Genomic DNA, 71,657 nt, shown 5'->3' with positions numbered 1-71,657 from the left:
AAAAAAAAAAAAATTGTATTTAACAATTAGTTTGCATCTTGGTCCCCAACCTGAACATTTTTAATAACTCCTCTCCTTGGCCACATGTAATACTTGTAATTTCGGTTTATTTAAAGAAGACTTTGGGTATCAGGACAGAAAGCAATTCAAAGACGTTGTCCAGGCAGAGCTCTGTAGCCAGCTAGTAGTTAATTACTAGTCGATCGATCTCCAGCAGATTCATTTTCTCCATATATGGTTCAGCTAGCTAGATAGCTCTAGCTAGTACATATACATACACTTCGATTCTTCAGTTCTTCAATTCTCGTGTGTGTGTGTGTGTGTGTTATTGAAACATTCACCATATGCATATGAACAGCTTGAGATATACAGTGAGTTAATGGAAACTCTTATTTAAAGACATCGAATGCATTGATTTATATACGTGAATAACTTTACTCACCATGTTAATTTTGGGTACAGGTGGTGAGGAGCTATATAGATCTTAACAATTTGCTAGCAGCTGCTGCAAAGTTGGGAAGCTATGGATGCAGCAAAGAAATGGGGTTTCGCTGTAACCTTGATATTCATCATGTTTGCAGTATTGCGTCTGACTCTTCTGGTCCTCAGAGATCCTAATGAATCTTGGTATGCATGAATTACAGGTTAATTACCTTTGCAGCTTTGGTTTAATTGATCATGGTTCCAATCTCATGGTTAGCGGTAAATTAACCAGTGACTTGTAGGATGTTTAAACTTGGAGAAGATATAGTAGGAGGTCATTTAGTTCTCAATATATGCATCTATATATTAAACATGCATGCATGGTTCTGTGTGCAAAAGTAAAAAAATAAAATAATGATAAAAAATGAAACTAAAAACTAATATCTGCATGGAGTTACTGAAGACATGTTTTGAAAAGTCTTGGGGTTGATCCAAGTAGCGAGGAAGGGTAAACAAAACTTGAGTTGCGATTTGATTAGATCAGGATTTCTATCTGGTTAATTAGCTGAAAGCATAATTGGCTACATTATTTGGTAAAAGAACATTAGTCTTCTCAAATGATTTGGTACATACTTCATTTGGTATATAAGGTTTACAATCTAAGAACTTTGGGTGACGTGGAGCCTGTGTGGCCGCAAAGCATGCGCACACGTGGGTTAATCCGCTCTGATACCATGATAAAGTAATATGGAGTTCACATCCAAAACTAATTAGCAATAGATGGAACGGCCCAAACCTTATAAACTCATAGGCAATATCCTATTTGTCCTATTTTTTCCATGTGGGATGTATATATTCTCAACAATTTAGAGGTCCACTTTTACCCAACCTTTGTTTTTTTTATTAGCGAATAGGGATTGTGGGATAAAGAATATGCCTAGTTTGCTATTTATGAAGACTCGTCCAGAAGAATTAATATTGCGAGGTCGACGACTCGCCCAGAAGAATTAATATTGCGAGGTCGACCTGATATATGCCCATCAAGCCAGCCTAGCTGTAGATGTATTAGTACTCCAGCAGGTCCTCTTAACCTAGGAGTGGTGATAGATGTCCTTTCATTTCTGTTTTTGGTTAAGCCTAATGGAAGTAGATTTCATCCTGATCGTTTGAGTGAAGTTCCTTGCCCTACCACGTACAGTTATGTGTTAGGCAGCCAATTAAGTTGTTATTGTTTCAATCTCTAAGAGCAAGTTCACCCTTTAGGTTACTGAGTTATGATCATTTAGGTATTGAGTTAGTCACTATTCACCCACTTTTTTATGGTTAGCTCCATGTGAAGCCACGCATCATATGAGGGCCGGTGATGCACCCAAATATGTGAACTTTAAGAAAGAAGGTATAATCTTCAAGATTCTTGCACCTAGCCCAATATCATTTGGTCTAATGATATTAATTATTATTTTGTAAGTGAAAGGTCATGAATTCGACGTATGCCTATGGACTAGTTGTTATTCATTCTTAGTTGTAACATTATCAGTTATTTATTGACATTTTCACTAAAAATAAATAAATAATATTCTCACACTGGAATCATGGTCAAATCACAAATTTATAAATGACTTAAATAACTTATTGTACACGTGACTTAAATCATTGATAAATAAAGAAGCTTTTTGAAGAAAAAACAAAATCAAAATTATTAAAAAGTTTGGGTAAGAGATGTTTTTTCTTTTAAAAAAAAAAATAATAATTAGTTTTCGAGTGACTTGGTGGGTCAAGTTAGTTGAGGTGTCTTGGGGATAATTAGGTCCAATTTGGCCCTGCGGTTATTATGATTTTAGCAACTTATTTCTTAATATAAGCAGGTTGAGCTATTTGGTAAAATAGAATCAATCAGCTTATCAAGTTACCACTTCCCTATGAAGATATACAAGCTAGAAATTTGCTAATTCTATAATCTGTAGATCGATTTCAAAAGCATTTACATCTGTCCCAACTGGGGCCTTAGAGGTGGCAATGGGACTAGAGATGATACTTGCAACTCAAAACTGTTCTGAAGTCACTTCTACTCTTTGTTTTCAGGAAACTTATGGACACAGTCCTAGGCGTATTAGGAATAGTTGACTCAGATGAGTCTTCAGGAGGCTACAAGATTGATAAAGAGGACCTTTCAGTAAGTCTCAACTTAACAAGTTGTCACTCATCATATGGAAGGCCAGATCTTCTTGTCTATTGTTGTCCTCCAAGAAGTATAGCAGAAGAACCCGTCATTGATTTTCAATTTCCAGGTCCTTCAACCCCTCTAAGAATTCGGAGGCCAGCACACCGTGTTGGTCGTGGCTTCATTGCCAAGTACAAAAAGGCTCTCTTGATCATGAAGTCACTTCCCTACAGTGACCCTCGGAGTTTTCGTCATCAAGCTGATATGCATTGCATCTTCTGCACTGGTGCTTATGACCAGCCACATTCCCACCGCCCTCTCGACATCCATCGGAAATGGTTCTTTTTCCCATGGCACCGGATGCTGCTTCACTTCCACGAACGCATCATCGGAAGCCTAATTGGTGATGACACATTTGCTCTGCCATTTTGGAATTGGGACTCCCCTGATGGAATGGCAATGCCCGAATGGTACATGCATTCACCTTTTTTCGACAATCAGCGGGACGTTTCTCACTTCCCACCAAAAGTTAGTGATTTAAACTATGACTACGAGAAGACCGATGAGAATATGGAAAACAAAGAGCGGATGCACTTGAACATGGTGTTCATGTATAGCCAGATGGTGTCTGGAGCAAAGAAGCCAGAGCTGTTCATGGGGTGCCCTTATAAGAATAGTGAGGAGGGTGTTTGTGATGGCCCTGGTACAATAGAGAGTGCTCCTCACAACACAATCCATACATGGGTTGGTAGCAATTTCAATGTCATGAGGGAAGACATGGGAGCATTTTATTCTGCAGCTAGGGACCCTAGTTTCTATGCACACCACTCGAACTTGGACCGACTTTGGGAGGTTTGGAAGCAAATTCACAAGGTCGACTTGCAAACATTTGATCCTGATTGGCTCAACTCTAGTTTCTATTTCCATGATGAGAATTCACAGCTTGTGAGAATCAAAGTTCGTGATGTTTTGGATACTAAAAAGCTGAGGTATGTTTATGAGGAGGTTGATCTTCCATGGCTGAATACGCGTCCAAAGCCTTACTCTATTCCATCCAAAATTGCCAACCATGCACTGAAAATAAGAGAAAACAGAACCATTTTGTCTGCAGAATTAGGACCAGGTGGTCGGAATCTTGAGAGCTCCATAACAGTGAAGGTGGGCAGGTCTAAATTTAACAGAAGAAAGCAAGAGAAAGATGAGGAGGAAGAGATTTTAGTTGTTCATGGAATTGCTGTGAGAATTGATGAGTATGTTAAGTTTGACGTGTATATAAATGTAGTCGATGAGAGCAAAATCAAGCCGGGTTTCAGGGAATTTGCCGGAACCTTTGTTCACATACCTCATGGAAAGATGGATGATGACAGAAGGACCAATCTGAAGTTTGGTATTTCAGAAGTTCTTGAGGATCTGGAGGCAGATAGAGATGAGAGCATTTGGGTGACATTGCTACCCATGACGAAGTCATGCACTAACACAACAATTGATGGGATTCGGATTGAATACATGAGATGATTGATGCAAAATATGACAGAAGTTTTGGCCTTGCACCAGTTACTATATTCATTTTGCATTGTGTGATATAGAGAAACAAATTTATTGGGTACTTGATCTATTATTCTTACAATTTATACAGGTTGGCGTGCATGTATTACAATAATATGCATATGATTGTTTGATAATATTAGAAAAATAAACCTCAGTCTGCTATTGCTAATAAATCTGGGGCTGAATGCATAGCAGCAATTTTTAGCTGTTTTAGTTAAACAGATGCAGAGGAAATATATGAAAGAAATAAGGATGTTACATGAGGATATGAAAAAGAAAAAAGAAGAGTGCAACAAAATTCATAAGAAATACACAAAACCTGGGCAATATGTAATGCTTTTTTTTTTTTTTTTTTTTTTTTTTTTAAAGGGTTTGGAACCCAGCCGAGCTGGGAGGCTCAGCCCCACGCCCGGATCTAAATATTAAATAAGAAAAGCAACGGGGGGACATAACAACCTGTACCCTGAGCTGTTTACACAGGAGAGCAAGCAGCTGAAAATGAGAGAACAAGTTGGAACTCCAGAAAGGAGCCCATGAAAACACTGATTAAAGAACCAATTAATCTCGCAAGAAGAGAAAAACTGAAAACAAACTGTCATGAATAAGAGGAACCAAACTAGCGAACTGAACCAATTACCGAAACCGGTAGTCCATTTGGGCTGAATAGTCATGACCAAAAGAGCTAAGCAGGAAAGGCGGAATTGAATCCCACCAAGTTGGATTGTCATTTGTGGCGCCAAAATTAGCCAGCTTGTCAGCCACGCGGTTCCCCTCTCTATAGATATGGGAGATGTGCACTTGCAATTGACTAATCGAAGCAACACAGTTTTTCCATCTGGTACGAAGACGCCAAGGCACCCTAGATGGGTTATTAAGGTAGTGCATAACCAACATTGAATCGGTCTCTAACCTTAGAGGAAACCAGTTACGATCACTTGCCACTTTAACAACCGCCATTACTGCCAATAACTCAGTGTCAATGGCCCATGGCACAATTGCTTTACAAGAGAAGGCACCTAAGAAAGCTGCCTCACTATTTCTAAAAATGCCTCCGAAGCCAGCATGATTGGGATCACGAAAAGAGCCATCTGAGTTTGCTTTGAACCAATTATCTGGCGGGGGAGTCCATGTGACTGGAATATAACGAGGTGCCATGGGGCGAAGGGGGGAGATGCCCAATAGGCCAAAAATGGGAGCTGCAGTGGATGCCAGGGAGGATGAGGCAAATATCAACCCTGCAGATTCCCTTAGTGATAGGGTGAAGAACTGCTTAAATCTTGCTAGACAAAAGGCGCCCCATCAAACTTTATTTTGTTCCTTTCTTGCCAGATGCACCAAAGGAGGTTGCAGACAGCTATGTACCACAATAACCTGGAGGAGTAATCGAGGAAGGATAGCAAATTATCAAGGAAAAAATCGCGGAGCGACGCACCCGGGGGAAACCGCAATCTGAAGAGATGGTGAAGCCAATGCCATAATGAACTGGCGATCTCACAAGTCTGGAAAAGATGCATACGTGATTCAGAATTTGTCCCACAGAGGAGGCATCTAGAACAAAGGCATGTACCTCGTATCTGAAGAAAATCATCTGTTTGAATTTTTCCATGCAAGACTTTCCAGGTAGTGACACTCTTTCTAGGCTGTATTGCAGCATGCCAAATGTGCTTGCACCATGAAGGGCCAGGCGTGGGATGATCCAAGGCGTTGTAAGCATCACTGGATGTCAGTGACCCTGACGCCGTTTCGGACCAAATAACCTGATCAGGGGAGGGCTCATCTGGAAGCTCAATTGAGCGGATGGACTGGGCAAGAGTAGGCAACGTGCGACAGAAGCTTGAAGGTAAGTTCCACCGCCCATTCGCAATGAAGCAAGATACTTTATCATTCAATAGCTTTTGGACCTCTTGAACATAATTGAGGGAAGAAGCAATGGTTTCCCCCAACCAATTGTCACGCCAAAATCTGATGGAATTGCCATTGCCAACTAGCCACTGAACCCCTTCCGACAACCTTGGCCAGAGCTTCTTGAGACCTAACCAAACCGAAGATTTTTTATAATAAGAGTATGGTTGCAGACCAATTTTTACAAACCGATCGTGCAGAAAATTGGTAGAGGTGGACGCACGAGAGGCAACGTCCCAACATCTTTTGAGAAGCAAGGCCCTGTTCAAAGTGAAAATATTTTTTAGTCCTAATCCCCCCTGCTCTTTTGGGGTACAGACTGTGTTCCAGGCGATGAGGGCGGAGCCATCCTTGAGAGGGTCCCCGTTCCAAAAGAAGTTCCTGATCCATCGTTGAACTTTCTTTAGCAGGGCCTTGGGCCATTCATAAACATGAAAACTGTATATCAAAATGCCATGAATCACTGAGGAAATGAGCTGTACTCTTCCTGCTTCTGATAATTGCCTACCTTTCCAAGAGTTTAGCTTACATCGCACTTTGTCCGCAATTGAAGCAAGGTGCTCAGGTTTCGGGTGTCCAATAAAAATTGGGACTCCAAGATATGTGAAGGGAAGTTTGTCCACCTGAATCCCCAATATCCGGCTAATTCTATGTTGTGTCAACAAAGCATGCTTGCCGAGGAACAGATGTGACTTCGTTTTGTTTATAACCTGGCCAGAATTCAAAGCATACTCATCCATAAAAGAAAGAAGGTTCCGCAGATGAGAAGGTTTACCTTGCACGAACACCATAATATCATCTGCAAAGAGCACACGAGAAGGCGGGGAGATGCCTGACGGCGCTGCAATACTTTTGATCTTATTTGTGGAGATAAGAGAGGAAAACCCTCGGCTTAGGACCTCCTCAGCAAGGCAGAAAAGTAAAGGCGATAAAGGGTCACCTTGTCTGACTCCTCTGGAGCATGTGAAATAGCCATAGGCCTGCCCATTGACATTAACAGATAGATAAGCTGATTTCAGAATGGCATGGGTATAAGTCACGAAGTTCGCATTGAATCCGAAGGCTTTTAAGACACATAACAAAAAGTTCCAATCCAGGGTGTCAAAAGCTTTGCGAACATCAAACTTAATAGCCACATTTCCATATTTGCATTTATGATCCAGCAAATTAATGCATTCAGAGGTAAGAACAATGGGGTCAGTGATGGAGCGCCCTTTGATAAATGCGCTCTGGTTGGGGGAGATGATCCGCGAAGCTATGGGACCAAGTCTATCTGCAACAATCCTTGTGATGATTTTAAAAACAAAATTAGCAAGTGCAATAGGGCGGAAGTCAGAGATGCTCTCTGAGTCATGTACCTTTGGGATGAAGATAAGGGTGTTCGAGTTAAAGTGAGGCAGAATGAACCCATTGTGAAAGAAACTTTGAGTTGCCCTAACCACATCATTTGCGACTACAGGCCAACAAAAAGTGAAGAAGTCTCCACCGAAGCCATCTGGGCCGGGAGCACTCTTCCCATCCATGCTCTTGACCGCTGCAAAGACTTCCTCAGGAGATGGCATAGCAAGGAGGGAAGCGTTTTCCTCATCTGTGACTAAGGAAGGGATGGTTCTCTCAACCAAGCCCGTATTCGTAATGCGTGGATCACAGGAGAAAGCCTCTTGGAAATGTTGTTCTATATGGGCAGCAATGGCAGGTTGATCTGTGAGCACTACGTCATTGACTAAGAGGGAGGATATAGAATTATGGAGGCGACGAATCTTTATCATATTATGAAGAAAAGTAGTGTTCCTGTCACCATCTTTTAACCAACGGATTCTAGATTTGTCCCTAAGCAACGTTGCTTGTAGAGACAAGTCCAAAAGATATTTGGCATGGGCTGCCGTTTCTACTGCAGTCCGCTCCGCATTTTGACCATGAGTTGAAATTTCGGACTGAATTGCATCCAAAGCGGCGCGGGAGTTATTCACCTGAACATGCACGTCCCCCACATTATCCTTGCTCCATGATTTTAACATGGATTTCAGAGAGCGCAACTTGGAAGCCAGAATAAACTGTGGACAACCAAAGAATTGTAGAGAGGCCCAGAAAGTCCGAATAAGCTCTAAAAAATTTGGCTTTTGCAGCCACATAGTCTGGAACTTGAAGGAAGGGCGCGGAACAAAACCCAACTTTGAACAAGATACCAAGATGGGACAGTGGTCAGAAGTGGCTTTTGTGAGAGTACAACAGTCCATCAGGTTCCAAGCATTCATCCACTGGAGGTTGGCAATTGCGCGATCTAACCTTACTTCCGTAAATTTATTAGACCAGGTGTAGCTAAGGCCCTGTGTGGGAATATCAATAAGGCCACATGAAGTGCATGTTTGACTAAACTCAAGGCAGGAAGTTGCGTTTGGAGGACGACCCCCACGTTTTTCATGTGCACCCAAGACACAGTTAAAATCACCAAGGACAACCCATGGGCACTGGCCATGCAAAGAGTGAATGTAGTTTAGCTCCTGCCATAACTGACGTCGACCCCCAACTGAAGTTTTGGCATAAACTGACGTAAAGATACAAGGAACTCCCTCATAGGAACAGGAGACAGTAATCTGTTGGTCTGAGCTCAAAATGACCTGTGTGCTCAAAGCTTCCTGACACAAGAACCACATGTTGGGGGCTTGGCATCCCCGGTTATTAGTAGTTACAAGTTTAAGGCCCAAGGACCTCCAAAAAGAGAAAGGAATAGATGCAAAGTTAACAAAGGGCTCTGAAATACAAACAATGAGGGCTTTCTGTGATCGTACCATACTAGCAAGGGCACGCTGAGAGTCGTCGTTGCTGATGCCGCGTGCATTCCAATAAAGGATTTTCATCAGAAACGCTTGAGACTAGCTCCCTTACGAAGGAGAGCACGTCCCGCAGGTTTATGAGAGATTATTTTCATTTTTGCTTTCTCATTTTGCTTCAGCAATTTCTTCGACTTCTTGTGTAGGACGGGAATGAATTCACCTTCCTCCAAAGGGTCAGTTCTAGCTCCCATCTGATAGTCACTTTGATTACAGTCTGCCATAATAATTGGTGGAACAACTGAAGAAACCACGGGAGTCGACGTAGAGCTAGCAGGTTGGAGATCAAATTCTGTTTCCATCCAAGTAAATCCAGGCGGGACGCTGTCACTTGAATCAGATTGTTGCACGGGCACAGCAGTCATCACCGGCTCATCCAAAACTGGAGTAGCAGTGAGAGCTGGAATTGCAGTGATAGATGGAGCTGCTGGGAAAATCTCGACATTATTCAAAACAGGTGAAGCCATCGTATCTTCAACGTCGTGCCTTAAGGTTGCTGTTGTGGTTGCCGGCCGTGGCGAAACATCAGGTTGTCTGGCTCTGACTGGTCTCCTAATTGCACCTCCAAGCTTTGAATTGTGCTGTGACTTGCGTGGTCGATGATTCCTCCTTCTCTTCAGGTCAGAACGCTCTGTTGACCTTCCCCGCTCGTTTGGGATAGCAGCCACAGTGTCGACCGATGCCACAGAACGGCAAGAACCAGCGACATGACTTGTTGTAACCTACAGCTATATACCAAAGCTTAGAAGCAAGGTTCTAGTATTGGTTACCCTATATAGAGGAATTTGAATATAGAAAATGATGTATGGTCCACACTCTCAGTGCAAAAAGGTTATTTTTCAGGAATATCAACATATTTGCACAAAACGGGAAAAAGGAGAAAAAAAGAAGAAGATGGGTACATGATCTTATTAACAAATCCTTGGCAAAATAACAGAAGCTCAGAAACAGTAAAAGATGATATATGAATAGAACAAGTACCCTTGAATACAAACCCCTTCCTGAAAGATAAAGCAGACGCTTGGGACTGGCTTTATTTAGCTTCAAGTGGCTCTCTCATGCTTGGACCTGTGATTACACAAATAACCTATTGGTTTCTTCAGCTACTATTTCCCTAATCAAGCTCGCTTAACACCCATTTTTTAAGTCCCCATCTCAGTAATGAGTATTTAATTTGCTTACAAGTTTTCTTATGCAACCGCTACAATTTCTACCTACTGTTGATTACACCACCTCCATCTATGCTTTTACTTGATTCATTGTCAGGACAGATTCGAATTGTGTGTTTCACCAAGTCTCCACCAACTCCGGTACATATTGTCTTCTGTTGATACATATATACATTAATCAACATTTGAATGCGATCGTCTTTCTCATGTCAATCTGTCTTTCTGATGACACATGCAGTCACCTTTGAATAAATATTAGAGTACAAGGAGAAAATTGACATGTTTTGATTGATGTTCGTTAGGAAACCACTTCAAGATCGTTTCTCTGTCCAAATCCTTAAACATTCCAATCCCGAGTTCCTGAAATCTCTCTAGCTCTAAAGGAAAAGGAAGAAAAAGGTAAAAAGTCCCCACTGGATGTAGTATGTACAAGGGGTAATGATTCTCAGAGGGCTGTTCAGAGGCTCCACAAGCGATGGGGGACCGGAGGGGGTTATTATGTTGAAGCATATGCAATCTTTTTTCATATAAGGAAAGCCATTTTACCATTCGATCAGGATGTATTGCACTGCTCTCATTGAATCGGGTTATTTTGTCCCACAATCACTTCATGGATAGTACAAAATGAAACTTCAAAGAGTTAACTAAAAATAAGTCAAACTTACTTTGAGCTCAACAAACTTTCTAGTCGAAACTTATCCCGAATGACCACGGAAAAAGAGTCAAAACTTCTCAACTGAAAAAATGCTTCCCTCCATGCCTACGGTTTTGTAACCAAAACTTCCAAAATAACTGAGGAAAATAGATGCCTCCCTCACCACCCTACAAGTAGAAGTTTCAATAGGGCCATCCTAATATATAGGCCGTTCTTTGCCTGTCTGAAATAGGCAGCTCTCAGATCCCCATCAACATCAACAGTAATCTGATGACATTCAGAGATGCAATGATTACCTATTAGCTAAATCAATCAACATAAGGCCTGCTAAAGAGGGCAAAATCATTTAGAAAACCCTTACCTCATCAAGTCTAGGCAGAGGGTGCATGACCACAGCATGCTTCTGCATCACCTCTAACACATGACGGTCCACAATGTACTTCCCTCGAGCTTCTTCATAGAGATCGATTCTTTCTCCAAACCGCTCACGCTGAATGCGAGTTTGATAGAGAATGTCACACTTAGATGCAACTTCCATCAAATCAGCACTTTCTTCCCACTCAACTTTCCTTGATGTTAAATAATCTTTTATGTCATTCTGGAAGTTATAGAAAAAGTGAGAATCCAAATCTCCTACATTTCGCATACTTTCCAGACTTGCCTTAAATATGATGAAAACAAAAACATAAGCAAAATAAAGTGACACCCTGTTCGGAAATTTACCTTCATTTTCACTGCATCAGGAGAGACGAAGTAGATCTTGACATCATTATACCTGGCAAGCAAGTATGCAAGTGAACGCACTGTCCTTCCATTGGCAAGATCTCCAACAAGTGCAACTTTTATGCCATCCAGCTTTCCTATCTCTCGTTCAATAGTATAGACATCCAAAAGGGCCTGTGGAGATGAGCAAAGCATCTAACTCAATAGGTTACAGGATTACAACAACCAAATAAAAGATACTAAAACTAACAGGACCTAATGCCAGCAGTATGCCTTAGTATGAGACGAGACCATCATTATGCTTGTACCCGCATCTGTAATGGACTCAGTGCAAACTAGCATCTATTTTATTATAAAACAGTTTCCTTTCGTATCCACACTTCTTTTTCTCTCCCAAAACTATCTCTATTATAAACTAAATTAAAGAATGCTTTACCCTTCATCATTGTACAAAGGGAATTTTATCTACCAATAAATATAGCATTGACAGTTCCTCAGTCAATTGCAACGGCTGATTACGGGATTTCTACGTGCCATGACCCATATCACTTTGCCTCAGTTAATTGCAATAAGGACAATTTTCTGTGTACCTGAGTTGGGTGTTGTCCAGGACCATCTCCTGCATTAATTACAGGAATGCCAGCAGTTGCTGCTGCTCTTTTGGCTGCACCACTCTCAAAGTGGCGCATCACAATTATATCCGAGTAACCCTCAACGGTTCTTATACTATCTGAAAATCAATCACCCATGTCACTGTTTAATCATAGTAAAATCATCTCTAGAAATCTAGTGAGTGGAAGAAGAACATACCTTCAAGTGTTTCTCCTTTAGCTGCTGAAGAAAACTCCCTTGCATTTTCAGTTGTCAAAACTTCTCCACCTAACCGTTTCATGGCAGACTCAAAGGACAGCCTAGTTCTAGTAGAGGGTTCATAAAAGAGAGTAGCCATGAGATATCCCTTAAGAATTTGGCTTCCCGGTGATCTTTTTTCAATCTTCTCCATATCACGTGCAACTTCAAATATAGCACCCAGAATATCTCTATCAAACTGTTGAGCTTCAATCACATCATCAAGTTGAAACTTCTTCCCCACCAAAAAGGAAGGTGAATTTTCAACTTTCAGTGCACGACACAAAGTCTCACTTTGTGAGAATTTCTCATTGGGTAACAACCTTGGATGTTTTAGGTGCATTGAGTTGGAGTGACTGAATTGCTTACAGACAAGGTCTGAATAATTGCACTGGAACTGTTTATAGTCTGTCTTTGTTTTCTGAAACGGCATTACCCCTTGGATCGAACATGAAAACAGGGATGATGAAGCAGCCATTATGTAGAATCCAATCAATCGAAGCCTCTGCATATACCATAAAACTGAAAATGAATCTCATGGTAGAAATCAAAACTATACGAGGCTGAATAGTTTGATATGAAGAACAAAAATCCTATCATTAGTCTGCATAGAACATTCACCAGGAAATCGCACACTAGTAATCCTTGCATATTTTACATACACTTGGGTACAAAATAGAGAAAAGTAAAATAAACGAGCCCAAGTTTTAATCAAGGAACTCCCATCAAATTCATAAAGCCCATTTCAGACATCATTGTTCTACTGAACAACAGTAGTCTCAGGCAAAAAAACCAATGAACAAGGAAAATGCACTTGACATTGAGCAAAACAAAAAGAACATTAGATAGTTAAACAGGAGAGTCTCAAGCATCATAAACCTTTCTGAACAACTTAAACAGAAATCAACAGCGCAGATTTAGTATATCATTAGAGCCCAACAAAAGAACCAAGCCAAAATCACCAACAGAAGCTACCTTCTTCCCTTTAGAATGCAAAATCAAACCCCCAGCAAAACCAACAACTAGTTTGATGGGTTTATAAGCAAAATCATCATTATTCCCACGCTTGGTTGATGGGTTTAGAGCCCAAAAAAGAACCCACTTCCCCAAAGTTGAAAACTTTATCAGCTTTATAGTCTCATATACAGTTTTCTAAGTTAAAACGGATCATCTCACCTATTTGGATGGTAAGAAAAATGAAGAGACCAAAAAGATGAACACCGGTGCGCCGCAACACAGACAAATCAAAGGAGGATGAAAAAGAACCAGAGAGCGAGAGAGAGAGTTGTCAGTTTGCCTAGAAAGGAAGGAAGGAAGTCTGGATTTTGTAATTGGCGTGAAAAACGGCGCAGTACCAGACTCTCAGCTCTCAGTGCATATTTTGTCGACTAAAATGCTAATTGCTCCACTCACAGATAATTTTCATTTTGTTTTTCCTGCATTAGGCACTAAAGAGATATTATGGTGCTGTTAGCTCCCATCCAATGTTTTAAATTTCTCCGAAACTGCCGAAATTTCCATAATTTTGAAGTACCGAAATGAAATTCATATGCTATATCATTTCCGTCAGAAGTTTTCTGAAATTTTCCTAAATTTTCCGTACATTTCCACGAAATTCTTAATTTCCAAAATATCTACACACACAATATATATTTAAAAATTCACACCGAAATTTTGTCCGAAATTTCTCTAAAATTTCTGTTAAATTTTTATGTCACCTACAATGAATTTTTACTTCATACTTTTATAGAGAAAATATGAAATTTTGATTTTTTTTTATTTTTTTTTGCAATTAAGTTGAATACAACAAAAAACCTTTTTGTTTTTATCTGCTATAAAGTTGAATGCTCCAACCACAACATGATTTCCTTTTTGCTTTGTCTCAAATATTGTATGCTTCATACACTGTAATATCATATTAGGTAATTCCACAATATCCAATATATGGATTGCATGTGGAAATGGAACAACACGTACACATACAATAACCATGTGATGAAGTACAAAAATCATTTCCAAAATTCATGTACTTGGGAGCAGTATTGTATGATACTAAATGAAAACAGTTCAACCAGCTACATCGAACCACATCATAGTAGCTTTTATATTCCTTTTGTTGTACTTGTTCATTTTCATTCACCGGGGTTTTGGTTTTACGTGCTCTCCCCCACCCCTTGTAATTTTCTAATTATTAAAAAAAGTAAATCATATTTACATTATCAATATACAACACATAGATAAAAACTCTAGTTTAGCAACCTACTACAGTACTAATTAATTACTCGTCTATATAAAATATCATAATTCTATTATAAATGTATAATTTTAGAGATGTTACATTGTAAATAGGTTTATTATAAGTTAGTTTAGTCTATGTAAAAGTTTCATTCAAAAATATCATTTTATAAATGCAATTAATTAGATTTCTTTATTTTTAACCGAAATTTCCACCGAAATCGAAACTTTCTCTGAAATTTCCTTAAATTTGAAGTATCGAAATCGAAACAGAAACCGAAACCGAAATTTGAAACCTTGCTCCCATCACAATATGATAATGTCACGTGATAATTATTTATTTATTGTCGCTTCTATATATAAATATATAGATAAAATATCTTTTTGAGTCAATTAGTTTTAAGTTTAAAAATCATGACTTATTTTGAATGTAATCCGGACGAAATTTTTTATTAATAGCAGTCCAATGACTAGGCATCCACATCAGCTTACTTTCTTATGTTAGTATGATGAGTCAACTTCTACTTTTTCACATACCGAATTTACCCATAACAATATTGCTGAAAACAATCAATAATTTATGAGTCAATTAATAGAGAGTTAATGTTGTTTTTCAATTAATTTAGTATTTATAAAAGCCATACCAATTATGTCATTAGCATAACAAAACACTTAATTGATGCATCATCATTAAAAAAAATTATAACTTGAATAAAATGATCATACCCCACCATCATTTTACTTCATGATCGAACTACGAGTACAAATTATTTGCACAGAGATATCATGATCCTCACACATTTTTGGTGAACTATCCTTTTATATTATATTATTAACAATTAACTATTTTTGTTTTGATATGCTTTGCACAAATTGATTTTCAAAACTTATCATTGTTGTCCAGTACCATTTGGTCTAGTGGCATAAGTCTCTCTTTTGTAAGTGAGAGGTTGTGAGTTCGACTCACAAAAAAAGACTAGTTGTTGATGGGATCAAAAAAAAAAAAACTCATCATTGTTCCCACGTCTCATTCAAGATTCTAAAAACTAATTATAAGTTTCCTTGACTTTCTAACGAAAAAATTGTTGAAATATTTTGAAAGTGTCATTTTCATTCAAATTAGTCTGATATAACACATAAGTTTGTGATATTACAAACAGCAATTTGCATTCTAACCCTCTCTCTAGAACGCCTCGATGAACCCCTCTCTGTAGAACGTCGTTGGTTGCGTAGAAGCCTGTCAGGCTGTGCTCCGGCATCGGCGACTGCCTTTGGCCTTGCCTGCGCATGTTGGAGGTGGTCGAATTGGTAGCTTAGTTAGGAGGCGTGCTTCCGACTCGGAGGTTGAGATCGGTGGGTGTTTCTACCGCCTCTCTCCCGGTTGCAGGTGGTGGTTGCATCATGGCATTGGGACAGGATCGAAGTGGGCATAAGTCCTTGCAGGGGCGGAGGTGACGTCTGGTGGTAGTCAGCGGTCGGCCGGTTGGGTTTGATTGTTTTGATTGGTTGGCTGACGACGATGATCGAACGTTGGTTTCGACTCAGGCAAAGGCGTTTTGGCCTGGATCGGGATCGCGGTCATTCTCCGTTGGTCGGGCGGCGATGGGTCGTGTTGCAGGTCTGATGTCACTGATTGGGAGGTGGAGGTGGAGGTGGAGGCGTGGTGAGGCAGGTCTGCAGCTTGGGCCGGGGGGGGTAGGTATGGCCCACTTTTGGTCTGACCTTCTGGGTTTGGGCATTGGTTGTGGGCCTTTTTGGGCTGAAGCTTGGGTTAGGGTTCTCTTTGGGCCCTGCCTTGTGTTGTTTTTTCAATTTACTTTACTTTGTCTTCTTTTGTTATGGGTACCCTAGGTTTGTTTTACTCTCTAATTTTGTTAGGGAACTACGCACTTTCGTGCCTCTAGCAAATCCTTTAGAGTAATAACAACAGAGGATTCTCAAGATAAGGGCAAAAGGAAGCTTTTGGTTCCAAGGTCTCCTTGCCTAGTACTTGAAATTGAGTCTTTTACTATTTGCTTCTTAGTTCTATCTAGTTGTACACCAATTGAGGTCTCTAGGCGGCTAGGTTTACTTTTCAAAAAGAGGCTTGTAATGAGGTTTTGATCTCTTGTATGTAGGCTCAATAAGTGAGCGCATGTGTTAGCAGTGAGGGTCACCTGTCCTTTGTTTGGTAGCTTATACCACTTATGATTTTGGTGTAAGACAACATTTGATGTACGTGCCTTCTGGCCATAGATAAATGAATGAAGTTATCTATTTCCTCAAAAAAAAAAAACACATAAGTTTGTGATATATACTTCTTAAAAATCAATTTTTAGTGTAGTCTACACGTTTCATCTAAACCCAAAAATCAAATATAAAATTATTCTTTCGCTATACAACTTGTGCTTTTCGGTGTTAGTGTCACGTCCGGGACCTGGTATAGGTGATTTTAAGCACCTAATGCCGAATGTGTGAGTGTTTTAAAGTAGAATGTAAATAAACTATTTCTTCTAGGCTATTCATTCTAGGCTCGTCTTACTTAGTCCTTCTCTAAACTTGTGTCATACCTGAACAAAAGTCTATAGGGGTAAGCTTACGCTAACTAGTGCCAAACATTTTCAAGTCATTATTATCTGGTGCTAATCGAACAGCTCTATTAGCCCATCTGAAATTTGGTTCCACGGGTTAAGCTCAACTACACAAAAGAATTTATTTCCCTTAATTCACTTGGATTTCAAGATTTCAATCCTTCCAAACTCCTTGTACAATCTATATGGACATTTCTCAATGTGGATGTACCATGAATGACAACATAATCATTACAACACATGCTTTTATAGAAAGCGATAACACTCAAGATTGAATGAAATCATGAATTGATAAGAAGTATGGATCAAATCCATATACATTCATGAATCGTTTCGTGAAGAGCAATACTCTCTACGTGGTTCAAAGAAGTAGTGACAAGGGTCTGTTTTGTAGACCTCCAAGATATCATGATCTTACCATGGTAAACATATAACCAGTTTGTGAATGACCTTTATGTGGGTCAGAGAGGTACCCAGTATCAGCAAAACCTTCCAAAACACTAATGTCGTTTTGGGATGGGGATGGAGGACGTAGGCCAGTGTTGGCTGCGTTCCTGGTGTGTGAATCCATTATCTCTTTGTATAGAACAAGTTCATACCAATCGTACTTCTCAAGTATCGAAAGATATCTTTTACACTAATCTAATGGCATTGCGTTGGTGCAAAACTATGTCTAGCTAACAAGTTCACAGCAAATGAGATGTTTGGTCATGTGCATTGAGCTAAGTGCAATAATGCACCTATTGTACTTGAGTAGGGCACTTCTGCCTCTGGCACATCTTCATCATCATCCTTCGAACGAAGAGGATTCCTTTTAGGATCAAGACTACAAACGATCATGGGTGTGCTTGAAGGCTTGACATAGTCAAAATGTCTACGAATCCATCAACACAGTGATCAAGTTCCAAACAGAAACAAAACTGTGTTCTCCCAAGATCCTTCATCTCAAATTTGGATTTCAAGTGATAAGTGGTTTTCCTTAACTCTTTAAGGGCTTTCAATGAAGATCATGTCACCAACATGAACAGCGATAGAATATGAAACTTGTCATGGAAACGAGTGGGCATATCCCTTCCCAATCAAGTAGTCACTTTAGTGAGCATATCAACCTCATTTTAAATGCGCTCCATAGTCTAGAGCCACTTAACTTGGGTGAATGAAGTTCATCAGGAACCTTCATGTATATTCTATATCTAGATCCTCATAAAGATACTTAGTGATCACATTCATAAGTTGCATGTTCAGTTATTCGGAAACTACCAAACTGACAGGGCAGTGATCACATTCATAAGCTGCATGTTCAGTTATTCGGAAACTATCAAACTGACAGGGTAGTGGAGTGCAATGACATCCATTACGGGAAAATATGTCTCATTGTAGTCGATTCCAGGGCATTTGTGAGAAATCTAGCGCCATAAGGCGAAATTACCATATCTTTTTCTCATCATGCTTTTTAATGAAGACCTATTAGACAACAGGTTTTATGTTAGAAGGTGTCGGCATCACTGGCTCGAAAAACCTTATCCTTCATTAGAGAATCCAACTCAGCCTGGATCGCATCTTTCCATTTAAGCTAATTCTCTCTATGTTGGCATTCATTCATCAATGGAGCGTGATTCGATATCATTGGACTCAACAAACTCATGCGCTACGACATGCACGAATACATCATTAATCATGATGGAGTTTCTATCCCACGTCTCATGTACACTAGTGTAATTTTCAGAGAGCTCTTTATTCTCAAGAATAGGTTTTGTTGTTGAGGCATCCCCCAACGTTAACCATAATCCAGAACATTCTCATGAGATAGATTTTGAGTATCGATTATCAAAGGATTAAGTTGTGCCAAAGTATCCTTTGAATCCACGGGCCTCCCACGCATCCTAGCTGGAGCCATGTCCTATAACGCCAGAGTGCCACTCTTTATAGCATTAGTGTCATGCCTACCTCCGTGTAGGGTGACGCTACATCCTCTCGTAGGGACGTTCATCCTTGCAAGCATGTTTGCAGCAGATATGTGTGATCTCGTCACTTTAGAGGGGATCGAGATGAGACATAATAGGACAGACCACGACAATTCATGTTGTTCCTGTTGAACATTCATGTTCTTATCTACACTTAACGACGAGAAGATTGTTTCATCAAGTGGCAATCCACAAATCTAGTGATAAAGAGATCACCTAGCAAGGGTATTAAGTGGTGGACGACTGTTGGAGTCTCAAATCCAATGTATTTGCCTATTCGTCTGTGAGGACCCATCATGGTGTGCTGTGGTGGCTCAATTGGCACATAAATGGCGCACTTAAATATGTGTACGTACGAGATACTTTTACTCAGTCACTAGATGTAACGCAAAGATAGATTGTGTGGCGATGAGTCGTAGTCGAATTAGCATAGCTGCATGCGATATTACATCACCCCAAGCAAATATAGGGAGATTGGTAAGCATTACCAATGTCCGGGCTACCATCGTAGTCGTTTCCACTAGACCATTTGGGTGTATACATAGGAATATGATGTCCAACATCAATTCCAATTATATGCAATAATCATCTAAAATCTTCGATGTAAACTCTCTAGCATGGTCAAGTCGAATTGACTGAGTGGAATGATCCGAAGAGTGGCCTCGTTGTCATATGATATGTGCTAAGAGTGCAGTATAAGCAGCATTACAAGGGGACAATGGCACAACAAGTGACCAGCATGTTTGCGCGTCAACCAACATCATGAAATATTTAAACGTCTGCAAGTTGGTTGAATCAGTTCACAGAATCCCCTCAGATTCTATGTAAGAAATGAATGAGTATTTTTGTATCCTTTGCATAGGACGGTCTCGATCCTAATTTCCATAAGGAACAGGCTTTGTAGAACGAACGAGAAGCCTTAGAAGCAACCAATAAGGATTTTGGTTAGGCCTTAGCGTCTGAAACGCTATTAGAAGCAAAGTTGGTGATTGCAGCATCACCTATGGCGCCATCACCATGATGGACACCATCCATGGCATCATGGATATGGACTGCACCAACCCTAGGCGGGTGATGGACGGCGGCAGCGCCAGAGGCAGCTGCGGCGGTCACACTTAGTCAAGGAATCAACATTTGATTCTTGCTTCATTTGCTCGGAAAAAAAAATGGATGTCTGTGTGAAGTCTTTAGTAGATGGATCATAATATCATGACTAGAATGACCTATCCTATCATGACAAGCCAATATATGTCTAAATCCAAGAGATCTTCTCTCATAACTTGATTGGACTCAATAGCCCGAATAGTGGTGACATAAAGTCCACTAGAGAGACACATAAGTTTCTCTAAGATGTGTCTTTGTTCGCAATCATTAGAGGTAATGCAAAGGAACTCTTTTCAGTTCTCTATATGCATTTCCGCATGGAATCCGTTGGCTGGAATAGCTCTATAGGGTTCGATTTGCCCTAGGAGCTTAAATGGTTTATGTGATAGTAATCAAGGTGCCATTTGGTAAGAGGAATTTTGGTCATTCCATGTCCTTGAACTAATCTTAATGGCCCAGCCATCGTAATCACAAAGTAATATTCTCAGAATCTCAAATGGAGTCATAATGAAAAGAACTAAAAATTTTATTCATAAGCCAACGGTGTACATTATTGTTTCTTTGACCAAAAGAAAATCTAATCCAAAACTTGCTAATGCAAAACAAAGGTAGTCGTTTAACTTCTTTCGGTAACTCCAAAATAAATATGACCAGGTAAGTAGAGAAATGTCAGCGGAGTAAAGCTCATCTTAAAACCTTTCTAGACATCATACTCACTTTGGATGAGCCTAGTTGAAGAAAAACTAAACCAATGACATTTAGTACAAAATATATGGCAATTGCCTATTACATCTCTTGGAAAATAAAGACTTTATTCAAAATCGCCAGTCTCTTGATCCCGGCCTGATTTGAAGTCTTTAACCCTTAGTTCGAGATCACCTTTTTGATCCTCTTGTTCCATGTTTGCTTTCCTTGCTTCACGATATATACATCTTGTACGTATGCATTTGCAACATTCTAGGATGCATTACATGCCTTTGCCTAATGTCCGGACACTCCACATCAAAGACAAAAATCTTTGTGCTCAGCCCCCTTGATTGAGGTGCTTTGAAAGCATTGTAAGGATGGAGCGCTCTTAGTGTTGGTGGAGTCACCAACATGACCAGAGGCATTGCCTCCCTCTCTCTTTCCACGTTGACCTCTTCAGTTCCATGTATGCTTATTTTGGCGGTTACCTTCCCAAGTAAAGAAATTATATGGACCAAAACGTCCTGAAGTATCCTGAGGATTAGGGTTTCTCTCCTAGCACCCTTCCTTAGGGGCGCGACTATAATTGGACTACGGAATATACTTAGTTCTCACGGGTCTCGAATTATAGTTTTTCACAAAGATGTTGTCATGCTTTTTAGCGACATTCATGTCTCCAATGAGGTCATGAAACCTTGTGATCCATTCTACAGTAACATCGATTTGATAGTTCTTAGCAACGATCAAAGCAGAGACGGAAAAGGTAGAGAGAGTCCTCTCAATCAACATCACATTTGTGATCTCTTTACCACAGAATTTCATTAAGGATTTAATGTGAAATGCTTCTGAGTTGTAGGTAAGAACAGTCTTGAAATCACAGAAGCGGAGATTATGTCATCTCACTTCTAGTCAGGACGCAAGGAGTCACAGACGTTGCCAAAGTGTTCTTCGAGTGAGACCCACAGCCTTCTAGGGTCTTTTTTATTCAGATACTCGTACTGGAGCGAATCATTAGGGTTTAAGATGAGGGCTTTCACCTTATTTCCCTCTAAGCTACTCTATTTTCTTCCTAAGCTTAAGCTTGCTCAATAGTTAGCACGTCTTGGCTAGGCTCAAGAATCATTCCCAGGATTCCTTGAGCCTTGAGATGCTGGTGGATATCGTGAACCTACTTGTGATATCCAGAGCCAGTTTTCCCCAATATAGCAAAGTCCAATTTGCTCAGTTTACTCATCTTGAAAAGGAACAAGAAAATGGGTTAGTTTTGGAGCGAAAAAGCTACCACGATGCGTAATCGCTCCCAAGAAATTCAGTTCCAAGAGATCTTGGATTAGATCGAAACAATGATGTGTGTGATCAATCGTATATTCTCTACAAACCTTAAGTTTGGAGATCTCAACAAGCTCCAAGCTTGGAGATAACATGAACCCTCACAATTCGGCTTAATTCTTCCCACAAAAGAAGAAGTGGGAGGTAGAAGAAGGGATATTGGAAGTCCTCGAGAAAAGAAAAGAAAGTAAATTACTTGAAAGCGGGAACTTTTATAAAAATTTACCTTGAAAAAGAGTCATCGGAAAAATGGCCAGAAATTGTTGGAAAGTGGCCGGAAGGATCGCTGGTGGCTGGCGATGGCCGGAGGCTTGCGAGCGCTAAGCAGTGACTGTGTGGAGGCTGTACAGGGCCTATGCGCTGAGGCAGGCACAGGGGTGCTCAAGCAAGGCCAACCAGACCAGTTCAGGTTTTCCAATGGCCGGTTCGGGGCTTTTCTGGCAGAACTGGTAGTTTCGCCACTGGTTCTGGACCCTTAGGATCGAGGGCTTCAAGGTGTGCGGCGGTGGAAACTAGGGTTTGAAGGTTACAAAATTAGGGTTTCAGGGTTAGGACTTCGTGTTGATAGTGTGTTTTAGGAAATCAGAAATTTGGAGAGAATGAGTTGTACTTTCATTGATAAGGACAAAATACTGTTTACTCCCTATACTTATAGGGAGTCGACGTTTCAGTCCCTCACATTTCAATTTCACCTAAAAACTCCCTAAACTTTCTAATTTCACCCAATTGGTCCTTGCCGTCAATTCTCCGTCAAAATCTCTGTTAAATTGCTGACGTGGCATCCCTTACACACTGAAATGTCTATTATACCCTCACTTTTTTCTTTTCTTTTATATTTATTTTTTCTCTCTCTTATTTTTCCTTTTTTCTTTTTACCTATTCTTCTTCCAGCTCTCTCCTCCTCTGTTTATCTCTATCTTCTTCTTTCAAAAACGAACCCAGCTCTCTCTCCATCTCCAGACCTTCAATGAAGAAGAGAAAGATTCAAAACTCAAAAAAAAAACAAAAAGGGTAGAGAGAGCAAAGGAGAGGAGAGGTCGGATTATCTTTCTTCAACATGATTAGCCTCCATTAACTTCTCATATATTTCCACATCTGCCTCTCCAGATCCTCCATTGTTTTTACAGCCTAACTTTTCATAGCTGCTAATCCACAACCCAGAGAATCATGAGAATCAAAACCACTATAAGCTAGAACATATAATCCACAACCCAGAAAATCATGAAAATCAAAACCACTGTAAGCCAGAACATATAATGCACAACCCAGAAAATCATGAGAATCAAATTCAATTTCTACACTCGAATTCAAAGCTTACAGTGTGGACACAAAAGTCGAAAAGGGTATTCACCCAACTGAGAAATAACATCAAATCTGCAAAAGGGGTGATACCTTTCTTCTCAAATGATCACGACCCGAACTTCGGAGCCCCGAAAGCCTAGGACTTTCATAACATCTTCGGCGGCTCGGCCATGTTTTCCAGCAATTCTGCCGGCTCCGAACCTTTCAACTTGGATTCCATGTATGGTGAGCCCACTGATTCAGCCTCCAAGGTCGCCGATTCCGACCCCGTTTTTAACAAGCCAGTTTTTTATGATGCCGGACGGCGACACCATGCCAGCAAATCCCGCCGCCGAAGCTCTGACCAGACACGACCCCGTAGGCCTTGATCCTGGTGATGGCTGCCACGGAGATCGTCGTCAGGTTCCCCACCACCTCCTCAGAAACCTCCATTTGGTTTGAGAAAGCAAAACAGAATATAGAACACAGATCGATGATTTGTTACCTGGGTTTGGATTCCTTTACTAGTGTGGAGGTTTTGGCCAGTACTAGTGTGGAGGTTGAATTGATGGAGAGAGAGCTGTGTTCGTTTTTGGAAGGATGGAGATAAACGGAGGACGAGAGAGCTGGAAGGAGAATAGGGAAAAAGAAAAAAAAAAGAAAAAAGAAAAAAAAAGAGAGAAAAAATAAATATAAAAGAAAAGAAAAAAGTGAGGGTATAATAGACATTTCGACATGTAAGGGATGCCACGTCAGCAAGTTAACAGAGAATTTGATGGAAAATTGACGGTAAGGACTAATTGGGTGAAAGTAGAACGTTTAGGGAGTTTTTAGGTGAAATTGAAATGTGAGGGATTGAAACGTCGACTCCCTATAAGTATAGGGAGTAAACAGTATTTTGTCCCATTGATAATATGGGTCTCTTTATATAGTGGATTACAAGCAAAGAATCTGCGTCTTACAAGGTCACTAAATCATACAATGATTCAAATATCTCCATAGATATCGGTAAGACTAACCCAGCATATTACAACTCAGACAAGTAATCAGAGTTTGAGTCAGACACACAAACTAGCTGTCCTTAAACAATTTAATTTTTTTCTCAGTTTTGAAATAAAGAGTACATACCAATTGTATGCCCCTGTTTCATAGATAAGAATAGTACAAGAACGACTATGTTTCAACAATTATAGCGCTAAGTAGTCTATGCTAATAAAAAATACCTCGCTTTGTAGGCAATCTAAACTACCTAACTTTACAGGCCGAGCATGCAATTGTGGTACTGTAAAGTCAAGCACTTCTATGAAGGCTTATAGAGACACCCTTAAGTAGCATATACATTATTCTAAATTAATCAAACTAGGCAATTAGGGAAAAACCCAACAAATATTGCAAAAAATGAGAATTAAGTCGTAGGCCCAAAAGCCCACAGCCCAACCCTTCCCTTTCCTATTCAAACTGGGCCAGACAAATGCTTCCGCAATTCGACGGTCGGATGGGCTGCTAGGACATGACTAGCACCACCGCACTCCAGCCAAGACGGCGCACCGTAATTTCGTTGCTATCAAAGTTGCTATCTGCCGCTACCTTCACTACGACCTAGAACATGACCTGGATCCTCACCTGCAACTCAAAGTTGTCGCTACTACTTGTCGACATCAACTTCGCAGCCACCGTCACCTCACTTCAAAACCCAAAAGAAGACCCCGAGATCTTCCCTTCCTCCTCAGTCTCTCTGATATCTCGTCCAAAGATTGCCGCTGACGAACTTACAAAGAAAACAGTCACCATCGTTCTTTAGACTCGAAGACAAAGGCCGCTACGCAATTGGAGACAAGCCCAAGTCGCCGCCGCTTGCCTGAAAAAGCCAACCCTAAGAGAGCCGCCTAGGGTTAAAGCTCTTCCGATGTGGATGAAGAGTTATTCGGTAACAAGAGCACAAGAGTTTTTTTTTTCCCCCGTATTGTAGGAGCTGAAAGTGACTTAATCATATAACACTCGAGGAATTGCCATCAAAATTCACACTTGGAAAGAACAGGTTCAGTTAGACATTTTCACAAATAGTTAGACATTTTCACAAACGGTCAACACATAAATTGGCAGAACACCATGCTAAAATTTTGCATTACAGAAGATCATACAATTATTGAAAGTGGAATACAAATATATGCACTCAACAACAATTTAAACCCTATTATTGTTCAATCTTAAGCATGTGTCGTTGTTCAACAACAATCACCAATAGTAAAGAACAGAGGACGCACTAGTGTAAAAAAGTAAGAATTTTTGCAACATTGAAAGATTATTTACACGCTTGACTTCTAGTAAAAGAAAAGGAGAAGGAACTTACCTCAAGATTCGAATGCAAGTTTTTTTTTTTTTTGAATAGAAACAACAATGTTTTTCCCACCTTAGCGGATCCCGAAATCTTGGTGATCTTCTCTATTACCCATCTAATGAGAGATTCTAATCTGTGACTTGAATAATTTAATTATTTTAAATAACCAATATGTCACAGCTTTCCGGTTGATTCGTTCACATTTAAAAGAAAGTTTTGAATTTCTATTCGGGAAAATCGTCCAAACAGTGTCTGAACTTTTCCAGACTATTAATTTTCATGCCTATACTTTGAAAAATGTCAAAATGGTACCTGAAGATTCTACCCCGACCCAATTTCCGTACCTAGGAACAGTAAAATCGTCAACTCCGTTAAATTTTGAGGGGTAAATCTGGCACTTCATGTGGTTTGGATAAGATGTGGAGCTCTATAGAGAACCCTTTACCTGGTCCTAGCTCTCAAACGTTAACCTCGTCAGTGAAGTTGTAGCCCCAGAGGAAGAACTACATCAAGCTCTGGCTCTTTTCTCTCTTTCATCTCCCAAATCATCAATGGCTTCTCCTCAGCAAAACGCACAAGCAAATTTCCAAGACTTGCTGCCCACTATGGCCGACAAGGTCGGCGGGATGGTTTGATCGGCAAGCTCTATAATGGGTTCAATCTTTTGATAGATCCTGTCAAGGGGGTCATCACGTTCGAGAACCTCAAGAGGAACTCGACTCTTCTGGGCTTACAGGACTTGAGCGACGACGATCTACTGTCCAAGTTGCAGGAGGGCGATTTCGACAGCCACTGGATTCGGGTTTTGGGCTTTGCGAGCTGGGATTGGTGCTCCGGCCACCGGATTTGGGGCTTTACGAGCTTTACGACGCCGATCTCGTCGTACTTCTTGGTTTTGTGCGGGATTCTGGTGCTTCTAGGTCCAATGAAGAGTTTTGGATTTTTGTTGAAGAATCCAATTGTCAAGGATTTGTTATTGTTGTTGATTTATGGTGTTGGAAAGAACTGGTTTTGGATCGAAGAGTTGAAATGGATGTATATGTGTTGATTGATCCTTATACTTGAGTTTGAGAGTTTCTTCCTAATCTGGATCAAGAACAACCATGTTGAAGACTAGATTAGTAAACAAAATCCTTACTGTGAGTTTAAATCCATTAATCTTGTGGCTTTAGTTCCATGCGATCAATATTCCAGCACTTAGATTGTTGAACAACCATGAAGTTTGATTGAGAAAGAAAAATCCAGCATCAAGATTAATTTTGTGCTTCTGGGTCCAATTTGGATTTTGTAATTGTCGTCCTTAATTTTGTGCAGGTGTTTCAGCTCCTTCTTTAACTCAACCTCTTGCTTGTGAATTTTGATTCCATGGATCAATGAAAAGTTCAGAAAGCTGATTTTGAAAGGAAAATACTTGGCTGCCATGGGCAGTGCTTCCTAATCAAGTGCTGTGTGGCCCACTCTGGGTCCAACACATGTTTTCCCCCCTCCCCTTTCTGTTCTTCTTCTTCAGTTCTTACTCCTCTGTTCTCCCTTTCTCCCTCTTCCACTCCCATGGCTGCCCATCTCCTGCAGTTCACCATTTCCACAATAACACAAATCAAATCCATTTTCCATAGCAAAAACTACAAAGAAACAGAACTTCAAGCCAATTATCAATGAAGAGTTCAATCTTAATAGCATATGCAGAGGGACCTTGGGCTCTTTGACGATAGCGGAGATGAGATCGAAGCATAGGAGTGGCTCCGGTGGCTTCTGGGTAGCGGAGGAGACTATGGACTCCATTGCGCTACCAAGACACCGAACTGAGAGAGCGGTAGGGGGTTATCTTTGACGTGCTTCTTCGCCATTAAAGTGTGATTTTGAAGCACAAGGCGCCACTGACGGGCACCGTGATGGAGCGCGTGAGAGGGAGGCATTTAAGAGGACACGTGTCATCCCATCAGTCCATTTTGAAATCCAACGGCCCTCTTCTCCACTCTTTGATTCACTGTACTGGAATACATGAAGTGCCAGATTTACCCCTCGAAATTTAACGGAGTTGACGATTTTACTGTTCCTAGGTACGGAAATTGGGTCGGGGTAGAATCTTCAGATACCATTTTGACATTTTTCAAAGTATAGGTATGAAAATTAATAATCTGGAAAAGTTCAGACATTGTTTGGACGATTTTCCCTTTCTATTCACGGTTTCTTTGCAGTGCACAGCCCTCTTTAATTGGTCTTGGTATAAATGAAGCCCATGGGTGCATTTAATGGGCTAGGTCCAATGGGTGGGCCGTGGGCGTCAGTCCTTATCGTTTGGCTATAAATACTAGTAAGCAACTGAAACCCTAAATCCCTAATACGCTCATTCTCCTCCGCCAACAACCCAGTTCCAGCTCTAGAGTGATCTCTCTGTTTTCATGTATCTTTCTTTTCAGTTCTACGCTTGTAGTGTCTGTTTGTTTTCTTCTATCTATCTCTTAGTTCTATGTTTCTAGTGTAAGGGTGCGATGATGATGAGAATTATAATCTCGTTAATCTGATTTTATTATGAGGACAAACCTTCTCATCCATTCATACTCATTCTGAGCACCCTCTTTTATACATACATGTTTCATATTCTCTCTTTTGGTGTGATCGATTTTCTGTGGGTATTAAGTTCTTGGTTTTCTTTTTCCTTTCTTCTCTGGACAATTGTAGCAGGAATCTGAGATTTCAAATCTGCTTGAATATAATGTTAATAGATATTCTGATTTTGTGTTAATGGATTGGATTTGAACCCTCGAAGAAAGTGTCGAATTTGAGAATTGGGTTCCAATACATTGATGGAACAGGTTTTCAGTCCCCTTTAGTAGAATAGGTATAAATATAGAGCAGAATCTGTTCTTAAATGTTGAACTTGGGTTTTTCAAACTACTTTTATCAAAATCAACATCATCCAAAGGCAAAATCAATAGTTACATGACAATTTTATCTAATTTGATGAGTTTTGGGACCAAATGTCTAATGAGCAAGTAATTGTTTCTCCATTTTCTGAGTAACAGGTTGCTTAGCCCAAAGGATTCTCTACTCCAAATTCTTTCCATTGATCCATTCCAGTATGATGCTGATCCAGAGAGGCGTTGGGAACATTTCACGAGTCCATGACCTTGCAGGCTTGCACAAAAATGGCCTACTTTACAAGTCCGCTTAACAATGTCTAATTCAGAGACAGATCAAGGAACTACTTCTACGCGCGTCTATGTCTAAAATACTAAAAACAGAGTTATAAATTCTCCCATACATTATGAGGAAATAAATAGGCATACCAGCTGAGTTATTCAAGACCTACGTAGGAAACAATGTGCTTCGGCAATCTCCATCTCTTAATAAGTGAATACACGTGATGAATTCTAGTTCAAATCCGTGATGAGTAGTCATTGTTGCTGGTGTAGTATGATAAGAACAGCATACCCGCATACTTATTTTTAACTCAACATCAACAAGACATCATATAATTTCATCGAGTAAGGTCAAGGGAGGTAAGACCCTTATCTTATCGTCTGCGACAAAGGACTATACCAACTTCGATTGGTTGTAGCATTATGATAGGTCTACCAATGAAGCACCTATTAAATGGGGCGTTGATTAGGCATTTTCACTCGGTCTCAGAGATATGTACTGCCAGTTCAAGAGAAAACTTTCAAGAAATATGCAGATCAAACATAATCGTAGCCACCCACTGCAACTAAAAAGTTCCTAGACCACAAAGGAAACCACCCCTTAGAGGAGTCCGTGGAGTGTGTAAGGTAATCCCTTCATTGAAACGGATTTCCTTTTATTATTAGAAGACGCTACACCAAGACCCCGAGTTGGCGAGTTAGGAGTAGAAACCGACTAGAAGACGCTATCCAAACATAGATCCATCTCTTGTTGTTCGAGGAACTTGCCTGCAAGAAGGACGACAGCAACAAATAAAGTCCGACAATCCAACTATAAAAACAACTCAATTATCAATTTGAAAGCACCCACAACCCATCTGCGATCGAATGAGCATAATGCTGAAAATAAAAGAAACTAAAATTCGTATTAGGAACAAAAGCCATCAATAAAAAAAAGACGAGTACTGTGACAAAATATATTCTTTTTGAAATTTGTGTGTATGTCTATATGTGTGTGTGTGTTTGTAATTTAGGAAATATATATAGAAACTAACCAAGTAGGAGAAACTTCTGTATATTTCTATACATGTCAGTAGATCTTAATCTCTATTAATAAAGCGAAGAGGGTGTTACTGTTCATCTTTGGGGAAACTTTCGAACTTCCCATTTTGCCCTTGATATTGCCCATGATTTACAGAGAAAATAGAGACTTAGAAAGAGATGGATGGTTCTGGGGTTTGCCGACACAGAGGGGACGTGGCTATCGATGAGGAAACAAGAAGAAATTCAGAGGAAGAAAGAAAATGGGAGAAAGGAAGAAACAGAAGAAAAGAAATGAAGAAGAAGAAGAGGGAGACGGGAAAAGGCAGAGAAGAGAAAGGTACAATTTTTACAATAAAAAATTCATATAATCCCCTGTCATTGATTCATGATCTATGGAATTGATGCTTAATGCTAATTATACGAATTATATTGTCTGAGACCAAGTCGAGGATCGATCCTTCATCTGAGGATGTTTCTTGCTCTCTTTGTTGTTGTTCTTACGGTTTTCTTTAATGGGTATATCTCTGTTTTGCTAATGGTGGCTATTGACTGGCTCTTTTTACTTTGCTCGATAGAGCTTCCTGTTGTTTTGCCTTAAGTCTGAAACTTCCCCCCTTTGGGAGATATCTTTGAATCTGAATGGTATCAATGTATGGTTGGAGTGATATAAGAAGATAAGAAACCAAAAAGCATACGAGTTCTGCTTCTGGGTGTGTGGTTATTTGTGGTTGCATTGAGAAGTATATATATTTTTAAATTAATTGTCTGTGGATTGGTTTGGAATTTACCATTTAGAATCTGTTAAACAATGGATGTGGTTTTGAAAATTCAATGTGAGCACTTCTAAATTAAAACTGGGTGATTTGTGTTGAAGATTTTGGATTTGTTGTTCTTTGGCTTATTTGGGGATTTGTAATTCAAAGGGTATGTGTTTTGGCTGCCTATAAAGGTTAATCATTTATGTGCTGGTACAAAGTGCATCGTAAGTTGAAAAGGAAAAACTTTGTGTCTGTTCTGAAGTGAGTTTCAGTTTGGAACTCTTTTTTGTATGTTCTGAACTAAAAGTGGCATTGTATTTCGATAGTGATGTGATGCAATCTTCTTATTGGTAATGTTTGGCTTTTATTTACACCAGGAGACATTTGAAACAGGTATTGTAATTTTTTGGAAATGGTGGGGTGGTAACTGGTAAGATTTTGAAAGAGTTGGAAATATTTGCATTTTTGTTCTCAAAATGTTGTTATATAGAATTTTAATGTGTGATGGAGAACTTGATCAGACCTGGAAATTGTTGATGCTGAGTTGGGTATATCTCTTTTTTGTATGTTGTGAACTAAAAGTGGCATTGTCTTTCAGTAGTGATGTAATCTTATTGGTAATGGTTGGCTTTTGTTTACACCAGGAGATATTTGAAATAGGTATTGTAATCTTTTTAAAATGATGGGGTAGTAACTGCTAAGATTTTGAAAGAGTTGGAAATAGTATTTGCATTTTTGTTCCTCAAAATGTTGTTATATAGAATTTTAATGTGTGATGAAGAACTTGATCAGACCTGGAAACTATTGAAGCTGAGATGCTCTTTCTTTGTGATCTTAATAAAATTGTGTTCTTTCGTGGCAGTGAACGAGAGAAGGAGAAATCGTAACGTCAAATGATGTCAAAATGGCATGGTTAAGTTTCTGATAGGTTACATATTTTAAGTAGGCATTCAGGTCATATTTCCTTCTCATTCTCCTGGGGATATTATGAAGTACTTTTGACTTATATTTCTTTCAAAATTATTATGCTCTCTACAAGGTTTTCAAGAGAGATAATGATTTCATCTTTTCCTAATGCAAAGTTCTAACTTTGTGTTTCTTCTTGCAGATCAATGTTAATAGGTCTTTATCGGATACATTTCCAATCTAATTCTTCAGTTATTTATGAAAATGGTAGCTTTTTGTGATTGAGGTTGAAGATGCCTGATTATTAACCACTGACATAAATGAACAATTGACAAGTCCTTCCGCACGCGCGAAGCGCGTGTAGGAAGGCTAGTTAGTCATAAAAAGAATAGTTACACCTAATAGTCATATGTATGTGATTAGCAAAGGGTCAATGTAAAGACATCCGATTAAGCACTTTATACATTTTCATAGACTTGATTTTAGGGTCCTTGACTCAAAGCACTAAAATGAGTCAAAATTATCTCACTTATCCCAGCAACAGAATTTTATTCCTATATAATTTAAAATAAAATGTCAATTTTACCCTAAACCTAATTAATAAACTGCATTTTATGTCATTCTCTCTCTCTCTCTCTCTCCACACACACACACACACACACACACACACACACACATATATATATATATATATATATATATATTTGTACGTACATATCGTGGGCCGGAGAAATTTTCACGGCGACATGGCCAGCTACTTCTCCAGTTGCATCGAGTACGACCTCAACTCAGCCACAAGCTCCCTCCACTAGTGGATTTGGGATGCAGAATCGGTTCGGTACACCGCAGCAATAGCAGTAGCAGACGCCATCGTTTCAGAATCTCTTTTTGGTCTTTCTGGTAGCTCCACTCCTTTACTCTCTCGTTGATCGCCTTCCTCTACTGGCCTCCATCCTCATCCGTAGTGCGGGACGGGGATGTTGTAAGGGGGGAAAAAGTCCCTAAAATTAGGGTAAATGGTCAAAATCCCCTTGATTTTATTAACTTTTACTGATATTAATCTCATATCAGTTGTAGAAGCTATGAAATCTGTGAATAGTGCAAAGTGGAGGTTGGCAATGGAGGATGAGCTTCAAAGCATGACACAAAATGGTGTGTGGACTTTGGTTGATAAATCATTCAATGCCAAGCCTATAGGATGTAAATGAGTGTTTAAAACAAAAAGGGATGCATTTGGCTAGATCGAAAGATGCAAAGCTGGATCGGTGGCTAAAGGCTACAATCAGAAGGAAGGAATTGACTATAATGAGACTTTCTCTCCAGTCTCAACCAAGGATGTATTCAGAGTTATCATGGCCCTAGTGGCACACTTTGATCTTGAATTGCACCAGATGGATGTCATGACTGCATTTTTGAATGGTGACTTACATGAAGAAATTTATATGTTGTAGCCAGATGAATTTGTAGAACATGAAAGCAAGGTTTGTAAGCCCCAGAAATCAATATATGGTCTAAGCAAGCTTCCAGGCAATGGTACCTCAAGTTTGATAAGGTAATCACTTAATCTGATTTTGTGGAAAATAAATTAGATGAGTGTATTTATCTTAAGACCAGTGGGAGCAATTTTATTTTGCTCATTCTGTATGTTGATGATATTTTTACTTACAAGAAGTAACATTTGCTTGTTGAAAGAAACAAAAGCTTTTCTGTTAAGGCAGTTTGACATGAAAGACATGGGAGAAGCACAGTATGTGTTAGGGATTGAGATAACCAGAAATAGAAAGCAATATGCTTTAGGTTTATCTCAGAAAAATTATGTGGAAAAGATATTGCAGAGATTTGGTATGCAAGGTTGCAAATCAGGTGATGCACTAATATCTAAAGGAGATGGGCTGCACAAGGGTCAGTGTCCTAAGAGTATGTTGGAAACAGAAAGCATAAAAAATGTGTCTTATGCAAGATTAGCGGGGAGCTTGATGTATGCTCAGATTTGTACAAGGCTTGCATTTCATTTGCAGTAAACATACTTTCAAGATTTCAATCAAATGCAGGTCATGAACATTGGATAGCAGGTGTAGATACCTCTACTAGCAAGGCTAGTTTGCTACCTCACCAAGCATAAACAACACCCTCATGAGATCCAACCGCTACTTGCATCTTGTAGCCCTATGTTCAAGCTACGCTACGGTATCCGGAAGTGGTAAATACGTCACCGGGAAGCCACCTTTCCGTTCTTGCCAAGTTGCCCTCACAACATAGCTTTTCTATACTAGAATAGTGATATTTGAGTCCCACATCGGAAACCATGTAAAGGAAGAGCATTCCTTCACCTATAAAAGGAATGCCTCCTCCCACAACTCAACACACTCCATTACATCTCATGTAATCATCCTGGGCTGCGAGGCCCAACACACATAGTTAAGCTTTTCAAGTGGACATAGTCTCCCGCTAAGGCAGGAGACGAACCACTATACTTCTTGTGTGTGTGTGTGTGTGTGTGTCTCTCTCTCTCTCTAAAGCTAACTAGAGACCCCTCGGATCTCTAATGTTAACATTGGCGCTAGAAGCACTCGGCCTTCCATACCTTGTATTCTCAATCAAGCCTTACATCCACCGCTATCCATCCTTGGCGGTAACAAAAAAAATTCAAACATAAATTTGTTCCCAGTGCTTGCAAAATTGTAGGGTTTCAAGTCAAAACGAAGTCAACGCAACACCCGCTCAAAACTTGAGCTCAGTCAACACCAATCAAGGGCCGGTCAACGTCATTTAGGGCTGGTCAACTCCGGTCAACGCCCATCAGGATCGGTCAACTCCGGTCAACACCATTAAGGTTGGTCAACGCTGATGAAGGTTGGTAAAATAAAATAAATTTTTTTGCCAATTTGCTCTGGACACCCAGAGATTCACTTTGGCGTTCTTTAGTCATCATCAGCGCCCCCATTGAACTATACACCGCTGGCTAGGAGCTCCGTTCCGCTACCATTGCCGCTGGAAGTTCACCGCCGAACTTCACGGTCGAGCTCCCTACAAGTTCACCGCTAAACTTCACCGCCGAGATGCACCGCTAAAAGCCACCTCCGAGCATTACCGTTGGCCAAGCACCGCTGAACTCCATCTCCCTCTAAGCAAGACACTACCGCTAGGAGCCTCCACTGAGAACCACCGCTAGCCAAGGCTCCGCTCCGCCGAACTCCTCCGCTGAGCTTCACCCCTAGTTTCGCCACTGACTAGAGATCCGCTGGCCACAGCACCGCCAAACTTTCGACCTCCGCTAAACCGCTAGGGGTCATCCGCCAGCAGAGCACCTCGGCTAGCTAAAGCTCCGCTCGGCACCACACTGACCACAGACCACACAGCCCCACCACGACTGCCAAATGCAAATCCACCATGGGCACCCATGGCAACTCCATCATCGGCGGTGAACAATGATCATCAGCTCATCACCACACCTGCATCTTCACTTGACCTGAGTTAGTCCGCTCACTTCACCAGGATGCTCAATAGATCTCAACTGCAGCAGGCACCAAGCATTCAAGCAACAACGCTATCTGGGCTATGTTCTTAGCACCCAGCCATTGATCAATTTGCTCTGTACACCGGAAAGCTAAGTTTCCCTTCAATTTATAATCTCTTCCTTCCTATTCAAGTACCACGTGCTTCTGCTTTGTGCATAATTTGGGAGCTTTTGCTTTTTTCTTGCATAATTTGCCCAAACACCACGTGCTTCTGCGTTTGGAGACACCTGCCTGCATACACTCCACACACACATATATATCTCTTTATGCATGGGCCACTTGTGCCATTTCCATCAATTATGAACACATGCACCTTTATTGTGGAGCTAATTATCAAATGAATAAACATGTCAGAACTTCTTGCCCTAATTATGCATGTGGTAGAAGCACATAAATTATGCATATATATATATATATTTATATAGTTGTGGTCCAACTTGACTAAACAGAACATGCCCACAAACGAACTAGCTAGGGACGTCAACCAAGCATATGTGGCTGGGTCCAAAATTTCACACTGATATGCATGCAAAGCATATCCACGTTCAATTAAATTGCCAATTTTATCAAACTTTATCCTAACGCCCACATATGTGCACTATGCTACCACCCAATCTAGTACAATGCTTCTTTGACATTTCACTATCACTTTCAAATCCACACTAAATGCACACAATCAAACATGCCATTTGTTGCCGACTACATTTTTTTCATATACACTTTGCTTAAAATTTTATCAAAGTACATATGCAAAATATACATGCAAAATACTAGTGTTGATTTTACAAATCCACATATTAATCACCTATTTTGTTCTAAGGAAATTCAATTATTTCTATGGAGCATTCAACCACAACTACGAGTTGACATACATCATCGGAATACTTTATCCGCCACAAGCAATGGACAGTCATGCTCGGCCAACTCTGCTAGCCTCCAAATCGGCATAAGATAAGTCACTATATCTTATCTCTTACGCTCTTACAATTAGAGCCTTTGCCATGGCTATACATGTCTCCATGACCCTTAAGCATGCCTACAAAATGTTATTAGCAACTTTACTACAAATACATGCTACACACATACATGCTTAAATTCACTTTCATGTGACGTTCATCTAGAAACTTGTGATACTTATGACTTAATTAAACATGCTCGGATAAACGATTTGCTCGGGTTACGACTCGCTTGGGTATCGAGTATGGCCACGACTTGCGCTTGGGTATCGAGTATGGCCACGACTTGCGCTTGGGCCACGCCCCCGCATGCTCGCACAGCGCCTACACACCCAACTTGCTCAACTACACGCTAATTGCTCGATCATATCCAACATGCTTTACTTAAGCCCCAAGTTCACAAACTCTTCATACTATGTCACCGGGACTACTCCCACAATTTTCTTGGGACACCCATTACACTTGCCACCATCTATTGTGCATGTTATATGGCCATAAGATCCACATATACAACTACCAATATTTTACATGTTCATACACATTAATGGAATATTGAATTCTTCTACCATTTGTCGCCTGCAACAAATCAAATTCTTTTCGCATTCCATTAATACGAACGATAACCAATACAACAAGTATTCTACATATGCGCGTTTTTGTCTCATTGTGTAGGTTAAAAGAGCCTCTTCTTGCTTACGGAGTTCGGGGACTTGTAGGGGCTAGGCGCCTCTCGGACTTTGTTTATGCTTGATAACTTCATGATTATAACTCCCCAACCAAGAACCTCCTCTTACTCGGGGACTTCGGGGACTTGTAGATACCTCTACTAGCAAGGCTAGTATGCTACCTCACCAAGCATAAACAACACCCTCATGGGATCCAATCGCTACTTGCATCTTGTAGCCCTATGTTCAAGCTACGATACGGTATCCGTCCTTGCCAAGTTGCCCTCACAACATAGCTTTTCTATACTAGAATAGTGATATTTGAGTCCTACATCGGAAACCATGTAAAGGAAGAGCATTCCTTCACCTATAAAAGGAATGCCTCCTCCCACAACTCAACACACTCCATTACATCTCATGTAATCATCCTGGGCCGCGAGGCCCAACACACATAGTTAAGCTTTTCAAGTGGACGTAGTCTCCTGCTAAGGCGAGAGACGAACCACTATACTTCTTGTATCTCGCTCTCTCTCTTTCTCTCTAAAGCTAACTAGAGACCCCTCGGATCTCTAACGTAAACAGCAGGAAAGAAAGTATTGAGGTATCTAAAGAAAACCAAAGATCATATGTTAGTTTACAGGAAAATTGATAAGCAAGAGCTTGAAGTGGAGGCCTACACTGATGCATCTTACAAATTTGATATAAATGATTTAAAATCTACATCTGGTTATATGTTTCTTCTAGCAGGTGGAGCCATTTCATGGAAAACTGCAAAGCAAACCTTGCCAACAACATCAACTTTTCAAGCTGAGTATATTGTTATTTTTGAAGCAACAGGACATGCATTGTGTTTGAGAAATTTTAGTTCTCATTTGAAGTTAATAGATTCTGTAGAGAGGCCTAAGGTGATTTACTGTGACAATGCATCAGCAGTCTTTTTTCTCAAAGAATAACAAGAGGTCTTCAGGTTCTAGAAACATAAATGTCAAGTATTTTGCAGTGAGGAGAAGTGTTAGAGATGAAGAGATTGAAGTTGTGAAGATTGGCACAAAAGAACAGTTAGCAGATCCATTGACAAAAGCTTTACTAGTAGCTAATATTGTCAAGCATGCTGCCAATATGGGAATTGCAGACACTCTTTGATGTTGGAATACATGTCAGCAACATCACAAGTTAGTATGTATTATAGCCTTATAATTCAAGTGTGATATGATCAATGAAGTACAATTATATTATTAAGTTTTACTTATGTCATCTATCTGCTTAATCAAGTTTGTACAACTACAGTTTGCAACTTTTGAATAGCAATGTGAATCTGCAGATTATGACTAACAATTAAATATAATTTGCTTTATTTCTATTTATTTAGAAATTTTGGTAGGACTTTAAACATATAAGTGTGTAGTTTAATGCATTCATAACACAGGTGTGTTTACATTGCTACTGTAGTTGAGATTCATGTGATTTTAGTCTACTACAATGTGATCTTGGAACACTAGTGTTTATTTTTATTCACTATAAGGTTCTTAGGTTCCTTGTAGTTAGACATTATTGACAAAATCTAGATTACCAGATTGAAATAACCTAAGTGTTTAAACTTGCAGTGCACACTATAGCAGATTAGTTCATATGTGAATGTGTATATATGCATTCAGTTACAATTTCAAATCAATGTCAAGTTCACTAGGAGATTGTAAGCAAATTAACATTGCCTATGGAACAAGACATTGCTTAGAACTTGTGTTCTGCATATACACTTCTTTTATGTAATTAATCTAAGTTTAGACTATAATCGAAGCTTATGATATAATTCATTTTAAGACAAGCTTATCTGTTATTTAAATTTAAATCAAGATGCAATTGAAAGAGCAGTTAGAATTTGATAAGCAGTCAAGATTGCTATACATATGTCAGACTGGTCCCTTCTGATGCATGTGTGGTTCTTGTTTTAGTCCCATATACTAAGAGAATATAAGGGTGAAATCAGGAGTATCATGGACAATGGAAGTGCATCGAGTAAGTTTTTGTATTTATGTTCTTGTGTTATGCAGACTTAGAATTTATACAGCATCTACAATCCCAATTACAAATATATGTTCTATTGAAATGCAATAATTCTATTAACGTACATGATTTGATCCAGTATAGGTTTCAATTTGTGTGTTTTGATTGAGTACACATTTTGTTCTAACATTTTCCTTATTCAAACTTGTTTAGGTCGATCACAAACTAAACATAGACATTCTTAACTTTCCAACAAAACTCACAACACCATTTTTTGAATTCATTTGAGATACTTATGCTTTTGTGAAATCAGCTATTCGTATCAGTTTTTCTTCACAATAATCTGCAAGACATTTTGGTTAGTTATTTAGCACTTCAATGAAATCCAACTGACCTGAGATTTTAGGTACTATTTTCTTAAGACATCAGCTCTATAGTGAAGTATGTTCTTTAGTTAGAATGATAGCTTTGTGTTTAAAATAAATTATGTGCTTACACATATGAAATGTGAATTGTACTTGGATATTTACTTATTATGCAGGACATGTATCTATGCAATAGCTTGAAATTCAGGGAGGGGGATGTGGGGAACCTCTACTCATTTTTATTGTATGCATATATGTTGTTTGATATGCTTGTTTTGGGATGCTTGAATATTGGATGCAATTACATTTCCGAAGTATATATTGTCAATTGATATATCAATTAGTTTAGACATATGAAGTATAAGTGTGGTGATGGTATTATGTGTAATACTATTAGAGTAAGAAAGTTGGTCATTTATCTTTTGCGCAGTTGAGTCCAAAACCTCAATAGACACCAGATCTCAAGTATGCCCATTGTTAATGCACAATTAGTATAGGATTAAAAAGATAAATCGGGACTGGCAAAAGGGGCATGGACAAGATGACTAGCAAAGGAGGGCTAGGTTCATATAGTTGAGTATTCTGAGTCACCTTCGTGTTAAAATATATGGTATGGAACATGTAGGCTCAGTTTATTCTGTTGTGTGAATTATCAGGAATAGAACATGCATTCATGCACACCGTATGATGATTGTTTGGTTATCGTTTGTTTGAAGAGGAATAGCTCCCTACTGAGCCACAGATTGAGCTCACCCCTTAAAAGTCTTGTAGGTTATTAAACACAAGAACTATGAAGATTAGTGATCGAAAGCGGTTAGAGTTAATTGAAGTTTTGAAAATATAAGATCATCATTCAGTGAGTACTCTTATTGATCTTGAGTTATACACATCCTTATATTAAAATGAGAAGCTAATTCCGTTATGAAAGTGTCAGATTTTGTTTTCTATTTGCTTATCTTATTTTTTTACTCACAACTTGTATGTTGGAAAAATATTAAAAACAAATTTGACCGGGGTCCGGGGCGTAACAAGTAACAACCAAAATAGCCATCACAAAGCAGAAGAAAAGTACTACTGGAGTTCGTGTCTGAGGTGCCGAGGTGGTGAAAGTTGTTGAGATAGCTAGGCCCAAGATTTTCCTTCAATAGCACAACAAAGACAGAAGTTGGTTTTCTATCCCTAAGGGGTGATGCGACAGAAGTTTTTGAGAATTCAAAAGAAGGTCACAGCCAATATCATCATTATCATCAAGAATTTACCAATGTCTTGCAAAACGAGCAAGAAAAGCTGCATTGAATTTTTTTTTTGGGTAATATTAAAAAGGACTAAATTTTACTTACTACCCTGTACTTTCAAGGGTTCATCAGTTTAGTCCCTGCACTTATAATTTAATCAGAAAATTCCTTGCACTCTCCAATCTCATCAAATCGATCCAATCCGTCACCACTTCGTCAATTTTCTGAGAAAATTTCCAAACTACCCATCTGCATTCACAACGCTAACGCATCGACGGACTGCCTAGCGATGGGTAGTTTGGGAATTTTCTCTGTGAGAAGGTCCCACGTCAGCATTTTAACAGCTAAAATTGACGGAATAGTGACAGATTGGATTAATTTGATGAAATTGGAGAGTGCAAGGACTTTTCTGATTAAATTAGAAATGCAGGGACTGAATTGATGAACCCTTAAAAGTACAAGGTAGTAAGTATAAATTAATCCTATTAAAAATGTCAGTTACAATAAGTAACAATAGTGTAAATATCCGTAATTTGTATCATTGTCAGGCCTTGCAGAACGAACAAGAAAAGCTGCATTGTATTTTTTTAAGGTAATATTAATAATATCATTTACAATGAACAATAGTGTAAAAATTTGCATTAACTATATACTTTGGAGTCTACATTGTAACTTTGGAACAAATAAAAAAGTCTTAGGAAAAGAAACCCTAGCCACGTCTGGTTGCAGCAAGTCAAACCCTAGATTTCCCAAACCCACGTGGTTTCACTTACTCCTCTGATGTCATCCATCGATGAAATGGTTCTGCAACTTGTATCGTCCCATGGGAAGGGCCTAATTGACCTACAATCTTCTAAGGACTTCAGTCTCCGGTGTTCCCAAGCTTTGTTAGTAGGAAAACTGCTCACTACTTCTGCCTATAAGGCTATGATAAGGGCTCATTCAAAGGCATTTTCATATGCGCGTGGCGTTTTTCTAGTCGATACCAAATCCAGGAACATGGGGATCGTTACACGTTCACAGAGACTTCTGATCAGTTCCGGGTTTTAAGGGCGGTGCATGGGATTTAGAGCACGCTTTGGTGGTGATGGCCCCGTAGGACGGTGTTGCATGGATCGATTTATTGCTTTTGAATAATTTACAGTTCGATCTAGATTAGGGTTAACGGCATCACTTCTACTCTTCTGAAGGGGACAAATGCGTCAGATTTTGTAGAAGCTCTTTGGGTATGTTCATTGCAAGGATCAAGGAGAGTTGTTTGTTGGTAGGGTTCAAATTCAGGTCAAGGTTGTTCTGACATAACCGATCATGTTCAAGTGCAATTTTATGGTGGAGGATGGGATTATGTTACATATAGATTTTTTTTCTTTGAAAACCTAGTTGGAAATGTCAGACTTATGGGTTTCGGACGCATGTGGGACTACCCTTTACTGGGCCACCACTGTCGATGGAGATGTACAATCATTCAGAGGCAATACACTATAATCTAAACTATTCTTTGACGCAGGTTGAATCTCTGACCTCAACGGCGCTTGCTGCTACTGCTTTATGTTGGTCTTCAAAGCTAAACTGCTGCCTGTGGTGCCTTTCTCAGTGGCGGTGAAAACGTTTGGTGGTTTCACACTCTCAGCCTCCAAGCAAAAGAAGCGTGTGATAATCAGGGAGATTGAAGCTAGTGAGTCGACTGAAACCAGTCTAAGTGTGCAACGCCGTCCAAGAAAAGTGCAAGTGGAGTCGTCACTGAAGAAGCCCCGGCTGAGCCTTGTGGTGGGCAGATCCAACTTGGATGCTACTAGTATGGGGCCTGCTCTAGGTTCCAATACTGAAGTCGGAGTTGAAGAAGAGGGAACGTAATAGAGGAAGGAAGAGCAAAGTTTCTAACAAGAATTCTACTATAAGTAATTCATCAAGTACGATAAAGACTAAAACTTCACCTAAGAAACTTAAAGGCTCAAGTCAGAAGAAGAAGAAGAAGAATGCTAGTGTAAGGGAGGATGTCTTGCCCCTATTTTAATTTTCCAAAGGTTCTAATAACTCTAACCATAAGGGGAAAGAGGTTGCAACTGCTTAGTTTTTGCAGGTTTGTTAGCATGTATAGGCAGGTGGTGCTTCTATGAGTCTTCTTAGAACTTATAGGTGTTCAAGTACCACAATTGCGTGCTTGGTGTGGGTAACTAGCAGAATATATTTTTCCTTTTGAAGGCAAGGCATTTTGTTTTTGTAACAGGCACTAGAGCGTTTAATTCTTATAAAATTGTCGTGTACCAGAGTAGGCCTAGGTTTGCTTATTTTGGTGTATGTTTTATTCTGGTTTTGTTTGGTTCATTTTTTTTTTTTTTTTTGAATAAGGACTAGCGTAGCTGCCCTCAAGTCTTAATTAATGAAACTGCAGAATACATAGGGGGGACATGGTGCCTAAACCCCAAATTACAATAAGCAACAAGGACCTTGTTTGGTTCTTTTTTATTTTATTTTATTATTTTTTTAAAAGGACCTTGTTTAGTCCATTAATACAATAAAAGTTTCACTCTTAAAAAATAAAAATAAAATAATCTTAGGACTTGTTTGGAATTGCTTTTGAAATATCTAAAAAGTACTTTTCAACGAGTAAACACTGGTCGCTTTGTCAGGTATTTTTCAAAACCACATTTAAATATTTTTAAAACTCAACATAGACACACGCACACACACACACACACACATATATATATATATATATATTTTACAATTCTATATATTTATAACTTTTTTTTTGTTGTATTAATTCAAAATTTTAGAAGCAAACACGCCCTAATAAAGTTCAAATTTGGGACGGGTCAAGAAGTTGGACCAAGAACAACAAGAAAAGATGGACACACTTTCTCTGGCGGTTGGCATCAAAACTCCTTCGAGTTTTTCGTTTTCATACTTACCATATTTTTGAATTTTGAGTCTTTGTTTCTTTGTTTTGATTTTGCTTAGGGACTAGCAAAAGCTAAATGTGGGGGAATTTGATAGGAGCATTTTAATGCGACGTTTTAATAGTTAATTCCTCATATTTTGCTTAGTTATTTCCTTAGCTAAATAGGTTGGTTTCTATTTTTAGGTCGATTGGAACAAATGAAGCATAAATGAGCTTAAAATAGCATGAGAAGCAAAGGAAACGTTGGAAATGATAAAGGCAAGACACAAGGGATGCAGAAATGAGCTGAAATGAAGAAATTGAGTATTCCTGGTCCAACAAGGAATTCTTGGTTCAACTAGGAATCTCAATCAAAGTAGGAATACTGAGTCAACTAGGAAATATATTTGGAGAAATGAAGAAAAATGACTAAAAATGCAGAGTCCTAGTTGGACTAGGAAACCTACTCCTGCCAGTAAAAGGAATCTTAATGACACAAGGAGTCTCAGTTGAACTAGGAAAGCAAAAGGAGAATCTGTAAGGTACAAGAACATTTCATATGAAGACTCCTTGTTTGACTTGGAGTCCTGAAGACATTAGGGGGGTGTTTGTTTCATGGGATTGGATGGGATTGGACTGTCTTATTTATTAGAGTAAGAGTTATCCCATGTTTGGCTTAAACAAGGACTCACTTAAATGAGACTATGCAATCCCCGAGTCTACCTCCGCACCTTCTTACATAGTCTCCCCAAATTTCACCGGACTGTGGAAGCAGGTCTTATGCAACGCTAAAGTCTCGTTCTTCGCTTCAGCCTCATCGTTCTCACTCACTCGTTTCCTTCGCTTCAGTCTTCTCCGGCTGCTCTTTTTCAGGTTCAATTCTCTCATTTCTCATGCTCTCTGTCTTGTGTTGATTATTGTTCACTCTCCCCTTCAACCCTCTCTACCTTCTTCTTTCTCCGTCTACTATAATTTGTTTTATTAAAGATTATGGAATGATTATCTGTAATTTGTTTATGGGTAGTGATTATTTTACGGATTGATTGAGGATTTGGTGTCTGAGTAGCTTGATTTGTTGAGAATTTGATCAATTTCATGACTGGGTCTCTCTCTCTCTCCCCCCTTCAACCCTCTCTACCTTCTTCTTTCTCTGTCTACTGTAATTTGTTTTATTAAAGATTATGGACTGATTATCTACTGTAATTTGTTTATGGGTAGTGATTATTTTACAGATTGATTGAGGATTTGGTGTCTGAGCAGCTTGATTTGTTGAGAATTTGATCAATTTCATGACTGGATCAATTTCAATTTGATCAATTGTTGTTTAGGAAGGAAACTACTCGGTATTGGAGAAGTTCTATGTACATCGGCAAGGATACAAGAACAGATTTTCAAAATCCAGGACCAGGTATATATTTCGTTTCTTACTATTATCTGTATGGATGTGTGAAGTAAAACCTTCGCATACTGTTAAGTTGAGGTCAAACTCATTAGCCAGAAACTGACCATTACTTGGAGCTATCTTTATTAATAGCTAAGCACCAGATCCATCTGTTTCTTGTAATTGAGGATCCCATTTTTTTAGAAGTCCTCTAATGCTGGTTGTTTATGTAATTGATTCAGTCCACGACAAGCTGCTTCCCTGCATTGTTCTTTCAGGCATTTCTCTGCCCTTTGGATTCCTAACAAGTACAAAATGCTCCTAGCCACTTTTTGATAATATAAATTCAGTCTTATCTTTTGTTTCATTTTGTAATTTATGTTTTTGATATGTGGAGTTAATGAAATTGGTTCTGTTTTCGGATGTATGTGGAGGCTTTGAAATGTGCATTGTGGCTTGCTGCTTTGGCACACTTCTGGAATAATGAAGGTATTACTGATCATATCAGGTTTGTCTCTTAACTTGTATACTGGCATACTGCTATTAATTATAGTGATGTTATAAGACTAATCATTGTAAGCAGTATAGCACTTTCAAAATTTCTACATGATAGACAAGTTAAGGGGATTAAACCGAAATTTTGCCGGTTTGTTGTTCATTGTTTGGTTACTGAGAAAACGTAGACATTTTTTAAGTGAAGTGTTTTTTGTTGTCTTATAGTCATCAAAGGTACATGTTAAAATTGTGCATATTTGTGTGTTTACAGATGAGGGAGATGACTGTCCCATGACCAAGCTGCCAGAAATCAACTTTGAGGCTCTGTTTTGGTGCAAAACTCCTAGAGAAATGAAGCTTATTTTTAGGCTCATGTTGTTATTAAGTTAGGAAACTTTCATTATGGAAGGGAGCTTGTCCTTATCACCAAGGGTGGCACTCCTTTCTAATCAAGCAAAATTTACTTTGCTCACAAAGTATGTATTAGCTGATCTTTTATGATGTGGCTCTCTATCTTGCAGAGGCCATTTTGACCCTTTAGGATGTCCTGTATGTCCGCAGTTTATTAATGAAATTATTTCTTATATGATTCAAAAAAAAGTGTAAAACTACATTATAAATATTATCTCTTATTAATAGATAATATTTTGCTTTAAAAAAAAATATTGTGATATGCAAAATTAAATTAGTCCTAAACACCAACAAACATGGGATATGACTATTTTGACTATTCTGCTCTTGAGTCCTAAGCAGTACCAAACATGGGTCATGTATTAATATAGCTTAAGCCAGGTTAGAGGAGTCCTGGACTGTTACAGAAATTAAGGCGGGGCATAATAGTCCTGTGAAACAAACACAACCTTGGAGTCTAAATTTGGCGTTGGGCAAATATCTAAATCTGGCGTTGGGTAAATATTAGTTGAAAACGCAATTGATGTTGAGGCAGGAAACGAAAAAGAGTTGGAAGAGGCAGGAAACGAAGAAGAAATTGGAGAATTGGGCGCTGGACCCGTAGGTGTGGGACCCTCGGATGGAGATGGTGGCTTGACCGCGGGGTCATCAAGTAAAGAAGGTGGTCTGATGGAAGGTAGAAAAGTCGGTGGACCAGTGGGGCCCTCGGATGGGCAGTTTTTTGGCTCTCCAAGCTCTCCAAGCCGACGGCTTGGCTCCAGCCGGTCAGTTGGATTCAGCCAACCACGTGACAAGCTAATTAATGCTGAAGCTCCAAGTCAACTTCATGATTTGTCAGATGCAACACGGCAACATGTCACTATACTGCTCCAAAGTGGTCTTGATTTGTCAAACAGAGAAGCTATGCGCCAGGAGATTGACACGCAATTTGAGGGTAACAATGATGCATTAATGCATTCTGAATAGAATATTCAGACTCGTTTACCAGAATTCTTCCCCCTCTCTACATCGTCAACTGAAGAATCCGCTGCAAGTGTTCCTTCTCAGGTACCTTTTGATAGGAGCAAAAAGTGTGACGATATTATTGATTATGTGCCTCATTTTAGCCTTATTTCTCCCTTAGTTTAGTGTTTTGAGTCATTAAGTCATTTTGAGAGTCTTGTTGAGTGTTTGGAGTGAAATAGGTGGAAAAAGTAAAATTCATAAAAAATCCTAGCTGGATTAGGATTCCTCACTGTCGACTGTTTTTGCGGTCTTTACATTTTAATTCCCTTTATTTTCTCTAGGAAACATTGCCTGGTGGAACTCTTGGAAACAGCAATGATGGAGTCATAAAATAAAGCATTAAGATATTTGACCAAGCAATGAAGAAGGAAAATAAAGGAGAAAGACGTTTTCAGTTGGGGAATAAAAGAGAAAGATGTTTCAACAAGAAAATAAATAAGAGAAAAATGTTTCAGCTTGGAAATTAAAGGAATTGCCCCATTATGAGAGGAGTTAAGGCCTTAAAGGAGATGTTTCAGTTGGAAAATTAAAGGAATTATGATGCAATTTCATCCGTCCAATGATGAAGGGTATGATCGACAAAAGCCAACCAATGCTCCCCTATAAATAGGCAACGTCCAGAATAGAATTAACATCACTTCCCAGCCAAGATCACTTCCTGGCCAAAAACCATTCCAAGATTGTCCAATTCACTCCTCAAACCTCCATTTTCTACAAGACTGTGACCACCATCCATCCATCAATCTACGAAGCTCTTAGGCGCTGAGTCAAGGACGCTCCACCACTATAGCAGAGACGAGTTCATCACCGTGTTGCTAAGTCGCTGAGGAAAGCTTCAAAGTGTAACTATGACTCTACTTACAATTTTTATTTCGGTTTTGTGTGTTTCAATTTGTGAGTTGTGTAATTGGAGACATGAATTTTTCAGAATATTTTTATTAATATTTTTGAGATTTTCAGTTTATTATTGAGTTAATTTCGAGAATTCTTTTATAATACATGTTACAATTTTGTGCCCTTTTACGTGTTTAGGTAATTTTCAGAGTTAGGTTCATAAGTTTGCATGCTAGAATAACGGTGAGAGTTCTTGTGTGTTTTCTTAATATGCCAAGAGTAATTGTTATTTGTTAAGGCGCTGAGTTAAACAAGTAGCAATTAGTTCTAAAAAGTGGTAAAAACTATGTTCAATGGTTAAACGATTCTGGAAATTACGTGTTAAATTCTATGTGTAATGGTTAATTTGCACGTGTGAGTTGATTCGAGGGTTAGATAATACTACTAGTTAAGAGAATTATGCTGAGTGTTTTCAAAAATTAATAGTATTAGGCTTGGTAAGGACTTTTCCGATCCAAGCCTACATTAGAGCGAATCAGATAAATGGATTGATCCGCTGAGGCTTTTCATTTCGGCTCTTATCTAGGCATTTAAGATGGGCATGTTTTTGTAGCATGTTGAATTGAATTTTCTGTTTTTACACGTAGTAATTTCCGAGTGGTATTGGTCTAGGTTAGGAAGTCGATCATTGTATATAGTTTTATTTGTTTTGTTTTTATTTTAAGTAGATTAGGAACCAAATTTGAAAACCCCCATTTTATTCTTTTATTTGTTAATTGACCTTTTTGTGTAGGTGTACCCTACAATCCCCGGACTGAACGATCCCTGCTTATCCTATACTGACAACTACATTTTGCAGGGTTAAATTGTGAGGCTGTTTCAGTTGCATCACCTTTAATTTCAAACGAATCATCTGGGATAGGTAATATTGAGTCTAGGAGATCACAGAGGACTACTAAGGGTATTCCTAAGAAACAATATGAACCAGACATCAAAACCAAAGCTAAGTATCATATGTCTAATTATATGTCTAATCATAGGTTGTTTGGGTCACATGCACTTGTTGTTGATCAATTATCCACTGTATCTATTCCTAGTAGTGTACAGGATGCTTTGGCAGATCCTAAGTGGATTCAAGAGATGAATGAAGAACTAGAGGCTTTGCAGAAAAACTTGACTTGGGATATTGTGACGATGCCTGCTGGAAAAAAGACTGTTGGATGCCGATGGGTGTTTACAGTAAAACTCAAACCTAATGGGAGTATTGACAGGTATAAGGCCAGATTAGTCGCCAAAGGTTACACTCAGCGCTATGGAATTGATTATGAGGAGACATTTGCCCCTGTAGCAAAGATCAATACTGTTCGAATCTTGATTTCCCTTGCAGCAACTAAAGATTGGCCTCTACATCAGTTTGATGTGAAGAATGCATTCCTCAATGGTAACTTGGAGGAAGAAGTGTATATGGACATGCCGCCAGGAGTTAAAAATTTGCCTTATGGTACTGGCAAGGTTTGTAAGTTGAAAAAGTCTCTTTATGGTTTGAAGCAGTCTCCGAGAGCTTGGTTTGGAAAATTCTCTAAATCTATGAGGACGTTTGGATATAAACAAAGCAACTCGAATCACACTTTGTTCATCAAACGTCGTTAGGGTAAGATTACCGCTCTGATTGTATATGTTGATGATATGATTGTCACATGGGACGACTTCAAAGAGATGGAGGCTCTACAAAAGTATCTTTCTAAGGAGTTAGAGATGAAGGATCTTGGGAAATTAAAGTATTTTCTTGGAATCGAGGTTGCAAGGTCTAAGAAAGGGATTTCGTTGTCCCAACGTAAGTATGTGCTTGACTTATTAGCTAAAACCGGGATGCTTGATTGTAATTCTATTGAGACACCGATCGAGATTAATCACAACCTTGCTATCTTTCCGGATCAAGTTTCAACTGATAAAGGGAGGTACCAACGTCTAGTAGGGAGACTTATTTATCTTTCTCATACTAAGTCTGATATTGCTTATGCTGTGAGTGTGGTTAGTCAGTTTATGCATTGTCTTAGTAAAGAGCATATGGATGCAGTATATCGTATTTTGAGATACCTTAAGATGGCACCTGGAAGAGGTTTGTTGTTTGAAAAAAAGGGTGAGTTGGATGTTGTAGGGTACACGGATGCAGACTGGGCTGGTGATAAGACAGACAGACGGTCCACATCTGGATATTTTACGTTTGTTGGAGGAAACCTGATGACTTGGCGCAGCAAGAAACAAAAGGTTGTTGCTAGGTCAAGTGCTAAAGATGAGTTTCGAGGTATGGCACATGGTGTTTGTGAGATGTTGTGGGTTCGTAATGTGCTGAAAGATTTGGGTATTAAACTCAAGAAACCTATGGACCTGCATTGTGATAGTACGTCTGCTATTGAGATTGCTCACAACCCAGTTCAGCATGATCAGACTAAGCATGTGGAAGTAGATCGACATTTCATTAAGGAAAATCTGGACAGAAAGATTATTCATTTTCCTTTTGTGTATGCAGAAGATCAAGTAGCTGATGTTCTTACGAAAGAAGTGTCAAGGAAAGTGTTTGACAACTCAATTGGCAAGTTGGGCATGATCGACATCTATGCACCAACTTGAGGGGGAGTGTAGAATATTCTGTAAATATTTACTTTCCTTGTACATATAGATTTCGTCTCTCTGTATAATTGTAGGAGATCGTTTCCTTTTAGGATTACTCTTGTATCACTTTATAAACCCTATTTTTTTAGGGTAAATATTATTGGATTATTCCAAACACATTGAATTCTTATTTTCAAGTAAAACTTCAGATTTCTTATAGTCCTACACTCCTACGTACTCATTTGCTTTTAGTCTTCTGATAATTAAAGCAAACTATAACTAGCTTTATGAAGAAACCCAACAGTAGCTAAATTGCACGCATTTTATTTGCAATCCAACTCTTTTCTCCTAGAAGCCACGTGCTTCTTATATATCTTCTCTTTTTGTATTGGGATAATGCTCATACACCCCGATTCTACCAAAATACTTCCCCAAAACCCCAGCTACTTATTTCCTTTCCCTTTCACACAAGTATCTGTCTCTTTCTTTCTCACTTGCACAAACTCTCACTTTTTCTTCCAGCTGTACCCTTGTGATGTTTATATATATTTAATATTTCTGTTACGATTATGAAACGTGATGGGCCCATTCTCAAAATTATTTAAACAGAAGTCTGTTAGTTTTCATCTTCCATTCAAAGATAAACAGTACGATTTACTATTCATAATTTCGATCGTTGACAGACTCGAATTAGTAGCTATCTGCAAACATACTGAAAAAGAACTGCAAACAGAAAAAGAAAAATTGAGAAAATTGAAGGCCTATAGAGATAATCTTAATAGAGAATCCCCCAACTATTGGGATATCATTTATAGACTTCAAAATAGAATTTATAAAATAGAAGAAGAGATAGAAAATCTCTTATATGTTCTGAAAGAGGAACAAAAACCTCTTGATTACTTGAGCATTGGTTAGATCCGCACCCAACTGGTATCAGAGCTTAGTTAGAGCTCAAAGGAGAACCCCTCCTTAATGGGGACAATGTCCGAATTGTTATTAGAGAAAATAAATAAATTCTCTACTAAAAGCTTCTGATGAGAAATATCAGAAGATGTTACTAGAAATATCTAGATGTCAGTCGACACTAGAAACAATACCTGCTATAATCCACCAATTAGAAAGATTGGAAAACAAACTGGATTATATCAAAGATCTTCCAAAAACGGAAGAAGAAAGACTGACAAGTGTCAGTAGAAAAATCAAAGAACAGCAAAAAACGCTGGAATCTATACTGAAGGACAAGAAATTGCCTACAGTAAAAAAGAAGACTAATGGGTTCAAACCATTAGAGAAACCAGACTCAAATCGTATTCCTAACATGATTTTTCTGGAATCATCTACTAGTCAGTCTAGTATTCGGTATGAAAACCCGGGAAATACAGAAAAAAGAGATATGAAGATGTTAAACATCTTTGGAAAAAAGAAAGGAGTTCAACTCCTAAATTCTGAAGAATTTGAATACAATGAAATCGAGCATGAGGTAAAAAACTCCTCAATTCCAAAGCTAGATTTCAAACAGATCTACCGACGGGGAACATTTGACCTGATGGACAGCCATCATTTCAAAATACTTGAATTCACAACCCCCTCAACAACAGGAGAAACAGATCTCTTGATGATCACCCCTGCTGAAGTTGCCAGAGCACAAGCAAAGCAATACCAATTTATGCACATTGGAGCAGTCCAAGTCGGCATAAAGCTATTGGCAAGAGAAGGCATCAACTGTTCAGTCCTATGTGTCCTACAAGACAACAGATTGACAGACTTCCAAGCTAGTCTGTTTGGGACTCTAGAAGCATCACTATGCAACCAGGTAGCATATTTCAACTGCTTCCCCAACTTTTCAACCAGCTTGAAGGATGCAGCCCACTGCCTCAGACTGAGAGTCAAGACAGATGGGATCTCAATGAAAGAAGAAATGCAAGAATTGGCAATAGTATACAGAGTGTACTATAAACTGATGAGCACCACAGTGGAACCAAAGACAAGGATCTCCAACATCCCTGGTCTCACTACTGGATTCCTCACCAACCAGAAGAACCATTCACAACAGATTCACAAGGTTGCTTGGAATGAAGTAACTTTTCCTCTTGAATGGAAACTGTCCGGTCCAAAAAAGCTGCCGGAAAGAGCAAAAGCAAAGATCTACGAGAGTAGACGCACTGGAGAAATCAGCCTCAACTTCGAAGATCACAGGAAAAGTGATGTCTGTCCTGAAAATATCAGGATAAACAGCAATCTTCTGAGAAGAAGCTACAGCACCAGAGAAGCCGGTGTCAGTGGTACAAAACCCACTATTGAAGAACCAATATCAGAAGAAGATCTGGAAGCTGATCTATGCAGACCAGTCCATATGCTTAGAGCTGAGAAGCTCTATGATCTTTACAAAGAAGCTGAGAATTGTGAAAGTCCTGAACGATTAGAAAAACTAATCGAGGAAATGAAAGAATTCAAATGCAGAAAGACAAGAAAAGTCTTTCCTTACCAAGATGTTGAAATGGAAGAAGGAGGAAGCTCCAGAACTTTCATAAAAAAAGAAACAAGGGAAATAAAACTCCCAGTTCAGAAAGCCCCCACGGGTAAAAAAGGAGAAAGAAATTCTCAAAGATTCGTCCCGAGGACAATCTGCCAAGAGTTCCGATCACGAACTATGGCATCTGGCTGAATCTAGACAAGAGTCTAGACAAAAGAAAAACCATTGACCAATGGGTAGATAGCCTGATGATGGCTTCTGCACTAACCCTTGGAAAATTTGAAGCACCAGATTTGCAGGTGTACTATGAAACTACTCTCACCGGAGTAGCAAAAAAGTACTACCTATCTTTCAAGGAAACTACCAGAGGAAGAGACTGGCTTGAAGAGATAAAAAATTCAAAGTCTCCGTATGATTTTGCAGTACCCCTGTACGATCAATTCTGTGGAGATCTCTCAAATCTGAGCGAGAAAGCCAAAGAAACGGCAAAGTCGAATATCTATGCTCTCAAGATCTGTGACATGAGATATTTCGAAGAATACCTGAATGAATTTCAGGAATATTACTGTACAATTGGTGAACTAGAGAATACTGATCTAGTTAATCTGTTGCACAGAAAGCTCCCTGAACCATGGAGAACAGCTGTGAGAGAAAGCATAGCTGAAAAACCAATTGAACGATTTTCAGTTGGAGGAATTGCCGACAGAATCCGGCAACTACTGAAGGAGCAATGCAAAGCCAATCTTAGAGCTAAGATGGCCAAGAAACAACTCAAAGGAGTTGAAAATTTCTGTTACGGAATACTGGATATGCCCACAAACTGGGGATGTCATGAATCCAAATTCCACAGAAAGAAGAAAAAAGAAAAATATTACTCTAAAAAATTCAAAAAGAGTAATCAGAGAAAGAATTGGAGATTCAAGAAGAGCTCCAATTACAAGAAGCAACAGGATGAAGATCCAAAAAAGAAATTCTTCAAGAAAAGAAGAATACTCAGCAGCATAAACAACCTAGCAAGAAAGCTTGCAGATGTTGGTTGTGTAAAGCTGAAGGGCACTATGCCAATGAATGCCCGGAAAAGGGTAACAGATCTACTAAAGCTCTCTTTGAAGAATATGAGCAAATAGTAGAGGTAGCAAACATGAAAGGCTACGAAATAGCCTATTCTGATGATGAAGATGACGACAGGTCAGTCTATTCTGCCTGGTCTGAAGAAGAAGAAGAGTCTGAGATAGATTCTGAAGTAGAGTACTTCGAATCCAGACAAATGAACGTTTTGAAAGTCAAAAACTGGGAAGAAAGCAAGACAGAATCCTTCATGTCTTCTTATCAGGTCAACCCTGGTTCGTTCGTCTGTGACTACTGTTTATGTCACGAGAAGAATGGTCTCCCTATGTTCTGCGAAGAGTCTAAGAAGACTTATCACAAAGAATGCTTCATAGCTGAAGCAAGAAGAAAAACCAAGAATGGTCTTGTCAGCCAATGGGTTGAGCAAGAATATGAAGAATATTTCGCTGAGAAAAAAGCGAAAGAAGTTGAAACTCTGTTCCAGGAAACCATGGAACAAACAAAAAATGTTGCAACAACTGTAGTCCAAGAAACGACTATGGAACAACCATCTTCCTCAGAAATAAAGGAAGAAATCATCGGTGAAGAAACAATCGATGAAGATATTGAACTGGTTGAAATACCAGAAAATGTTCATCTCTTAGAAAGACAAGAGATAGCTGCGGATACTAGTACATGGGATCTACTTGGCCAACCTTCCGGCAAGTTTGATTACAAAGTCAGATATGATCCTCCCCCCTGGTTCGGTAATCCAGACAGCAAAGAGATAACTCCTACAGATTGGGATGATGATGACAAATCACCCACTCAGGAAAATGTTCCAGAAGAATGTAAACCATTCATTCCAACGGAACAAGCTCAAGAAAATGAGCCTCACCAATCGAAAGCCGTCTCGACAAGTAGATACAGCAACTACATAGAGATCGGACTCAAGTTCCCTGATCACAGGAAATATCATCTACATGCTTTTGTAGATAATGGATCAGGCTTTACTGTTGCAAAGAGATTTGCAATTCCAGAAGAACTCTGGAACGAAGACAAGAAAAAGTCAGCTACTGGTGTTACATTCGATGGAAGCCATCTCACCATGAAGAAAGTAGCAAAAAATGTTCATATCACCATTGGTGGAGGAACATTTATCATCCAGAATGTTTGGCAATCTGAAGGCCAAGGATCTGATTTCTTGTTGGGCAATGATTTTATTCTCCAACAACGATTCATTCAGGATGAAGAAGCGATAGGCTTCAGAAAAGGAGAACGGGTGTTCTGGGCTGACCGCCTCACACATGCATTCAGTGTAGTCGGTCCCGGTTTTACTACTCAGTATCAGAGATCGCAACAGAATAGTGGTGATCTTACCCCCTACAAACCCAAATTCCAACCCATACTCCAAATCAAACAACAAGAAGAACTGCTTGTTGAAGAATCTTCAGAAGAAGAAGAAGAAACTAGTGAAGATGAAGAAGCTAGTTTCATCCATGAGCACAACCTCAAGCACTTTCAGAACAAGCTTGAGTCTCAACAAACTCCCACTCTTGACAAAATCAAGAAACTACTCGAGCAGAATGTGGATACAAATCCTCAGAAGTTTTGGGAAAAAGACCCAGTGGTCTGTGAATTAAGATTGCATGACATGAACGCTATCTGCCATGTCAAAGCTATTCCTCAGTACAAAGAGAAAGATCAAAAAGAATTCAGAAGTGATATTGAAGATCTCTTGAAAAAGAGATTAATTCAACCTTCCACTAGCCCTCATCATGCTCCAGCATTCTACGTGAGAAATCATGCAGAAAATCTAAGAGGAAAAGCTAGAATGGTTATTGACTATAGAGATGTCAATAAGAAGACTGTCAAAGACGGATATCAGATCGCTCAAGTCAGAGTCCTGATCAACCAGCTCAGAGGAGCTAAAGTCTTTTCGAAATTCGATGCAAAGTCGGGTTTCTGGCAAGTCAAGATGCATCCTGAGAGTGTACCTCTCACTGCATTTGGAACACCACAAGGTCATTACGAGTGGCTAGTAATGCCTTTTGGTCTCAAGCAAGCTCCCTCAATCTTTCAAAGAAAGATGGACAACATCTTCAAGCATGTAGCGGAGTTCTGCGTCGTCTACATAGATGACATCCTGGTCTTCTCCAAAAACAGAGAAGAACACATGAAGCACCTCCACGAGGTAACAAAGCTGATAGTCCAGCATGGAATTATCCTAGGTGAGAAGAAAATCTTCTTTATCCTCGATGAAGTTGATTTCCTAGGAATAAACATCAAGAATGGGGTCATAAAGCTCCAACCTCATATCCTTGAAAAGATCTGGAAGTTCCCAGACAAAATCCCTGATGCTAAGAGTCTAGAGAGATTCCTTGGTGTCATAAATTATGGGAGAGATTTCATCCCTAGAATCTCAGGGTTAACAGCAATGTTATCTCCCAAGACAAGTTCCAAAAGAAAATGGAACTTCACAGAAGATGATGAAAAGATCGTGAAGCAGATAAAAGACCTCTGCAAGAACCTCCCTCCTCTTCAACAACCAGAAGAGAATGATGAAATTATCCTCCAGACAGATGCGAGTGATAATTACTGGTCCGGTGTTGTTCTGGCGAGAGCGCCTGGAACTAACATTGAAAAGATCTGCAAATTTTGTAGTGGCAAGTTCAGCCCTGCAGAACTGAATTATCCCACAGGGGAAAAAGAGATTTTAGCTGTCAAGAAAACAATTTTAAATTCTCCAGCTTATCTGGGAAAAACCTTTACTGTCCGCACCGATTGTGCTAGAGTAAAGAATTTTAAAAATTTTAAACTTGACAAAGCTGCTGATAGAGGAAGATTAGCCAACTGGCAATTGTTTCTTAACCAATATGATTATACTGTTGAATTAATTGCAGGAAACAAGAACTATCTTCCAGACGCATTGACCAGAGAACTGGCAATGTTCAGCCAAAGAGAGGACGACGAAGGTCGTAATCCCAGAAGCAGAAGGACTGGGAAAGAACAGGAATCTGAAGAAGATCCAAAAGAAACCAAGGAGAAAATCCTTAAAAGGTTTCTGCTAAACTCAAAAGGCTTGGCCTCAACTGATCAATCCCAGGGTAAAGGATTGGCTAGCCCGTCTCAAACGGCAGACGGTAAAGGCACATCAAGACCGTTGACGGCTGCTGCTTTGCCAAAAAGCAGACCAACTCCTAGTGGAGTTATAAATGTTTTTAATTACGAATTAAGAACTTTTGATACTCCTGTGTTCAGAACTGGCAGGAGACTAGCGTATCACCAGAAGGCAATCCTGGACAATCTCTTATTTGCCTTTCAAGAAAGAAGCAGTGGATTAATGTTCCCAGCTCTGTTTGCATTAGCTGAAGAACTCTACGAGAATGGTAGACCACAAGGTGAAGAGCTTCATACACAGCAGAGTGCTGTAAGGAAAGAAAAACTATCCTTCCTTGAAAGTCCAGAAAGTGCTAGGGTCCCTATCATAGCACTCAATGAATCAGACTGGTATGAATTCCATAATCTGATAGGAAGGCACAATCCTGAAAACCTAGTTCCTCCAACCCTCTTTATTGTCTCAGGACCATATGTTGGAAGATACCTGGTAAATGTTCAGAGTGAACATCCTCAAGAACACAAGCTATGGCTTGTTGAAAATGGTTTTGTCCATAATTTATGGACTAAAACTAATGATGATCTAAGAGGCTTGCCGCCTATTATTGTCAACACGGTCAAGAACATCAGAAAAGACAACTGTATGCTTCGTCTGAAGTTCAGATCCACACCTCCTGAATGGATCCAGAAGACAGATGGTGAAGTTGAATATATTCCTCCATATCATTATGTGAGAATTATTCAAAGAAGATATCTTCAACCAGCCTGTGTAGCATACAACGGCCAACCAAATTCTAGCATTCCCTGGATGAAGGCCATGGCTCTTGACTACATCAAAAAGATCATCTCTGAAGACATCAACAACACTTTCCTGGCAGCAGGAGAAAAGACAATTATCACTGCTTACGATCATCCTGACGTAGTCAGCAGCGATATATTCCTATCTCTAACCAGAAAAGAGATAGACTCGACAATGGCATGCATGCGTTGGGTGGAAAAGCTTGAAAATGACAACCACTACAAGATGTATGTTGATACAGACGTCGAGGATAATGCAACAACAGCTCGCATGGCCCAGACAGACAACAACTCCTTTGTCTTTGGCCACCATTCTGAAACGGACGAGAACATGTGAAGCTACAGGTGAAGAATCAGCACCAAAATAGCAACTGTAGAACTTTAGACTTTTCTAAAGCTACTTTTGCTTTTTCCTTTTCAAAAAGAAAAGGTTAAGTGAAAAACATTTCACTTTTTCCTTTTGCTTTTCCCTGACCGACCTCCACCAGCAGGAGCACTACGAAAAGCAGAAGTCACGGAGTTGTCCTGTACATTTTGTAATTTGAATTCTAGTTTGAGTTCCGCTCCCTATATATGGAGCTTCAGCTTCTCTTAGAAGGGATTCGAAAATTTCCATATCAATTCTAGATTCGAAAATTAGATCAGAAAATTGAGTAGAAGAGTCTTCTCTCAAGAAGTAAGAAAGCCATAGTAAGCAGTGTGCTTTTCTTACCTATTCAGTGTGCAGTAGTGTGCTTTCATTACAAGTAAGTACCTGTTTTTCATTCCTATGGATAACTAAACAGCCTTGTGCTGTTTATCCTAGAATGAAGCTCTGAATTTCTAGCATGTATTTCTGTTGAATAATAAAAGGGAATACCCACCCATGTTTGTCAAATGTAGCAGAACTATCTATCACTATACTATCTAGTTTGCATTATATCTGTTATTATCTCTTAACCGTGTTTTTTCGTCCATCACCATCTACTTCCTATGTGCATCTAAAGTTTGAAAGGTCTTTTTCACCAGAAAAACTCAGTTTTAAAACCAAGATTAAGACAAGCAGCAGTGATTCCACCTGTTAAAGTATCCGTTAGGCAGGAGGCCGTTAGGAGAAAAACTTGGGTATGTTGAAGGCTAGTCTTGTTTTCAAACTTGCTTTAAAATAAAAGTTTCAAAGTTGAACAAAATCTCTAAAACTCAGGATAACACATAGGAACAACCCCTTTTGGTCTTTTTCCAAGCAAATAGTAAAATACGAAAAGGTTGGTGCATTTGGGAACAATACATAGGATTTTTGGGCAAAAGGGAATTACCCCTTTTGTATTCACCCACATGCATACTTCTTGAGGTAAATTTAATTTTGAAAAAAAAAAAAATATATATATATATATATATATATATATATATTTTTTTTCTCTCAACAATCGCACATTTGTTAATCCGGCAGATACGGATTTAGACTGAGTTATCAACGATCTGCGGGATAATGGAGCAACTACACATATATTCTCAGCAACTAAAGTAAATAAGAATTTGTATCTGGCATTAATGTCGTCGCTGTTCCGGCATCGAATTCAGAAGTCTGGATGCAGTATCAAGCTATGTTCATGTATCGTCGTCGTCGGTAATGTAATTAAAGTGAAAAAGGCCCGTGAAGCTTAGGATTCTAATCATCTCGACGATCGAGATGATTTGCAGAAATCTCAATCTGATTTGCTGGAGAAAGGGTTTGGATTTTTGTGGGATGAGAATGAAACGCAAGGGCTGGCATTGATGGCGGGAGGAGGTATACCGCAACAAGACGAAAATGACATAATTGCATGAATTTGATATATTTGGAACAACAGGGCCTTGGGAATCGATTTAGGGAGCTGAATTGTGCAAACAATGATTTGTTCAATTGAAGAAGAATCATCCATTCTTGTCAATCTGAACCTTTTCTTATATCCACTCAAATTGCTTGATTTGATTATTTAGATATACAATTGCAACTGCAAATATGAATTTCTATCAAAAAAAAAAAATGTTAAGTATGAATTAGGATATGTGATCAAGGTTTAATTGCGCAAATTTTGATTATATGCGTGATGTGATTGATGTTTTCATCTTCCTTAGAAACTGAACTTGTGGTCTTGTAAGTAAGTGCAAATGTAGCAATTTAGCAATTGGTTATTAGGACAAGGCCATTGAGAATAGTATGATTGGATCATTTTAAGGTTTGCTGCAACTATTTGGACTATTCCAATATAGCAAATATAAATAAATAAATAAATAAACAAAAAAGTTTGATAAATTGAAAAGCTATATATATTTAGTATGATTGAATTATTTTCAGGTTTGCTGCAACTATTTGGACCGTTCCAATATAGCAAATATAAAACTAAAAAAAAGGGAAAAAGAAAAAGAACTTTGATAAATATGTGTTGCAGCTTGGTGAACTCGCTTCAAGTACCAAGGACTCTAGACCCTCGGAGGATGTGATCGCGAGAGATGAACGGGAAGGAAGGCCAATGTTACATAAAACCACCTGGCTTATCCACATTTCTTTTAATTCGGAAGTATCCACCTTTTCTACCGCAGGTCGTGCCCCAAGAATTCTTCACTAACCAGAAGTCTATGTCATCTTCCTCAGTCCCGTCTGTGTCATCTTCATATGGCTTATCCACATAAAGCATCTGCCCTGTCGTGCATATATGTGATAAAAAAAAATCAAAAGAAATACACGTCAGTAGCTGCTTGGAGTAAATTCACAGCTATTTGTCTATTTGATCATTTTTGTTTTTCAGAAAATAAATTTATTGGAAGAACAAAAGAAACGGAACAAATTTTTGTAGATGGGAACTATTTGTCTATCTGATAATTTATTCTTTAGCACTGTAGTTGCGACGTAATTATAATTCTTACCGCCATGTTGCCGTCTAATTCTTACAGCTCCTTCATATACCGAAATTTTGTATTCAGGAACAAAATAATGAAACAAAGAACAGTAAGGAATCTTCGGTATTTTCATGCCACCTTTGGGGAGTTCATCCTCGGTTTTATCACCAAATATGTTCAGCTCAGGTTCAGTATTATTATACTTGGCTCGCATTCGCTCGTAGTTTTTCTTGAATATTTCGTAACGCTTCTCCTTTTCTGAATTATTGGAGTAGACACGATTATGCTCGACCATCCACTCTTCAAACTTTTGCGTAATATTGATCGTGGATTTCTTGTATTTTTCAGATGGTAGTACTTGGTCTGATGTAATTGCCAAAGTCCCGAGCATGATGGTGATGACCAACATTACTATTTTATTTTGAACAATAGCCATTCTTGGATTTCAAAGAGATCGAAAAGGGAGAAGAAATAGAAGAATAAGAGAGAAGAATGTGACTTTCTTGTCTTTATATAGTCTTGTCTTACAAATCCTCCTCTCAACCAATTTGATGGAGAAAACACAATCCATATTGACTTTGAATTCTCGAGCTCTTCTTGTCCATTATGGCTTCCCAATCCAAGTTGATTAAGAAGTCCGATCCAAATTACCTTCGTACATGTGCTCCACAAAATTCTCTAAAAAAAAAAAAAAAAAAAGGAAAAAAAGAGGCCTTATGAGGTAAATAGTTTGTGGCCTCATGCGCAATTAGCCCTAAACCCTAAACTCTAAACCCACACGGCCATCGTGAAATCACTTCACAGCTTCACTTCACTTCACTGTTCTCCTTCAACAAACTCAAAACAAGAATGAAATCTCACTTCCATTCCTCACCCCTCCCTTCACTCCGTCGCTTCTACCTCTTAAACGAGAGGCCTCTCCTCACAACCACTACCACCGCCGTCGAAAATCCATTCTCCGGCCAACCCAATTCCACAAGCCTCCGATTCAACCCAAACCTAACTCCTAAACACTCTTCTGGGCCCACAAGACCGATCCCAGTTCCGCTTTAGACCTCTTCAAACGCGCTGAAACGAACCCAGGTTTTGTCAACGGCGTCGACACCGTTGCTGTATTGCTTCACATCTTAATGGGCTTTCCAGAGACTCGTGGGCGTGCCAAGACATTGCTTAACCGCTACGTTTCCGGCGACTCCGGCCCTCCTCCGGCAGTCTTTCTTGATCGTCTGCTGGACTGCGCAAAGAGGTTTGGTTTTGATCTGGATTCCATGGTTTTCAGTTACTTGTTGAATAGCTATGTTAGAGCGAATCGAATAGGGGATGCTGTTGATTGCTTTAACAGAATGGTGGAGGTTGAGATATATGCTAGTGTTGAATATGTGAACATTGTGATGACGGCATTGGTTAGGAGGAACATGTTTGAGGAAGCACGTGAGTTGTATGGTACAATGCTTGGGAGAGGAGTTGGTGATTGTGCCACTCTAAATGTCATGATGCGTGCTTGTTTGAAGGAGGGGAAGCCGGAGGCGGCCGAGGAGTACTTTCGGAAGGCAAGGGGGAGAGGGATAGCAGCTGATGCGGCATTGGGGCTGTTTGTAAGAGTCCTGATTCGCGTTTGGCTTTGGTATTGTTGGGTGAAATGAGAGAAATGGGGTGGGTTCCTTCCAGGCGTACGTCTACTCCAACTGTTATCACTTACACCAGCCTTATTAATGGGTTATGCAAAAGCAATAAGATAGATCTTGCTTTAGAAATGTGGCATGAGATGAAAAGTAAGGGAATCAAAATGGATGTTACTGCATAATCTGCTATCATTGATGGGTTTTGCAAAAGGCGAGACATGAAAAGTTGCTGCGAACTTTTCTCGGAACTTCTGGAAGTTGGTTTATCTCCAAATACAGGTGTTTATACTAGCATGATTTGTGACTTCCGGAATGTAAATAACATGGAAGCAGCTATTGAGTTACATCAGAAAATGATAACTGAAGGCATTCCATGTGATGTGAAAACATACATTGCATTAATCAATGGACTGCTAAGAAAGGGTGATTTACAATCTGCATCAGATCTTTACTCAAAGATGCTTTCGAAGGGGATTACACCTGATATCAACACATATACAGTTCTAATAAATGGCCTTTGTTGCAAACGACAATTGGAGAAGGCACGCAAAACCTTGGAATACATGAATAGAAGGAGAATGACTGCTAGGGTTCATATTTATACTGCTTTGATTGTTGGGCACTTCAAGTAGGGAAATTTGCAAGAATTGTTTAGGTTGCACGATGAAATGCTAGACAAAGGCCTCGTACCTGATGACATTACTTGTGATATTCTTATAAATGGAAAGTTCAAAGGCATAACTGCTCTTCTGAGTACTTCATGAGTCTAGGTACTTGTAGGTTATTGTTTGATCATGCTTCCAACTTTTGTTTGCTCATCGGGTGAGAAATTACTATGGCCTGGAATGTTCATAGAGTCTCTTTCACGTCTCTTTGGGAAATATTATTCCGGGCTTGACTTTTATGGTTGTGACATTACAAGTAGAATCAGTCATCTTCATTAATAGGAATCTCAAATAGATTCTGAAATCTGAACCTGCTACCATCCTCTTCATCTATTGGACTGCTTCTGGAAATTGGATGGAAATGCAGCTCAAAGGTACAAATAGCTTGGATTTTATCCCTTCTGTCTTTTTATTGCAGTTCATCATGTTACGGTTGTCTTGTTGCACAGATTAAGTTAGGTTATTTAACACCCATAATGCTTTGTATTTTGCAATGGAGATTTGTTGAATTGTACCTAATATGTGATACTTACAGTTTAAATGTTGAGGGGTTTTTGAATATAAACTGACTTTACATCCAAGGGCGTATCTAGGGGTGGTGATTGAGGAGGGTCAATTGACCCTTTGACAGTCTGAATTTAGCTTTTAAATTTCAATTTTGTGTTTCTCGTTTGACATATTTTGTAAAGCCTTTGTTGACCCCTCCACCTCTTTCCAAATTCTATGACTTTTGATTATTTTTTTGTTTACTTTTTAGTAAAACATCCAAGTTTCAATCGATTTAAGCCATGAACATAAGAAAAAGTCATAAAATTATCATTTATTGTGCACTACGAAAAGTCGGTTCTTTTGTACATAAAGATAGTAAGCTATTTTGATCATATTCTTGATCCTCCTTGATAGGATTTCTAGCTACGCCACTATATATCTCTGTTTATCAACAATAGGCAGCCAGAAAAGATGTTGCTTTCTTGGTTTGGTTAAGTGAACAATGAATCAAGTTATTGGAATCAATTACTGTGCTTAGCATGTAATGATTGGTAATATCATTCTCTAGGCCGCATTTTCTGACAGTTTTTTTCTTCATGTTGTGTGATGGTTTGAAACTTTGAATAATGGAAGTCAAATGTGAAAAGAAAAATAAATTGTGTGATGGTCGAACATGTTGGAGATCAGTGAGGCGTCGATTCGGAATGTCTTTAGCATATTTTGAATTCTTATTTGCGTTTTGTTAATTGATTTAGTCAAAGAGTCTTCGTAAGAATGCAGAGAGAGTTTGTGTATCTAGACAGAGTTGGAAATTGAATATTTGTATTGAAAACTCTACTCATAGCATTACCATGAATGCTGTGCAGGTGGAGAATGAGGGAAGCGACTTAGTCACCGAGGTTTTGTTGGCATTTCCGGATGTTCAGGCAGAGCATTTGGCACATGTGGCGGCAACCTCCAGTGTAGGGAAAGGAGGGAAAGGAAAAGTGAAAGGTTCTAGTACTAGCTACGCTGTTCAACCTGTTGACCCTAAAGGCGTGCCTGCTTCCTTGACCAAAGGGACTGGGCGAGGGCGAGAGCGTAACCTTTGATGTGTTGGCTGTTCTCACCCATACGTTGAAGCCATTTCCGGAGAAAATTATGCAGGCTGACATTGAGCTCCTAGTGTTTCAGGATACCGCACACTACCTCTCTCATGCAGTCAAGGCACAAACAATCAGTGTTAAATTGCCTGATGCAAGGATTGAATCTTATACGAGAGTAGACAATACAAAGACTGTTGGTTCAGAGATCAAATATGGTCCTTATGAGAATCTCCCTCCCTTTTCATACTCACCTATTGTTGTTCATTTTGAGAGCAATCAACCCTTTGCTGTTGCTGAAGAGTTGGTGCGAGAGATAGAGATTTCCCATTGGGGTAATGTTCAAGTGACAGAGCATTACAAATTTGTCCATGGAGGTGCCCAAAGCAAAGGAGAATTTTCGAGGTCCTTGTTTATTTGCATTTTCTTGTCAATACTATGCTAGCCGGGACTTTGGAGTTTGATTTGTATTATTGGCCATTTTTTCTGCAGGCTTGATTATCAAGCCGGACCTCACGTGAGAGGTCAGTATGCCATTAGGCGTCTTGTTGCAAAGTTGCCACCAAGAGCTCATTCTGTCTATTATAGAGACGAAATTGGTAATATTTCAACATCTAACTTATGGAGTGATTCTAAGAAGGTAATAAATTTAAGTTAAGTGACCTATGTTTATAGTTTTTTATTTCTTTATTCCTGATTTTGCTTAACTCTTCTATGTGATTGCAGACAGAACTAGAAATTGAGCCTCGGTATCCTGTGATTGGTGGTTGGAAAACTGCATTTACCATTGGATATGGTTTGCCACTTCATGACTTTTTATTTCAGTCTGATGGAAAACGCCTCATTGGCTTAACTTTTGGTTGCCCTATGAATGAGGTGGTCATCAACACTCTCATTGTGAAGGTTGGTAATGCGATGATTTATTTAAACTAGTTTTTCTAATCCTTTATTCTTCCACTTGTGCTGGCTACTTTATGTGTTAGAACTTGGATGGCGATACTCAATTGCTTTTGTATAAACTACTTTTTAGTGTGTGGCGTGTATCTATTTGTATTAGAGAAGCATTAAAAGAAGAATTGTAGTAAGATTATGTAAAGAAAGACATTTTCTTTATGCTTAATTTTGGGATTGCAAACTACAGGTTTTTCTGCCTGAGGGTTCTAGAGATATATCTGTATCTGCTCCATTTCCGCTGAAAGAATCATAAGAGGTATTGTGGACTAAGTTCTGATGTCATCCTATTCACTCTTGTACATGTTGATGAAAAGTTTTATCCCACCTATATCAAAATGGTTTTTTATTTTTATTTTAATTTTTTTATGGGCTATTCTTTTTCTAATTCAATACTATTACGACTCTTACAGACAAAGTTTTCCCACTTGGATATTGCTGGTAGGCCAGTGGTTGTACTGGAAAAGACTAATGCTGTGCCAGAGCATAATCAGAAATTCCAGGTATTACTATTGCAGTATTGCCTATTTCTAAAATAACATTGCATGAAAAAATGGGTGGTTACAAAATAGAGAAATTACACACACGCGCACACACCCACCCACACACACACACACATTATAAATGGTCCCTGTGGTTTGGGGTGATGCTTCTTGCCTATGTGGTTTCAAAATTTTTAATTTTGGTCATGTAGTTTAATAAATTTATCCATCTTTTGTCCAAATATTAAACATTCGTCCAATTCCATTAGTATGCACTCACATGCTCATCACATGAGGGGCTAAAACTGTCTTTTCATTTTAAAACATACTCATCCATTCTTCTTTACCCGTGTTTCAACTGCATCTCTCTTCCCCCAAGTAACCGTTTCTGAGAACACTAGAAGAAATTGAAGAACCTTGTTGAATTGATACCAGATTAAAGCTTCGATTGCTATAGGGTTTGGAATCACATCATATTGGGCCAAGAGAATTAGGGCAATTTGCTACAACCTCTTCTTCCTCACTACTCTCAGTACCTCAGTACTCTCCTCTTCTTGCTTCATGACTCTGCCACGACCACAAGGGCTAGATGAGGTTGAAGTTGCAATGCCAAAAAGGGACAGGGTCTCCTCTGTTTTTTTTTTGGATGAAGTCACAACTGGTTCTTCTTCTTCCGTTTCCCAACCCAAAACTTAAGATCCAAAACCCAATACTATTTCTCGGTGAGATTGAGAATCAGCTCAAGTAGAGATTAAATTGACCTTGAAGAACCGGCCAGGTTGAACCTCTCATAAAAAAACTTGAAAATTTGTTGGAGAGGAAAAGCACCCATCAAACATGAACTATAAGACCTTCTTTGTGTTTATTACCAAGGTATGAGAGAGAAGCCCTCATCGTTTAGTGGCATAAATCTCTCCTTTGTACGTGGGAGATCCTGAGTTTGACTCAAGGATGACCAAACACACTTTTGTGGAGTGCTGATTACGGCTTCCTAATTTATAGTAGCATTTTTATTTATGTATATGTTTGCTAAGAAAAAGACGTTAGTGGAAGGTCTATTGGAGAAGAGCGGCTCTGTTTCCTGCTATATATTGCAGTTATCTCACCCTTACCCGACGACTCTGTCATGTTGTTGTTGCCTTTTTGTCCCCTTGTTCGTTTTCTCTGTTCTTTTCTTTTTTTGTTCTTCTTCCAAGACATTGTTATTTCAATATCATGGACTGTAGACATCCCAGTTCATAGACTTTAGAACTTCATATTTATGGAGACGGGTTCTTTTAGTGTATGTTTTTGTGCAATTAGTAATAGTTATTTTAGTCATAGGCATTGTTTTTCTCTCGCATAAAATTTCAGGGGTGGTGAAGAAGGCATAAATTCTATAGGGGTGCTTGGTGCTTGCTGTTGTTTGGGTCATTTGGCTGGAAATAAATCAAATTTGAGGACAGGGTTGGGGACGACCAAGAGTATTTATAAGGGACAGATTAAGTTTTGACCTTCCCTTTGGGCTCGGGTTCACTAGTTTTTCTGTAAAATATATTTTAATTAATTAATTTACTTCTAACATTTTATTGGTCTAGGCGGTTTGCTTGCTTTATTAGCTTTGTTGGGTGAAGTTTTGGCTTCCCCAAGGGTTCTTGTGTGTCTTTCTTGTCCATGCCGTATACTTTTTATTTATTCTAAGCAATGAATCTGGTTTCTTTTCGATAAACAATGAATCATCTCCTTCTGATCATTTTGATAAACAAACAACATTCTAGGAGTTTCCAAAACATTTACCGAAGTGAGCTTCTCACTTAATTAATTGCTTATGTTGACATGTGGACCTGTTTTGGTATTCCGTTATAATTGTCCACCATTTTATGTTGCTGCTTTTTTTATGCTTAATTTGCAGGTCTATTACAAGTTCAACAGCCTTGCGATGCTTATGGAGCCTTTGATGTTGATTCCTGGATTTTTCTTCCTGTTTGTTGCCGGCATTGTCTGCATGCATGTAGACTTGTCCATCTCCAAATCTTCTGCTTCTTATCTGGCAAAACTACAGTGGGATGAAGTAAGTCATTTCTTAATCAGTTTCTGTTTATAATTTAGAAAACATTTATTTATTTACTGCTGCGTTGTTCTAGGTGCAAGCAACAATTCAGCAGATTCAACATATTATCAACCGAGGCCTCGTGATACATGATAAACTGGAAGCATCATTATGTGATCTTTCTCGGACAGGGGACATCCAAGCCTGTAAAGCAGCACGAAAAGCAGCTGATGGTTCGTTGAAATAGCTTTCCAAAGAGATTAAGCCCTTGTTGGCATTCTTGCAATCATCTCAGCAGGCTGCTCACATACTTCCCAAGGTTGGTTTGCATTTCAATTGTTGCAGTTATACATTTGTAGAGATTTGGGTAAATAAATGAAATCTCACTGAACATGATGTTTGGAGTGAATCTCAAATGTTGGTCTAGTTTTATTGATGTTGGACGTCGGAAATGTAATTTTTGTCTATGTACTATCGAAACATTCAATTTAATTGGAAATTATCTCTCTGCTTGGTATTTCATGTCATGCAGAATTTTATCACGCTGCACATCTTTTAATTATTGTATTTAATATTGCTTGTTTATATAGGTGGAGGAGCTGGTGACCAAGGAGAGAGATTTGGAAGAACGGTTATTGATGAGATATAAGAAATGGGCGCATTTTTTCTGCGCTTGTTATAAATTTTCTTCTGGAACTAGTTAATGATTTCAATAGAAGACTAGGTAATTTTAGTTTTATTTTTAAGTACATTGTACTAAAAAGTTGAGGATTCAGTTAAACTCAGGCGTCAAATTAAACAGATGCATTGATATTTCTGTGGAGAAAGGGTTTGGATTTTCTTGGGATGAGAATGAAACACAAGGGCTGGTATGGATGGCGGGAGGAGGTATACCGCAACAAGACGAAAATGACATAATCGCATGAATTTGATATATTTGGAACAACAGGGCCTTGGGAATCGATTTAGGGAGCTGAATTGTGCAAACAATGATTTGTTCAATTGAAGAAGAATCATCCATTCTTGTCAATCTGAACCTTTTTCTTATATCCACACAAATTGCTTGATTTGATAATTTAGATATACAATTGCACCTGTAAATATGAATTTCTAAAAAAAATGTTAAAGTATGAATTAGGATATGTGATCAAGGTTTAATTGCCCAAATTTTGACTATATGCGTGATGTGATTGTCTGTTGAAGTCATCTATGTTTATAGTGAAGTGGAGCTCTTTTCGTTTTCGAATTGCAAAGAAGCTGATATTGCAAAGAAACCTCAAGGCTCAAAAACCACCGTCGTCACTGCTGGGCTTCAAGAGTAAAAGGACTGCTGTCAGAGTTTTAACTACCACATGCTAATCGGAAGCGCTCCTCCGGCATGGTTCATCGAAGGCGCTGCTCCGGCATGGTTCGTAGGGCCGCTGCTCCGGCAGATCATCGGAGACGCTGCTCCGGCATATTGTCTTTGACATCATTGAAACCCGAAGGTGTCGTTGTGAGGAGGGTTTTTTAAAAGGTGGTGGAGATCGATGGAATGAGGTCTGAACCTTTTGTCTTCCAGGCTGCTTTGCTGCTTTCTCCTTCTGCTTTTCCACGCTGTTGTGCTCCGTTGTGTCCTCCTCCTTTTCTTTGGCTATGAGGGCCTTTTTATATTCAGCATGCTTGGGTTGTCGAGATTGAATGGATCTCACCCATTTTAGTTTGAGTGGGAATCTTCTTCTCTATAAAGACCATGCCAGCTTGTATTTATCTTCTATTTGATTTCTCTATTATGTGGAGTCTAGGAGTGTGTTTAAAGATAAGCTTGATGGAATCATATGTTCCTTCAATTATATATTTTGTTTTCTGAAAAAAAAAAAATTATATATTTCGTTTGGACTTTGAAGACAGTCCTACGCTCCTACGTACTCATTTGCTTTTAGTCTTCTGATAATCAAAGCAAACTATAACTGTCTTTATGAAGAAACCCAACAGTAGCTAAATTGCACACATTTTATTTGCAATCCAACTCTTTTCTCCTATAAGCCACGTGCTTCTTATATATCTTCTCTTTTTGTATTCACTCACATACTTGTTGGGTAAATTTAATTTTGAAAAATATATATATATGTTTTAGAGAAACTGAATTTGGGAGGAATTTGCTGTGTATTCTCATTGATAATATGGGCTTCTTTATATAGAGGATTACAATGCATATAATCTCAATCATACAAGGAAAGTAATTCTACATTGATTAGGATTCTAGATCCTTCTAATTAAATCCTATTACCACTAGGTCAAGTAACCTAGAGTTTGGGCTAAACACAAAATAGGTTTTCCTTGAACACTCCCCCTTGTGTTGCCCAAACGCGGTGCTTCTCTCGTTGCCTCGTTAAAAACCTTGCCGAGTAACAAAAACCCAGTGGGACAAAAATAACCTCGGTCGAAGGGGAAAAAGAGCACAACACACCCGTCACGTTTCGAGGTGAACATGTAGACATCTCCCCTGATGTCTGTGCCTCACTATCCTCAGATTGAATCTAGTTCACTTTGATCTCGAGGAGAGTCTGTTGTTGCTGATTATGCTTGGTGTTGTCGCTTTTGATGTAGCCTTGCCTCATTTGTTCAAAACAAGCAGCATTATCCTAAATGCTCGTAGGCTCATCTGTGGTAGACTTCAAACCACAATTGTTCAAACATGCGTAATTATGGATCTAATCCATATTCATTCACGATCCACATCATGAAGAGCAATGATCTCTGTATTGTTCGAAGATATAGCGACTAGGGTCTATTATGTAGACCTCCAAGATGTCACGGTCTTTTCCCATGGTGAACACTCAACCGGATTGGGAATGACCATTGTGTGGGTCAGAGAGGTACCCAACATCAGCAAAACCTTCCAAAACAAATGTTGTTTTGGGATGGGGATAGAGGCCAGCGTTGGCGGCGTTTCTGGTGTGTGATGGGTCCGAATCCATCATCTCCCTATAGGGATAGAACGAGCCCATATCATTCATACATCTCAAGTATCGAAAGATATCTTTTACACCAATCCAATGGCGTCGCGTTGGCGCAGAGCTATATCTAGCTAACAAGTTCATGGTAAATGAGATGTCTGGTCTTGTGCATTGAGCTAGGTACAATAATGCGCCTATTGTACTTAACTAGGGCATTTCTGCCCCTAGCGCATATTCGTCATCATCCTTCGAACGAAGAGGATCCTTTTCAGGATCAAGACTACGGACGATCATGGGGGTGCTTGAAGGCTTGACCTTGTCAAAATGCCTAAGCATCTATCGACACGATGCTCAAGTTCCAAACCGAGACATAATCGTGTTCTCCCAAAATCCTTCATCTCAAACTCGTATTTCAAGTGTTCAGCGGTTTCCCTTAACTCTTTAAGGGCTTCTAATGAAGATCATGTCCAACATGAACCGCGATAGAATCCGAAACTTGTCATAGAAACGCGTAGGCATATCCCTTTCCAATCAAGTAGTCATTTTAGTGAGCGTTTCAACCTCTTTGTAAACGCGCTCCATGGTCTAGAGCCACTTGACTTGGGTAAATAAAGTTCACCATGAACCTTCATGTATATTCCGTATCTAGATCCCTATAGAGATACGTAGTGACCACATTTGTAAGCTGCATGTTCAGTTATTCGGAAACTACCAAACTGACAGGGTAGTGGAGTGCAATGACATCCATTACGAGAAAATATGTCTCATCGTAGTCGATTCCAGGGCGTTTTGTGAGAAGCCTTGCGCCATAAGGGGAGATTACCATCTCTTTTTCTCATCACATTCTAACGAAGACACGTTAGTCAACATGTTTTATGTTAGGAGATGTTGGCATCTCTAGCTCGAAAACCTTCCTCTTCGTTAGAGAATCCATCTTAACCTGGATCACATCTTTCCATTTAGGCCAAAAACTCTCTACGTTGGCATTCATTCATCAACGGAGCGTGGTTCGATATCATTTAACTCAAAAACTCATGTGCAACAAAATACGCAACTACATCATCAATTCTGATGGAGTTTCTATCCAACGTCTCATGTACACTAGTGTAATTTTCATAAAGCTCTATATTCTCAGGAATAGG

The 71,657-nt window shown here is 39.2% G+C and overlaps 4 protein-coding genes, 2 long non-coding RNA genes, 1 other non-coding gene and 1 pseudogene across 8 annotated transcripts; 6 read left to right on the top strand and 2 right to left on the bottom strand.

The window, feature by feature from the left end:
* The first annotated feature begins 114 nt into the window (after positions 1-114).
* Positions 115-4,319, top strand: LOC112173416 (aureusidin synthase). Its single transcript, XM_024311034.2, has 3 exons — positions 115-371; positions 463-627; positions 2,506-4,319. The coding sequence occupies exons 2-3, from the start codon at positions 524-526 to the stop codon at positions 4,097-4,099; spliced, it is 1,698 nt and encodes a 565-aa protein (XP_024166802.1). The 5' UTR covers positions 115-371; positions 463-523; the 3' UTR covers positions 4,100-4,319.
* Positions 4,320-10,533: 6,214 nt separating this feature from the next.
* Positions 10,534-13,402, bottom strand: LOC112174792 (aspartate carbamoyltransferase 3, chloroplastic). The gene is made up of 6 exons (XM_024312603.2): positions 13,237-13,402; positions 12,223-12,766; positions 12,003-12,142; positions 11,413-11,586; positions 11,051-11,287; positions 10,534-10,956 (listed from the first exon to the last, which is right to left on the bottom strand). The coding sequence occupies exons 2-6, from the start codon at positions 12,737-12,739 to the stop codon at positions 10,849-10,851; spliced, it is 1,176 nt and encodes a 391-aa protein (XP_024168371.1). The 5' UTR covers positions 12,740-12,766; positions 13,237-13,402; the 3' UTR covers positions 10,534-10,848.
* Positions 13,403-28,257: 14,855 nt separating this feature from the next.
* On the top strand, positions 28,258-28,342 carry LOC112174938. Its single transcript, XR_002926248.1, has one exon. It is a non-coding gene; the product is annotated as a small nucleolar RNA U30 (small nucleolar RNA).
* Positions 28,343-30,000: 1,658 nt separating this feature from the next.
* Positions 30,001-32,055, top strand: LOC121049789. The gene is made up of 3 exons (XR_005801340.1): positions 30,001-30,272; positions 31,556-31,647; positions 31,802-32,055. It is a non-coding gene; the product is annotated as an uncharacterized LOC121049789 (long non-coding RNA).
* An 11,763-nt stretch (positions 32,056-43,818) lies between these two features.
* LOC112173225 lies at positions 43,819-45,510 on the top strand. 2 transcript variants are annotated; one of them, XR_005802211.1, is made up of 4 exons: positions 43,819-44,096; positions 44,552-44,631; positions 44,847-45,112; positions 45,371-45,510. It is a non-coding gene; the product is annotated as an uncharacterized LOC112173225 (long non-coding RNA). The 2 variants fall into 2 exon arrangements; XR_005802212.1 differs by having other exon boundaries at positions 44,847-45,093; positions 45,371-45,480.
* Positions 45,511-59,868: 14,358 nt separating this feature from the next.
* LOC112174863 (zingipain-2-like) lies at positions 59,869-60,518 on the bottom strand. Its single transcript, XM_024312694.2, has 2 exons — positions 60,284-60,518; positions 59,869-60,059 (listed from the first exon to the last, which is right to left on the bottom strand). The coding sequence occupies exons 1-2, from the start codon at positions 60,468-60,470 to the stop codon at positions 59,893-59,895; spliced, it is 354 nt and encodes a 117-aa protein (XP_024168462.2). The 5' UTR covers positions 60,471-60,518; the 3' UTR covers positions 59,869-59,892.
* An 868-nt stretch (positions 60,519-61,386) lies between these two features.
* Positions 61,387-62,510, top strand: LOC112171017 (pentatricopeptide repeat-containing protein At3g54980, mitochondrial). Its single transcript, XM_024308263.1, has 2 exons — positions 61,387-61,880; positions 62,090-62,510. The coding sequence occupies exons 1-2, from the start codon at positions 61,387-61,389 to the stop codon at positions 62,508-62,510; spliced, it is 915 nt and encodes a 304-aa protein (XP_024164031.1).
* Positions 62,511-63,883: 1,373 nt separating this feature from the next.
* LOC112171016 lies at positions 63,884-68,315 on the top strand (annotated as a pseudogene).
* Positions 68,316-71,657: the final 3,342 nt, after the last annotated feature.

The sequence above is a fragment of the Rosa chinensis genome, chromosome 6 (assembly GCF_002994745.2).
Source record: "Rosa chinensis cultivar Old Blush chromosome 6, RchiOBHm-V2, whole genome shotgun sequence".
Lineage (NCBI taxonomy): Eukaryota > Viridiplantae > Streptophyta > Magnoliopsida > Rosales > Rosaceae > Rosa > Rosa chinensis.
Note: the sequence above shows the minus strand (reverse complement) of the source record. Positions and strands in the feature narration are given on the sequence as shown.

Excerpts from the sequence above, each read along its gene's own strand:
- LOC112173416 (XM_024311034.2), top strand. The coding sequence starts at position 524 with ATGGATGCAGCAAAGAAATGGGGTTTCGCTGTAACCTTGATATTCATC. Across the intron at positions 628-2,505 it reads AGAGATCCTAATGAATCTTG|GAAACTTATGGACACAGTCC; the intron begins GTATGCATGAAT and ends CTTTGTTTTCAG.
- LOC112171017 (XM_024308263.1), top strand. The coding sequence starts at position 61,387 with ATGGGCTTTCCAGAGACTCGTGGGCGTGCCAAGACATTGCTTAACCGC. Across the intron at positions 61,881-62,089 it reads CTGATTCGCGTTTGGCTTTG|GCGAGACATGAAAAGTTGCT; the intron begins GTATTGTTGGGT and ends GTTTTGCAAAAG.
- LOC112174863 (XM_024312694.2), bottom strand. The coding sequence starts at position 60,470 with ATGCGAGCCAAGTATAATAATACTGAACCTGAGCTGAACATATTTGGT. Across the intron at positions 60,060-60,283 it reads AATTAGACGGCAACATGGCG|GGCAGATGCTTTATGTGGAT; the intron begins GTAAGAATTATA and ends TATGCACGACAG.
- LOC112174792 (XM_024312603.2), bottom strand. The coding sequence starts at position 12,739 with ATGGCTGCTTCATCATCCCTGTTTTCATGTTCGATCCAAGGGGTAATG. Across the intron at positions 11,288-11,412 it reads CTGATGCAGTGAAAATGAAG|AATGACATAAAAGATTATTT; the intron begins GTAAATTTCCGA and ends TATAACTTCCAG. Across the intron at positions 10,957-11,050 it reads CTCTGCCTAGACTTGATGAG|ATTACTGTTGATGTTGATGG; the intron begins GTAAGGGTTTTC and ends GAATGTCATCAG.